The sequence below is a fragment of the Medicago truncatula genome, chromosome 7, assembly GCF_003473485.1.
Source record: "Medicago truncatula cultivar Jemalong A17 chromosome 7, MtrunA17r5.0-ANR, whole genome shotgun sequence".
Classification (NCBI taxonomy): Eukaryota; Viridiplantae; Streptophyta; class Magnoliopsida; order Fabales; family Fabaceae; genus Medicago; species Medicago truncatula.
The window spans coordinates 837,805-909,893 of record NC_053048.1 but is presented as its reverse complement, the minus strand read 5'-3'; the positions used below and the strand labels follow the sequence as shown (position 1 = coordinate 909,893).

General features: G+C 31.5%; 4 protein-coding genes across 6 annotated transcripts; 3 read left to right on the top strand and 1 right to left on the bottom strand.

The window, feature by feature from the left end:
- Positions 1 to 5,648: 5,648 nt before the first annotated feature.
- On the top strand, positions 5,649 to 8,360 carry LOC11422952 (protein FLOWERING LOCUS T). Its single transcript, XM_003621008.3, has 4 exons — positions 5,649 to 5,897; positions 6,341 to 6,402; positions 7,343 to 7,383; positions 7,537 to 8,360. Exons 1-4 carry the CDS (start codon positions 5,694 to 5,696, stop codon positions 7,764 to 7,766), a joined length of 537 nt encoding a protein of 178 aa, XP_003621056.2. The 5' UTR covers positions 5,649 to 5,693; the 3' UTR covers positions 7,767 to 8,360.
- Positions 8,361 to 25,585: 17,225 nt separating this feature from the next.
- Positions 25,586 to 30,074, bottom strand: LOC11411758 (peptidyl-prolyl cis-trans isomerase FKBP19, chloroplastic). 3 transcript variants are annotated; one of them, XM_003621003.4, is made up of 11 exons: positions 29,877 to 30,072; positions 29,757 to 29,790; positions 29,461 to 29,598; positions 28,155 to 28,240; positions 28,023 to 28,073; positions 27,647 to 27,727; positions 27,508 to 27,552; positions 26,821 to 26,876; positions 26,292 to 26,367; positions 26,067 to 26,211; positions 25,586 to 25,944 (listed from the first exon to the last, which is right to left on the bottom strand). In XM_003621003.4, the coding sequence occupies exons 1-10, from the start codon at positions 29,934 to 29,936 to the stop codon at positions 26,116 to 26,118; spliced, it is 723 nt and encodes a 240-aa protein (XP_003621051.1). In that variant the 5' UTR covers positions 29,937 to 30,072; the 3' UTR covers positions 25,586 to 25,944; positions 26,067 to 26,115. The 3 variants fall into 3 exon arrangements, 1 of the variants encoding a protein (XP_003621051.1); XR_003006672.2 differs by lacking the exons at positions 25,586 to 25,944; positions 26,067 to 26,211 and having other exon boundaries at positions 26,292 to 26,375; positions 26,702 to 26,876; positions 29,877 to 30,074; XR_003006673.2 differs by lacking the exons at positions 25,586 to 25,944; positions 26,067 to 26,211 and having other exon boundaries at positions 26,702 to 26,876; positions 29,877 to 30,074.
- A 6,596-nt stretch (positions 30,075 to 36,670) lies between these two features.
- Positions 36,671 to 41,749, top strand: LOC11406940 (transaldolase). The gene is made up of 7 exons (XM_003621002.4): positions 36,671 to 36,976; positions 38,316 to 38,487; positions 38,735 to 38,784; positions 39,331 to 39,631; positions 40,092 to 40,280; positions 40,383 to 40,565; positions 41,096 to 41,749. The coding sequence occupies exons 1-7, from the start codon at positions 36,786 to 36,788 to the stop codon at positions 41,339 to 41,341; spliced, it is 1,332 nt and encodes a 443-aa protein (XP_003621050.1). The 5' UTR covers positions 36,671 to 36,785; the 3' UTR covers positions 41,342 to 41,749.
- A 5,295-nt stretch (positions 41,750 to 47,044) lies between these two features.
- LOC11406939 (protein NRT1/ PTR FAMILY 6.1) lies at positions 47,045 to 51,385 on the top strand. The gene is made up of 5 exons (XM_003621000.4): positions 47,045 to 47,415; positions 47,753 to 47,970; positions 49,000 to 49,162; positions 49,473 to 49,890; positions 50,329 to 51,385. Exons 1-5 carry the CDS (start codon positions 47,193 to 47,195, stop codon positions 51,221 to 51,223), a joined length of 1,917 nt encoding a protein of 638 aa, XP_003621048.1. The 5' UTR covers positions 47,045 to 47,192; the 3' UTR covers positions 51,224 to 51,385.
- The last annotated feature ends 20,704 nt before the right edge of the window (positions 51,386 to 72,089 follow it).

The window sequence follows — 72,089 nt, the reverse complement described above, 5'->3', positions numbered from 1 at the left end:
TTAGTTTGTGAAGGAGTTGTCAATTAGATGAATCAATAATCTCAAGACACCTCTTTTATCTTTTCTTTTACTATTTGCTTTTAATTAAAAACCAAAACTTTTCTACCTTATAAACCTTCAGTCTAATCATTATCTAAAGTTAATTGAATTCATAACTCCCTGTCGGAACGATACTCTATTTTTACTACTTCGGTAAGATCGTGCACTTGCGGTTTTATCCCATCAGACCCTGCCAGGAAATATCATCTTTTAAATATATTGAGCTTAATCTATATGTTTCAACGTTGGACAAATTGCTTTGTACTGTTTCAAAAAATTTGCTCAACATATTTCAAGACAATATATCTACACTTTTAGATTTGAAGAAAAATTTCTCACCCAATATATTTACCCTATTTGATTTGAGGAAAATTTCTTGCCCAATATATTTACATTTTTAGATTTGAAGAAAAATTTCTCGCCCAATATATTTAACACATTTAGATTTGAAGAAAAATTTCTCGCCCGATATATTTTGAGAAAATATATTACATTATTTGATTTGAGGAAAATTTCTTGCCCAATATATTTTGAGAAAATATATTTACACTTTTAGATTTAAAGAAAAATTTTTTGCCCAGTATATTTTGAGAAAATATATTTACACTATTTGATTTTAAGAAAATTTCTTGCCCAATATATTTTAAGAAAATATATTTACACTTTTTTAGTTGAAGAAGAATTTTCATCTAATAAAAATTGTATAGACATAGAGTTGTTTGACTGAATTTTCCAGTGGTATTTGTTGTGCTATTTATGTTCGATGTAACCTGGATATTGATGACGTAGGAGGACCCGACCAACCGAGGAGCTCAATTCATCACCATCATAGTCTTCCATATGAACAAGCAGAGATGAATACATTATGGTTTCTCTTGATGCCAACAACAACATGAGCGTAAAATAAGATAACTAGCGAGTTAGTTTCAAGTTAATAAGAGAAAGAGAATGAGCGTAAAATAAGAGTATGAAGTGAGCGAGGTAGTTCAAATAGTGAGGTAGAAAACTCTATTATACGAGAAGAAGTAGGATGAAATAGAAGACTACTCGATTCCAAGTTAATAGAAGAAACAAAGATGAGTAGAAGCACAAGATAATTAAGTAAAAAGGTTATTTCAAATCTAGTAGGAGAATGAAAAAGAATGGGTGAAGAGTAGAAAATGTCAGCAAGTTAAAGAAGACAAAGAGTACATAGTTCATATTAAATATGATTGCTTACGTTTTAAGACTCATTTATTTAACTAATTACTTCGAAGTTCGGAAGTAATGTTATATTTCAAATAAATCAAGTTTGGGATGCAAATAAGCCCGCCAAGGGCGAGATTAAACAAAGAAGAGAAACCATCAAACAACACGCCATAATTTAAATGTTGAAAAAAGAATGCATATGGAAGGAATAGTCCCTTCTTTAAAGAGCATAAAGGTGAAACGCGGAATTATACTAAGCTTTCTTGAACTTTGAAATTTGTTTTGCAGGGGTTTTAACGAGGCACCTTGCCTTCTGAAAAGTGATGTTGTTTTCTCTACTTGATCCCATCCAAAATGAGGAAACGACAAATGCCAAAAATACTTGTTGAACGTCGCCGTTCCGTCAACCCTGAAAGAGACATTACGTAAACCTTGAAAGGGGGCTCTGAACGTCGACATTACGTCAACCCTAAAAGGGGGCTCTGAACCTCGTCATTCTGTTAACCCTGAAAAAGGGCTTTGAACGTTGCCATTTCGTCAACCTTGAAAGAGTTCTCTGAACGTCGCCTTACGTCAACCCCACGAGGCTCTAAAAGTGGGGTCAACCCTCTGAGGCTCTGAACATGTTGTCAACCCTAAAGAGGCTTTGGACAAATCTTAACATCAACCCCACGAGGCTCTGAACGTGGCGTCAACCCTTTGATTCTATAAATGCATTGTCAATCCTAAAGAGGCTATGAACAAATCTTAACGTCAACCCCACGAGGCTTTGAACATGGCATCAACCCTATGAGGCTTTGAACGCGTTGTCAACCCTAAAGAGGCTCTAACCATATATTAACGTCAACCATATGAGGCTTTGAACTCGTTGTCAACCCTAAGGAGATCTAAACAAATACTAATGTCAAGCCTATAAGTCTCTGAACATACACATACGCCACAAAGGGTTCTTTCGCAAAAAACCTTTATTCAGAAGTCGTCGAGGAAAAAGTTAACCATTAAATAAGGCTCTAACATCATCGACAATAAGCCACGGACATCAAATGCTTTCAAAAGAAGGCACACAAGGCCAAAGAATTGGAAATACCTCAGGCTCCATTAGCAAAATCAAATCACCTAGAAGCACTAAAACGCCTAAATTACAAACTGAAGGACGAAACAAACACGTATTCTTAAAAAGCAGAAACAATATCACTTGCCATCCTAAATGATTTTAAAAAGAGTCCAACTTGCCCTAAGGATCCATAAACAAGCCCGCCGAAATACATGCAAGAAGAAACATCGCTCTATTTCTATGAAAAAGCCTTCGAAGAATTCCCCTACCAAAGCACAATAAATGACAACCTCAAAAAGCTTATTCACCATCTCGCCAACCTGAACAAACCTGGCAAGACTATAAATCTCAGTGAAAAAGGCGATTTCGGGAAAGAAGGATTCTGTTAAAAACAAAAAAAGACAAAGTCAAAGTAAATTAAAGCTACGAGTAAACTTGCTAAGACGCTATGCATAACTGCCCAATAAAATTACAGGGAATCAACAAGGTGCTACAACATCGTGCAAAATGTGCAAAGCTGACCAATAGATGTGTAAAATGAAGACGTCGCCCATACTCCAATATCCAAACAAAAGTCATAATTAATCACTTTGCCTTGTTCCAAGACTCGTGCTTGGGGGGTTGTGGACTATCGACTTCATAATTAATCACTTCGCTTTGTTCCAAGACTCGTGCTTCGGGGACTGTGGACTATCGACTTCATAATTAATCACTTCGCCTTGTCCCAAGACTCGTGCTTGGGGAGTTGTGTACCGTCAATACCTTCCTAAAGACCTAGGAGTCCTCAGAAAGGGTCTTAGGGCCCTTCTAGAGGTATTAGTGTCCTCCTAAAGGGCGCTAAGGCCTATGGCGCGCCCCTCCGAGGGAGCCGCCTCCACCATCTTCCAGAAGCCTATAGAGCTCGACATAAATACTTAAATGCCCTCATTGCTTGGGGCTTAAGTCACAAGAAATTAATCCCATAGAGAGCTATAAATACCACCCTTGAGAGCCTTCTAAAGGCATGACCAATACAATATGAAACCCTAATATCGATTATTGTTCTTTTGCAAGTATAATATGATACCCGTACCTGTCCTGTACCCTCGTGGGTACCCGCGGGTACTGAGGTATCCATGGGTATTTATGGGTACCCATGAATTTTTGAATTTATTTATTTTTTTGTACAAATAATAACTTTTTTTAATTACCATAAAACTTCAAATTTTAAACATCCATACATAATCAATTCAAAATTTCATAAATCATATATAATCCATAGAAAATTCATGATTCTTACATAATCCATATGATATGTTTTATGATGTGAATGAAGTAGAAACAGTGAACTTAATAAGATGAATTAAAAAAAAAATTAATAATGAGGAATCTTAGGTGGCCGGTAAAATTTCCTTCAATAAGGTAACAACTTTAAGTAATTAGATAAGATATATAAGAATATTTTAGTCATTTACTTAATTTATTATCGGGTATGGGTATCCGTGAGTATGAGTACAATCAAATCCGTGTCTATATCTATATAATAATGGATAATCAAATATCCGTTTATTACACCCATGGATACCCGTCTAAATATCCGCCCCGTGTCCGTGATGGATATTACCCACATGTACCCGTGGACATGGGTATTTTTGGCACCCCTAAGTAAAGTATTAAAAAAAATTATTTCATCCAAAAATCAATCCAGATTCTCTTGAACGATTCATCCTTTAATAGAATTTCTAAACCTCTTAAACTCAATTATTTGATTAACCAAGTTTTAAATTAATAAACAAAGAGATATAGGGAGGTATCTTAAAAAAAAAACACAGACATAGGGAGGAATTAGCAAAATTGACTCCTTCCATATGCAAGCGCGTGTATTATATGTGTTTATGTCTTTTTCTATCACATGTTAGAGTTCATTCTCTTTCATGTCTTTCTCTTCCTTTTCCATCTATACCTCTTTTACACCTCTCAAATAATTCTAAAATGAAGTATAAGAATTGAGACAATCATTATCTCCTACCCTATCGAATTCTATGGTTGAAAGACCAAATCAAAAACTAAATTTGTAGATAGCCAAGTGTAAAAAGTGAGTGGTGAGGGAATCCAAGTGCTCACTTTATTCCAAGTGCTCCCTATATTTATATTCCATATATGCTGACCATGCATTAATTTTCTTTTCTGGTTGTAGAGCCTACGAACGAGTAATAGATTTAGAAAGTATCTATTTTGTGGCTAAGGATCAAACATCAATCTAAACTTGTTAGTGCTCCTATCCATTTGACATACAAAAGTAAAGACAACTACGTACTTGATGAGTCTAGTAGTGACGTTAACATATAACCGTTTTGACAATTTTCATGCAAATGCATTTTACAAATTAAATGTATGTCGTGACAATCATATTTTTCTAAAGTGTAAAACTTAATAGTTATACAAACATAACTACAACGCTAAACATTGTTTTGAAATTTATACATCCTACTTTTTTCAGAATAAAATTGACATTAATGATAATTTTACAACCATCCTCAAAAAGATTTAAGATTTTAACTCGATGCCTAAATGTGACGATTAACACTTTTACTATAAAACTAACATCTTAAATGTTTAATAAACATAATATATCAAGATAGAAGCAAAAAATATTTTTATGAATTTATCGATGTAGCTCATGTGGTTGAGTTGTGACATCAAATTAATGTGTTTTAAAAAAAATATTTACAATTAGTAATTTTGGCTAATGTTTATTCAAATTTTTTTTTTTTTTTTGGCTAATGTTATATTATAACGGCACTCCTTTTAACAATATATTATATTATATTTAACAATATTTCAGGCTTATTAAACAATAAGGCACTTTTTATATATAATTTGTTTTATGTTTATGATCAAGCAATCAAAATATGTAAATTGGTCATTTGTAACTATGAAATCATATGGCGAACATTTAAATTCTATTTTTTTTTAAGAAATTTAATTCAGTTTTTAAAAGCTTATGATATGCTCATTTGTGGTGTTGTTATATAATTCAAAAAATCTTTAAAATTAATTATTTTTCTAGAAAAGATACTTTAGTTCACACAACCCACTTTATTCCACTATTTTTTTTATTACAGAAAACAGTCCTTTTTCTTTATTTATTTTTGTTTATATATTTTCTCTCAAATATGACAATAACTTTAAGAAAATACTTCTAAAAACAACTTTAAGAAAATAATTAAATGGAACAAGATGGAAAGAAATAAAGGATAGAATCTATTGATGACAAGTGATCCCCTCATGAAAGGCAAGTCCAAAGCATATATAAAAGCATGGTCATGTAGTAGAGCCAATGAGCAAGTTATCAGAGCATACATTTCTTTTTTGGGTCTAGAAAACATACATTATTATATTAGCAACAAAAAGAAAAAATACATTATTAATTATGCGTATTAAATCAATGAACCCTCTTGTGGTTTGTGGTGTAATTGGAGATGTTTTGGATCCCTTTACAAATTCAGTGTCTTTGAGGGTCGTTTATGAAAATAACAAAGAAGTCAGCAACAGTGGCGAGCTGAAACCCTCCCAAATAGTCAATCCACCAAGAGTTCAAGTTGGTGGAAATGACCTCAGGACTCTATACACTCTGGTTGGTTTACGTATTTTTTAATTAAGTAAATATATCGATCGCAGTTACATTCTTCAATTTTTTTTTTCCTTCAAACCAACAAAAAGATTACCATATATAAATTAGGGCACAAAGCGTGCTCAAACCCATATACATAGAGTTGCATATAGAAGTATATATATACAAGAATATAAATGGCCCTCCAAAGATAGAAGAAAGTCACCTTAAGAGATATTAATTCATAAAATAAACATCTAAGATGGTGTTTACAACTGCGAAAGCACTGTATTACCATCAGCTGCACCATTGAAAAATGTTTTCTGGTAGTGCCTTTCCCATGCATCCCTTGTGAGGCAAAAATTTAAACCTAATTGAATTTCACATCTAGCAAACAATTGTAATTTTGTTTCCTGAAATTTCAATAACTATAAACATCAAGATTATCATTATGTGGCATTTTTCAGGTGATGGTGGACCCTGATGGACCAAGCCCTAGTAACCCTAATATGAGGGAATACCTGCATTGGTAAGTGGGAAGTTAACCATATGGACTTGATTAATAATCTACATGTATATGTTTAATTTTATATTCAAATTTATCACACAATCATATTAGGTCATGGTTATTATTTTGTTCTTTTTTTTTTTTTTTTTTGTTACATCATGATATTGTTTTGTTCGAAGAAAAGAACTAATTACGGTGTTTATGAAATTTTATTCATACTGATGCAATAACTTCTGTTGTATATTTTAGGATCACGATTATTTATTAAAATTGATAAAGCACTTATTTGTTTATTTATTTAAGTATTTATGTATACTTTATTTTTAAAATTTGTTTTTCAGATAAGTCATAATCTGATTTCTTAATTTACCAAGAAAAGCTTATATAATAAGATCACTTAAACAATTTATAGACTGTCATATGCTATTTCCAAGCTTCTCAAAATAAACAAATATTTCACAAGCTCTTAAAAAATTCAGACAAATACCTTTTTTTTTTTTTTAAGTAAGACAAATACATACGTATGTGTGTGCGCGCGCGAGTGTATATATATATATATATATATATATATATATATTAAATTGGATATAACAACCACCAAAAAAAAATGGATATAACATATTCAACTTATGCTCTTGTCAAAAAATATTCAACTTATGCTGTCGTGAAAAAGAAAACTTGAGCGGGCCCACAGTATTGTTAATTTTGTGTCAACTGGAGTCGCTATCAAAGAAAGCAACAAACCTTGCAATCATACTTCTAACATATACACTTTATTCGCATTGTGTCTTTATTTATTTTGGTATGTCATAGTGTATATGTGTGTGTGAAAAAAATGCAGCTATATATTAAATCGTGTGTGCGTGTCTATATATATATATATATATATATATATATAATTTGTGTGAACTAAATTGTATATAACCCTTTTGTTTTCTTCATTTTTTGAATCCTTAATTAGGATGGTAACCAATATTCCAGCGACTACAGGGACAACTTTCGGTATGTGCACAATTTTCTTAGACTTTTAATTTTAGTGTAAATCAATTATCTTTTGTGCAATTGCAAGCAAAATCTTTCTCAATAATTTCAAATTGTAATTTATTATTATTACATATGTTTGTATAAATATATGTTATTTTTTATTAATTGTAGGACAAGAGATAGTGAGCTATGAAAATCCAAGACCAACATCAGGGATTCATCGTGTGATATTTGTGTTGTTTAGGCAACCTTGTAGGCACACAGTATTAGCTCCTGGATGGAGACAAAATTTCATTACAAGAGATTTTGCTGAATTTTACAATCTTGGATTACCTGTTGCTGCTCTCTATTTCAATTGTCAACGAGAAAATGGTTCTGGTGGAAGGAGGTTGATCATCTAATAATAATAATAATAATAATAATATCGTACACTATAAATAAGAAATGATCGTGGAGTTTAGTTCTGAGAATTCGTCGATTGCTTTGGATGAATTGAAAAGTTAAGGCACAACACTCCTATCGTGAGGCAAACTATTGCGCAAATGTTCTAGCCGGCCAACAAGTGGTACAATATGGGCTCTCAATTGATGATTTGTTAGTCGGTGTCTAACTCAAATTAGACACTTGTTGCAAGCTCATTTATTAGGCTATCTTTTTTAATAAATAAGAAGGTCGAAGACAAAAAAAAACTACAACAAAATCAAACAGGAGATAGAAACACTTCTTCATGCGTGTATAAGAAGATACTTGAGAAGTGCATGTACTCATGCCCGACCTTGGGAGTGTAAAGTGCTCAACTAAACCGGACCTCCAAAAGTTATAGGTCTCAAAATAAAAATTTAGTCTGATACTCACCCTTACTTAAATAAAAATAAATATTTGTTACTTCTTTTTCTTTCTTCAGTACATGTTTGACTTTAGTTATCATTTCTGGAAATAAATCTGATGCTATCAAATCACCCCTAATTTGTATAATTACTTTATCAGTCAATTTGAAAAGCTATTTTATTGAAAGAATCACAACAATCATTTTTTTTTTGTGCATAAACCATTCGTTTTCCCTTTCCAACAACGGAGGAGTCACAAATTCAAACGACGCCGTTAGGTAAATTTCACATCTCTTTCACTTAATTTTTTTTATTTCGTTTCATGTTTAGAAGTTCTTCTGATTTTGATTTTTTAATGAAGCTTAACTACATAAAAAAAAAATTACATTTTTATTTTATTGGCGGCCTATTTTAAAAAGAGAGTCGAACCTCCTGTTTCATAGGAACAACCCTACATATACTAATCTTTGGGATAAGTAAAAAAACATTATATATATATATATATAATACTGATGAAATGGAAATATTTCAAGATTTTCATCAAAATCCATTAAGCATTGTAGCCATTGAAAATATTTTCGATGGGATACATTTTTATATCAGAAATAAATCAAGAAAAACCTTTTTTTTTCAAAATTCGGCAAAAATTTCACCAATATCCAAAATGAAACCACTACAAGAAAATTGCTATTTAGCTTCAGAAATTTTAGCATCAAATCATTTCTTATGCTACTAGTGTCTATTAGCATCCACAAAATCTTATTTGGCGTCCACTGAATCTAACACAACCAAAAAAATTCAATTCATTTTTTGATCCAATTTAGCTTCAGCAGAGTAGACTCTATTGTTGACGCTAATATTTGTTAGTTTAATTTATATAATTAGCGTCTAGGTATTCTAATGCTAAATATGTTTCACTTTTTGTTTTTTCAATAGCGTCTACTATTTTTGAAGCTAAATTTTTTATCCATGTTTCCTAATTATTTTTATGTTTTTTTCACAATATCTAATGCAAAACTTCATTGTTTTTTTTTCTTCGAAAAAAACCTTCATTATTTTATCTCTCCTGTAATAGAACTAGAGACCCGCTTTACTCCCTCACGGAACTCTAGCAGTTGCTAGCCTGTGACCCTCCTATTCAGCCACCGCTATAGTGCCATGATATTTATATCCTTAATTAATTTTATTATTCTTAAAAACAAATGATATTCATTCATTTAAATTGATAGAGTACATCGATACAATGCAAATTCGCTAAAAACAAAAAGGATGAATATGCGAACAAGCTCACAATATCCATGTTAATAGTATAAAACGACAAAGTACAAAAGCCTACACATATGACTATTTTTCATTCTCCGAAATACTCATGTCTCTGGATCTTCAATGTTGACGACGCCAAAGTCATTGATTGGATCTGCACTAGATTGAAGCTGATCTGACAATCTGAACCGAACAAATACCTGAACGAAACAAGAAAGACAAACAATATCGCACAAAGACGACAGACAAAACAACGTCGCACTAAGACGACGAAATCACGAAAGAAAAAACTAAATAGAAGCGAAAATCACTTATATCAATAAAGGGAAAGATAATTGATTTTGTGCTAACTTTTGTTTGATTTCTAACTGATTTTGTGCTTATATATCATTTTTTTTTCCTTTGTGCTATTTATAAACTGGTGTGGGTCATAATTGCTAAACCGGTTTGTGTAATATTTATGAGTTTTATCCACTGATAAGAGCGGATGTGTTATGGTTATCCTTTTCAGTGATTATGAGTTCAAGCTTCTTCTAATTGAAGATTATGGTGTTGGCAAATCATGCCTTCTTTTAAGATTTTATGTAAGCTTTTGACAACCTTTTCTGCTAATTATTTTTTTTAATACTCTTGGGTTTCCTACATTACGTTGTGATTAACATACATTGGTTTGTTTTCAGTTATTGCTAGTAGTTTGCTGCAACAAAATAGGAAAATTATAGCTATTATAGCTATTTTTTATTTATTAGGGAACATTCTGCAACATGAATGAATTTGTATGGAATATGAACTTTGCTTTTTTCATCAATTACTTCGTTGGAAAGTGCACATTATGTGACCAAATGGTATATCTTTTATCCGTGCTTTTAATTTGAAAGAAATCGTAGATAGTGTTTGGTTCATATTTTATTTTTTATTATCCTTGCTTCATAACTTCCCAATTAAATCTAACAAACAACTATCATTTTGATTCCAATACTTAAAAAAGAGTATATAACTTTCGGGGCAAAGTTCCTTTCTTAACTTTGTAACATTGCTTTAATATTTACTAAATATATGTTTGTTCTAAGTTAACCTTCAAAGCTATTTTAGAGATATGGAGTTTGTAGTCATACACTCTTGTGTATGGCTTTTAATACAATAATACTTACATAAAGTGGAGTGAAGCATGTTGTGTTTGTTTTCTTCTTGTTGATAGGAACCATCTTGTCTAAGATTAAGAAAAGAAATAATTCTATATTAAATTGAGTAAATGATACACTTCACGTTGTTATGAGAACCTTAACTCCATTATCCAAATTTAAATTACTCGCTCAATGACTCTTTCCCTCCCTCTATTTCTATTTATAGACAGTCAACCAATTACAATTAAGTAACTCTTGCTAAAAGGCATACTAACATAAGAGAGTTTATGTGTTCTTCTCTAACTTGCTTTCAAATTTTGACATTTTTTTATGCTTGTTCTTTTGTCTGTTTACGACAAAGTTCCAGAAGAGCATGTGGTGTCCAAAAGCTCTGGCCTTCTTTTCAAGAAGAGATTATTTTCCCACATCAGTATGTATTTAATTTAAGAGTTATTGAAGTAATAAAATATATTTACATAGTTATATTGATATGCGTTGCTATACTTGTATAAATTTGGATAACCATGTTGATGTATAGAACATTCTTGTTGATATGGGAACATACTTTCCAGTTAGAAACTTTTTGTTAGCATGAATTTGACCTCTTGTGTTAATTTATTAATTTGATATTAAAATTTGACTCCATGGTTATATTTTGGTTACTAAGTATGTTTGTATAGAATTAAAGCAAAAGAAAAGTTTGATTATGCGTATATTTTGTGAGAAGAACAAATTTGGTTTTTTTAAAAAATAAAAAAAATATTTTAAGTTGGTTATAGTCATGACCGATTTCAAAAGTAATAATTTGCGTTGGTAAACTCTTCGGCGTCTACTAACCTGACGCTAATTCTAACCGAATTTAGAATTTTAGATAGGCTAAAGTGCTCTTTTCCACTCTAACTTGTAATTTTGGCCCCCTAAAATTTAGCCCCTTTGCATCTTTGATCATTTTGGTCAATTTTGACCGGTCAATGTCTACGTGGTCAGTCACGTATGTAATTATTTAAGTAAAAAAAATCATATACTCATTTTTTAAATTAAATAAATGAAAAATTAAATAAAAAAATCAAGAAAAAATAATCGTGTAATTAAAAAATAAAAATAAAACAAAAAGGAAAAGGAAAGAGGCACGTGAGTCTCCTCCTCTCCACCTATCTTTTTCAGATCCACCATCTCTTTTTCATTTTCCACATTTCTTTCCTTCTTGCAAATTCAACCGTCAAGCACACCACCACTCATTTATTTCCGCTCATTTCCTCTTCTCTCGAATCTCTCCTCTCTTGTTACTCTCTCTTCTTTCTTTTCCTCCATGTTATTTCTTTCGGCCATCCTTTCTGGGCAACCACTGCGGTGTTTCTGACCATTTGAAACAATATAAAAGCATATCATTTGAAAGCTTCATGCTTGGATGTTTACATTTTGCATCCATTTCCTGTTGTAAGACATTTTCAAAAACACCTTGTGAGTGCACATTTTGAGTGTCAAATCAAATCCAAAGCAAATGAACTTAGCTACAAACCGTTCCTTTTTTCCTCAAGCATTAAATCCATCAACCACCAAATCAGGTAATGCTCCAAAATAAAAAATTAGTACTAAAATGAGAAGAAAAAGACTAAAGAGTTAGTCATTCGCCGTAAATCTCACAATTTCATCCTTTCAGGAAAGTTTAGATGAGAATATGGAGACAATGATTTGTTCATATGTAAAGACAAGGATAGCGTACATGCCATCTAAGTCCGGCTACAATAAAGCTCATACAATGTCTACAACCGCCTACAATCACAAAGTCACAGTTGAAATCTATATAGAAATAAAAAGTCACAGTCAAAATCATAAAACTTAGTTGTTGTTAAGATTTTTCATTTAAAGTCAAGAACCTCATTTTCTTAGTTTGTTTTGAAGAAGAAGAAGCAACTATGTTTTAGATGTAGATTATACAATGTTTTGATTATGGAAGATGGGCATAAATGGTGGCAAGAGAAATAATATAAAGCCTGTGATAGTAAGCCCCCATTTTCTATTTTATTAATTACTCAATTATTTTTTTCCTGATTTTTTAATTTAATTTTTCATTTATTTAATTTAAAAAATAATTATATGGTTTTTTTTAATTAAATAATTACACACGTAACGTGCCACGTAGATATTGATCGGTCAAAATTGGGCAAAAGGATCAAAGATGCAAATGGGTTAATTCTAAGGGAGCCAAAATTATAATTTTTGTACTTAGGATGTCAAAATTGCAAGTTTTTGAAAATTACAGGTGGAAAATTGCACTTTAGCCCTTTAAAATATGATCTTAGCATCTACTTTTTCCAGATGAAAAATTTTGCGTCAACAAATTTTTCACGCTAAGTAGCGTCTACATTTAGATGCACTTTAAAGTTATTTAGCTTCAGTTTTAGCGTCAATAGAAAGCTAGGGTTTAGCTTTGAGGCTTTTACTGTCATCACTTTTTTGAATGCTATTCTGATGCAGAAAGTTGTTAGCGTCCATTTTTAGCCTTTTAGCATCCTATTTTCTAGTAACTCTAAAACCCATTTTTCTTGTAGTTAACCCACCCGTAATTCTTCATGTTGGATCAAAATAAATCTCACTATCCACGTCAGCATAGCTCAATTGGTAAAGACAATGTATAATATATGCAAGATCTGATATTCGAATCCTAGACACCACAAAAAAAAAATCTCACTCGGTGTAAAATGGAAAATCACACACTAAACCTTGGTTATTCACTTCACATGTTTATATACACAAGTGATCACACATAACATACATACAATGGGAAATAACTGCAATAATTACCATATAACTGAAAACACATAATTTCAACCACCTAACACTTAGTTACTTCCACAACAGGCAAGTTAACTAATTGACTAAATTTGAATTGCCCTCAACACTTCAAGAATCAATCCATAAAACTAACGAGAACATATATACGACCCAATCCATAAAAAAAAAAAAAAAAAAAAAAAAAAAAAAAAAAAAGAAGCAAATTAGAATATATGCACGCCAATAGAGACATAGGATTAGATACTTGATAGGTATATTCACCAAAAAACATACACTTGATGTGTCCAATGATTTGTTTTTCTTTTTGGTAACAAATGTTTTTTTTATTTTTATGGTTCACAAATGCTTTGTTTGTATACCCTCTATATTTGAGAATTATTGTGCATGCCAATCTTCCTCTTCTATTATATTTTTGGTAATCATGTTTGATGCGTGTCAAACACTATATGTGGATACTTTTTCTAACTGGAACTTGAACATTTTCTATTCTGTTGCATTATTAAAAAAAATATTTAATTGTAACTACTTCTAAAAACGATATATCTAATTTTTTGATAATGTAAACAAATTTACACAAACATTTTATCTTTGTCTTAGACCTAAATACCGCTTTTTAAAATGAAGTACAAAAATTTACTTTAAAAAAAATAGAGGACCTAAAGTGCATTAAGCCTTTATTTTACAAATACAATTAATTTGTATACATTATTAAAAGTATAAAAACGTATCCTCGTGAGCTTAGCTGAGTTGGTTGGGACAATGCATAATATATGCAAGATCTGATATTTTTCAGGGAACATCCAATCATATTTAATTAGAATGTCGCTTTCTTACATTACATTAATTTGTAAAATATCTTCTCAAATATTTTATGCCGTAAAATTTGGTGGATTTTAGGGTGAGGGTCCAATTAAGTCCCTCACCGGTGGACCACGAAAAAAATACAAGTAGATAAAATAGATGGATCAGGTTTATTTAAATTAAAAATGAAAACATATACAACTACTTACATTTAATCTTATCCTCATCCTATGTTACACCCTTACTATTTGTGGTTACACCCCAAATTGACATAAACACCCTTAATTCCTTTTTAAATTTTCAACTATTATCCTTTTTCTTCCTCTCCTATTTGTCCATTTTCCTTCGTCTTCTTCTCCCCTTCATTCTTCTCTTCCTTTCTCCCTCTTCCTCTCACTTTCAAACTGAAACCATTTTCTTTACCTATTTATTTGCCTTATATTCCTATTTTAATTTCATTTAGGTTAGTCCAATTCACCATTTGTTGCAATTAATCAGTAATGTTAATCCAATTCAAAATTTGATGAGTTAAATTAATTCCATAATATGAACAAATCAAGTGTGTAATGGCCCCTGATCTTTATCTTGCTATTACGTGAATTCAAATGCAATTCAAGTGCATATCCCTTATTTGCAACAAAGATCACGTATATGATTTTTTTTTAGAGAAGATCACGAATATGATTAAATAAATAGATTCATTTACGTGTGGGCGTTAAACATTCTGCATATACATTGTTTCCATTATGAGCAAGGGTAATTTTGTTTTCTTCACATTCTGCAGATAATTTCATGGTGTAAATACATAGGGTGTAATCATTAAAGGATAGGATTGAATGTGAGTAGTTGTATATGTTTCCATTTTTAATTCGAATAAATCTGAACCATGTATTTAATCTAACGGTGTTTTTTTCATGATCCACCGGTGAGGGACTTAATTGGACCCTCACCCTAGAATCCACCGTAAAATTTGATTTATATATATATATGTTGGACTTTTTTTTTAATATATATGCTGGATTTTTTTAAAGCAACAACATATTAAATTTTGTATTCCTAGAAAATACAACTTTTTTTGAAGGACTCAAAAAAACATTAAATTTCGTAAAAAGAAGGTTTATATTAAACTCTTTTTCCTAATATGATTGTTTATTTGAAATAAGAGGGAAAAGCCTGCACTTTTTTTATCATCCAAAAGAAAAAGCGCATGCACTTTATACTTTTTTTGGTTCAGAAAAAAAAAAAAAATCAACACTCATGGTGAATATTGCTCCAAAGAGTATAACTCAATCTGTTTATGAGATCTAAAACTCTTCTGGGAAGCTACACTAGGATATTCCTATGATATCTATATCTTCATATATACACCTCCACATATTAAGTATCTTTACCAAGACCACAAATTTGAGGATGAAACACTATATTCTCATTCCTCATGTGATCGATATCCATTAACTCATTAGACAAGACATAACTCCAATAGCCTTGATACCCCGAATTATACATATCGGATACCGATATTTATCGGAGACTCACATATACATAATTAGATAACACTAGACAAGACTTACTTTGAGTTATTTTATTTATTTTTTTGGTACAAAACTTAAAATATATTATAGTTTAAATGATGTTTTGAGTAGATCTAATTTATTTTAGTTTTTGAGTAGATTTACATGTGATAATTTATTTTTAGAGTAGATGTCAGTTGATTAATTTAATTAAAATGTTTGCATGATGTTTATGTGGTGACGATCTTACTTATCACTTTATTACTTAAAAATAATTTGATGTTGTTGTCAAATTTAGTCATCAGTAAGCTTCATCGGTTAGGCCTCTAATGTCTTTCATTGAATGGATAGTCAATTTTTTAATAGGAACCAAATGAAAACAAGAAATAACTAAAGAGAGAAAAATATAGCCGAGTTATTGGAGTGTTTATACTACATAATTGTAACTCTTTTTCTTTTCTTCTCTTGATTCTATTAATCATCTTCGTCATCATTTACTTAATACTAACAAACTTGTTGTATCTACTTATACTAATAATTATTTCCCGCTGAAAGTAGTTTTTGTTGAAAGTAGTTTTGGTTGCTATATGTATAATTCCTAAGTATGAGTTTTATGACTCAAAAGAAAAGGGCATGCACTTTTATGACTCAAAAGAGAAAACGCCTGCACTTTATATACTTTATATTATTCTACGTACCATAAATTAATGCTCACGGCGAATATATTTACTCTAAAGAATATAACTCAATATGTATATGAAATCTAAAACTCTTCTCGGAGCCACACTAGGATATTCCTGTGATATCGATATACCTCCACAAATGAAGCATCTTTGCAAAGACCACATAATTTTGAGGATGAAATACTATATTCCAATCCTTCATCGTAATCAATTTCCATTAACTCATTGGCGATATATATATAGCTAGAGAGTATCAAAGATCTACCAATATTAACAAAGCAAAATAAAATTTGCCCTCCCACCTTTTTTCTTTATGTACTCCTATAGCAATTAAGCATTTGATTTTTTATTTTATTTTAATTTTATGGTATCTTTTCCAACCACAATCATCAACCATTCACAAAACAAAATTAAATTCGTCCCCACATTGTTTTTCCCTTTATGTACTCCTATTGTAATTAAGCATTTGATTTTTTTTTTCATTCACAATTTCTTTTGCAAGTACAATAAGATAACTGTATTTATTACTTCGAATAAATTGTTTAATAGTCTGTTTGGAAGTTTGGATGGGATGACTTTGGAGGAAGAGGTTGAGAAAAATCTTACATCGTTTTTATGGTGTTTTTTTTAGAGAAAAATTAATGTTTATAATTAACATATTTTAAATTTTAAGAGTATTATAAAAATATAATTTGGATTCAAAAAATTAATCAAAAATTTTCAAAACCCTTCAAACTCCTCCTCCAATACAATTTTTGAGCTCCTTCATTATAGGAGGATTTTGTATTATGAAGAAAAATAAATCCTCCAAAGGCCTCCTCTCTCAAACCCCTCTATTTGTTCCGCTCGTTCCTTCCTTTTTGAAAATTCTCCTCCCCTACCCTTCAAACTCCCAAACAAACGCTAAGAGTGTGTTTGGATGGGATAATTGAAATTTTTTTCAAGATATTAGAATTACGGGCAATTCAAATTATTCAATTAAATTACTTTAATTTCTAAATATTTTTGTTTGGATAAAGTAATAAAATAAATCATTATTATCAGTTTTGGGATATTTTAATAAATTCTAATTTGTTTGGGCCAAATTGGAAAATAGAAAAATAGAAGCCAATTTACAAATTTCGATAATTTTGTGGGCCAATTTCTAGTTTTAAAAAAAAGGGCCAACTTATGATTTTTTTGAAAATTTCAGGGGTCAATTTGAAAAACATGGGGACCTTATTGAAAAATTTGGAAAAATTATGAGAAGAAAAAATTTGAAATTTGTAGCTCAGTTCTTTAAATTAATTACACAATACACTATAAAACATGCGCAACTACCCAGATAACGCAACAAAAAAAAAAAAAAAAAAAAACCTTCAAGACACAGTTTTGACTCATCTCCAAAGACACCACCACAAGCAGCATAATGTTCACCATTTATTACAGCTCAGTAAGTTTTGACTCATGTGTGGGTAGACCGACTCTATATGTTTATCTCACCCTAAATGTGTCTAGTTTGTGTAATTATTTGTTGAGTCTCAAACTATCTCTATGAGAAAACTACAGTGTCATATGCAGCCATATAGACCACATATAAATTTAATATAGGGTTAGTTGTTTAAAGTTATTTTATAATATACGCGAAATCTGAAAAATGCTTTGTAAAACAAAAACACACATATTTAAATTTACACTATAATTTGATATTCTTTTAATTTTTTGGCATCATAAGAAGTGTAAAAGTAAGGGCAAAGCATTGGCAAAACATATGACCAGGTGCATTGGAATTTTGTGAAGTTTATGATAAGGGGAATGGGACTCCAAGATAATAGGGTTAGTTGGATTGGTCTTAGTATGGAAAGTGTGCATTACCATATGCAAATAAATGGTGAAGGAATTAGTTTGCAAAAACCGGGTATGTTTTTCTTTCATAAGTGCGGAGGGATTGTCACTTTTACAAAGGAGATAGAAAGCTGGTTGTGTAGACATCTTTCTAGAGAGGTATTAATGTTGTTCAATCAATATCTAGAGTTCTTCCTTGTTACCGGGAGTGGTTATGGTGCATAAGGAAATCCTTATGCACTGTGCATAAATCCCAACATAATTGCTTCCTACACCCCCAAAGCGAGCCAAAACCATTTATGTTCAAAATAAAAGAAATCTGATGGTTGTGACGTGTTTATGCACGGTGCATAAGGAAATGGCTTATGCACCATAACTTTTGCCCTTGTTACCATCCACATTAGGGGAAGAAATTCAACAAATGTTAAACTCCTTTTGGTGGGGGTCGAATAGGAGAACTAGGAGAGGTATTATCTTGTTGAAATGGAACAAGTTAATTTTGAGAAAGGAGTATAGAGGAATGAGGTTTCATCATCTCTATGGTAGTTAACAACCGACCATGATACTATTGTTGCTTAAATCTTCAAAGCTTGATACTTTCCAAGGAGGGATTTTTTGGAGGCCTAACTAGGTCATAGTCCATTTTCAGCGGTGCACATATATAGCCAAAACCTGTGCAGCGACAGAGAGCAACAGGATGATCGAACGTAGTAAGCAGGAAAGGGAACGACAACAACATGGTGGGTTGTTTCGACACTAGGGAACTCAAATGAAACGTTGATGATGTGATTATTTTTACATATTAGAACAGATTCAGCGTCGACATGTGTGTTAGAGACGACAAGGGCAATTTTATACGTACGCAAACTATTTGGATTTTTAGCCAACCAAGTCCTCAAGAGGCGGAAGCATGGGTTTTGAAACAAGCTTTAGGGTACATTTTATCATGAGACAACCAACAATGTTGCTAACTTACTAGCTCGAGGGACATTGTCATATGCTAGTTGCTAAGTGTTTGATTATATTTTGTCATGTATTTTGACCACTTTGATAAATGAAATGAGTTATTTTTGTGCTGTAAAAAAAGTCTATTTTAATTTCATTAGCAAGTTTGTTTTAGGAGCATGTTGAGACAATTATTAAACACGATGAATATTATTTTTCGTTAATCATCGGGTTCTCAGGGGAAGGGGTACATGATAAACTAGAGCTTGGTCTACATACAAGTAAAATATGAACAAAAATGATTTATCCAAAATGGAACTGAGATTCTCTAGAACAATCCGTTCTTTGGAGGAAGAAAAAAATTTGAAAATAAGGAAGAAACTATATTCACATTTGCAATTTTACCATGCCTGTATTTTATCGGACGATGCCTTGCACTTACAAAGTGGATGTCCAACAAAATGAAAGTTACATTTTTGTATTAATGAAAAATATATAATTCAAACAAGGGATTATACTTTGTAGCTTTTAATCAATCATTTACACTTAATATTTATTTATCCTCGTAATCATAGATTAGTTGGTAAGAACGTTACAATATACAATATGTATGTGTCGAGATTTAAAATTCAGATTTTCCATTTATTCACCTTAAGCAGGTTAATTTATAGTCATTAGACTACTTGAAGAAAAAAAAAACTTAATATTTATTTGAAAGGGTGCCATAATTTTTTCCATTTTTAAAAATAAAGGAAAATTTCATCTTCTAATATTGAATTTAGATACAATTAATGTTAGCACCGAAGTCTCTTTTCATATACTTCCTCCATGTCATATCAGGTATTTCATTTGAGTTTTACGTGAAAATGATTAGTAGTGTTAATTTTAATGATAAAATGTGTTACATTTACTAAAACACACTTATTAATCATAGTTCATGGAGTAGTTAGATAATTGAAATATAATAAATAAGGATATGTTTGTAGAAAAGAAAAATAAATATTTTATTGATATTGTAAGAGGGAAAAGTAAATAGAAAAAAATCTTAATGGAATAGACACACAATTTCACCGCTAATAGTTAATATAATCGAATGTAATGAAAATTTTATTTGTAGACAAAACCATCTAAGTAAGAGATCTTTTAAAGCTTGTCCAAAGATACTGGATTTGAATCAGTACAAGTGCTTAAAATTGGTATTGGAGAATATGTTAAATCGTGCCATGAACGATTTCGTGCTTGTGCAGCTTGGGAAGTCTCATAAAATTTCATGGCATGAGTGCATGAAATCGTGGCGAGCGATGCTATATAGTGGGAAAGAAATTATAGCGAAAATGTCCCAAAACAAAACTGACCAATAATTTGTTGTTTGGTGGAATACAAGGAGCTGTTAGCGGAGAAAAAGGAAATCAAGAAATAATCCTCCAATCAAAACTAGTCAACCATTTCTTGAAGCATTCGCTTGATATTCTGTTGGGAGAAAAAGCATTTCCCAATCGTGGCACGATTATTATTGGATAATGGTCAGTTTGTATTGTGTACGAACTTGCTAATCGTGGCACGATGGAAGGGAATCCTGACACAATTTTCTCGGATCATGTGCACTATACAAGACTTCATTTTTCTTTTTTTTTTATAAGCTTGAAGAAAGTGAAACTTGGGAAATAAAATGAAAAAATTTTAGAGTTGAGTGTCTTTGGTGAGAGTTTTTCTTGAGTCGTAAGCACTTTGAGTAGTGAGATCTCATTAGAGGAAGGATCAAAAAGTTTCATTTAGTGTTACCTCTTAGGAGGATGCATTGTGAGTATGACTTGAAAAATGGGTAGAAATTAGTGTTTTTTCTTTGTGAGCTTTTGAGCTCATTTATTGTAACCTATTTGTGTCATTCCTTACATAGTGGATCGGAGAGCTAGTCTCACCCTTAAGTATGTCATTCTAGACCGAACTCAGTAAATAATATCGATATATTGTTTAATTATTTTCTTTCTTATCTTTGTTGCTTTGAATATGTTTCTAGTGTTGCTTCAGCCTTCAAGGTCTATTTGTTGTTGTTGCTGCTTGAGACTACTTTGCAAAAACAATCAACAACCAATATAAAGAATTCTAAAGACACACATCAAGTACTACTTTACCAACTCTTAAATTGAGTAATTAATACATTTGAAATAAAACAGACATAAATATAAGTAGCCTTGGCCTGAGATCCATTGGCTAAGGTAAAAACAGTGGCAGCCTTGTCATTCATACCAGAATTTATAAGCTCAGTCATTATCATAATAGGGATTTGATTATCAAGGTGAACATCACTATGAGGATGCTTCATAACAATATCACGATACGCACTAACTGCTTCATCCATTCTACCATCAGCACAAAGAGCAGTTGCTAGTTTTGCAAAACAATCTTTATCTGGCTTAAAACCTTCATAAAGCATGGCATTGAACAAATGGAAGGCATCATCTACCTTGTTGAAATCTAGAAATGCCTTCAATAAAACAGCATGTGTGACCGGGACAACACTAGAAGAACAATACGTTTGAATCATGTTAAAGAAAAAGCTGATACACTTGTGGCATGACATCATCATTCAATTTACAAATGGATTCCAAAACCTTGTTAAAAGTTATGTTACCAGGGTAATAAGCTTGGCTCCTTCAACATGAGTCTGAGGTATTCTGAAAGAGTGGGAATGTCCATTGTGCGGCAAAGGTGAAAAAGTGCAACGTTGAGAGTTGAACAATTACGGGAATTCAGCATTTTTGAGAAAACACTTAAAGCAGCAAGGTATTGATCAGTTCTAAACAAAGGAATAGCTTGCTTGCAATAGATGAGATTATTGGGAAGGAAAAGCTGCTTTAGGGTTTCTGGCGGCTGACAAAGAAACAAAGGGCAAAAGGTATAAAGTCTCCTAATTATCGAAAAAAAATATGTAATGAAAATTTTAACATAAATTCTCAAATACCTTTATCAATATTTATTTATCCATTAATTGATCTATACAAGTGAACAAAGAGAGTGATGCAATTTCCTTAAAAAAAAAGTGATACAGCGATAAAATGTTGATAGAATAAAACGAAGGTGATGCCAATATGTGTCATTAGGGTTTTCCATAAATAATTAGTATTTGTTGGGGAAAAAAATGATTAATATCAACAATTTGAGAAATAAATTGACACAATTTCAAATTTATAACATATGTCCTTATGACACATGTTAAATTTCTCTATAAACTAATACTCCTCGCAATAATTAAGTGACACAACAAATAGAATATCTGACAACCATGGTTTTAAATTCGGTCGTGGATGCGGTTGTGGCCGTTGCGATTGTAGTGAATGTGGTTGTTGCAACACGCATTGTGTTTGTTGGGGCATGAATTTTTTTTAATTTTTCACAAATTATATAAAGTTGTGTACAACCATGCTAATACACTATTTAAATAGACATAACTCCAAAGAAAAAAAATTATCTTTTAATTAGACACACCATTATGTCAACTCTTTGGAGCTAATTTGAAGCTATTTAGTTAAGGATTGAGACATCTTCACCCAGCGACGAAGCTCACAAAAAATTTATGCAGGGGCCAACTATAAAGAAGATTTTTTTTTTTTAAACAAACATATTAAATTTAAGGATAAAATATATTTTTAGTCCTATAAATTATAATTTAGGGTTAAAAAAATTATTCAATTTTTGTCTTTGTTTTTTAAGTTTTTTAAAAAAAAAAAAAGTTTTTTTAGTCTTGAATTTAATCTCTAACAAAAAATTAAGGACTAAAATTAACAAATCTTAGGAACATAAAAATCGCTACTCCCTCCGTCTCACAATAATTGTCTCTTTACCATCTTTTCTTTTTCTCAAAATAATTGTCACTTTAGAATACCAATGCAGCATTTATTATTTTTTTCCATTATTATACCCTTATTTATTGAATTTCATCCAACTTAACTACTCCGCTAACTACAATTAATAAGGATGTTTTAGTAAATGATACTAGTTTTACCATCAAAATCAACACAATTAATCATTTCCTTAATAATTGTGCATAAACCTTAAATGACTATTATTTAGAGACAATGGAGTATTTAGAAACCTTGGCAAAATACATTTCAAGAACCGAATTTCATCAATAATTGTTTGTTTAATAATAGATTAATAATGTCTTTTCAAATGTAAATAAATAGATTATTTGCAAGAAACTCATTGTACATTTAATTTGTCTATGACTATTGTCTTGATCATTTTTATTATTGAAAAAGGTTTCTTTATCGTTGTTATTGAGACGGGAAGTATCAAACCAAACAAACAAAGCTATAAAGTGTGTTGTGCTGGTGGGCTGAGAGTGTGTGGGCCTACATTTGTATTACTTTATTTGTTAAATAAATCAAATATTGTTATTATTTATTATTTATCTCTTTTGGGTGTTAATCTTTCGGTTCCTATATGACATTATCAAATAATTTGAAGTTCGACCGAAAGTAGAAAAAATTATTTCACTTAAAATTAAATTTGGGGTAGCTAAATATATATTATTAAGGGTAGATAAATATAAAAATATACCTACTTGCTCAGAAAAATATTTTTTTTTGGGGTAGCAAGAGCTACCCCTCCCTTGTACTACCATCCGCCCCTGTCTTCACCACATTCTTATTAAGAATGGATTCTTATTAAGAATGGAGCTAATCATAGGTGACCTCTTGTAAAAATGCATGAGCAATTGTCTTATCTCTCTTTAGCACTTCTTCTAGTGGATGCTGTAAGAGTGTCATTTATTAAGACGTAGTTACTTTTTCTTTCTTTTCTTTTTTTTCTCTCATTTAATCAAAAAAAAAAAAAACACTCACAAGGAAAAATAATTAACAAAGAAAATGATTATATGATGTGATTAAATTACTTATTTTTATTTTTTTTTCAATTTATTATTGTATCCAAATAAATTTTATTTGGGGTTGTATCCAAGTAAGAATTGTTCTTATTTCATTTGTGTTGTTATTTGAGCACGTCTTGTGGTAAAAAAAAATTATTAATATGTCTTTGACAGTTTTTCATATATTACCCCTTGATGAATTGCATGTAATTTACCCCTATCAAAGAAAAATCTCATTTTTTTTTCTTCTTTATTTTTTTAAATTAGTTATCATTTTCATCTCAAAAATCTTAAATTTATTTATCTCCTTCATTCAACATGTGATCTTCATCTCCTTCATTCTATAATTGAATCCTACTTATTATTAATGTAAATTATCCCAAATTCATCAAATGATAAAGTAGGTCTCGCTTTCTTTGGCTTTTCCAAATAACAAATTAGCCATGGTACTTATCTCATTAGTATACTACCAACCTGTTTTCTTCTTTATAAATCCCGTTATGAAATCTTTTACAATAGTTTCCCACACATTCAAAATTTTAAAGTGTTCGGTCGTCTTTGTTTTGCCACTAGTTTTACATCAAATAGAAAGAAATTTGACACTAGATTTAGAAAATGCATTCATCTAAGTTTTATGGCTTCCACCTCTTTTTGAACCAACTCTCATGTATTGTGATAACAAGAGCGCAATTCAAATTGCCCACAACACAGTCTTTCATAAACGCACGAAACACATTGCGATCGATTGTCACTTCACTCATCATCGTATTCAGGATGGTACAATTACTCTGCCGTTCGTCTTCTCCTCCTTGCCTTCCATTAAACGTTTTCCATTCTTGATTGACAAACTCTCAATACTTTTTGTTAATCCATAATAAGCTTGAGGGAGGATGTTATATTATTATACACGGGTTGTTTGCTCTTTTATAGTAGTATCTAGTATTTACACTCTATTTTTAACCCTTGCTCACTATGTTTTACTCGTTTGATTGAAATCCAAAGCTAAATGATGTTATCTTCTCCTTTGTTCCTCTTCCTCCTCTCTATTTCTCTATGTTCACCATTGTTAGCAGATTGGAATGACATGGTTGTGGATGCAGATAAGAAAAAGTGATTGTGGGATGAATATTCTCTTTGATAAGACTTACCTTACTTTTTATATATGAAATATCTAAATCAGTTTTTAATAGGAAACCCGTTCGTAATGTAATTCAGCTTTGCGTCTGACCATTACATTAGTTTTAACTTGAACCAATCCATTTGTAATAGGATGTTCACTCAGTTTCACTCAATCCTGGCCAGTGTATGTTCAATTCTCATACTAAGATGACAATTCTGGCTTTCGAAATCATTGAAATAGACAGAGGAAAATAATCTAAGGTTGAATAAAAGTTGTGATGATAAAGCTCGTATTGAAATACAGATGTTATAAGCCACGGAAGCTGTTATGTTGCAGTGGTGTGTGATCCTTTTCTACATCATGTTACTAATTGATTGTATGATGTTTCTTCCCATGTACACATAGTGAATTAAAGTTTCCAATAGTCGATGGATTTTTCCTCAAATGTCACACAAAATGTTACAGTTACCAGATAAACGAACAATGAAAAGCTGGAATATTACATCAAAATTGTCGCATAGGCAGGCATCAAATGTCGATGCCAACAAAGTGATCAAAAGAAATGACAAAAAAAAAACTTGCTTCCTCATCTGTATGTAGTTATTGAATATAATCAGAATGTGTTAAAAATCAGAGTCAACTACAGCTCTAGCAGCTTATACAGTATTATACTTCATATCTTTAAAACTGTTCAACAAACTACAGTATTATACTTCATGATTTTTCATCACCTATGGAGAACATAGCCAGAAAATACTTGCAAGGTATGAAGGATCAATCAACGATATTGGCACTGACAGAATTAATTGTAGACTTATCTGGCAATACAAAAGTTTTTTTCCATCAGTTCACTGGTTGTCTTGCTCTGACATGGATTCAGTTTTAGATTGAACAACATATGCTAATGAAAATACTGACGAGCGATGAAATAGAAACTAACCTGAATGTTTTGGTGGTGATATTTCAGGATCAATGAAGAATTTGACAAATCAATTTGGAACAATCTTCATTAGCTCAATATCAAACAAGAGAGTCTTGTCTATCAACCCTTGGTTCCTTAGCACAAAATCCAAGGCTCGTTGGCCCTGTAAAACATATTCGCATTACATCTCTCAGAAATGATTCACAAAGTTGATGAACACTAGTGACAGGACTCAACTCTTACCGAGAATGTTGTAGGTCTTGGGCCACCTTTATTATAATCACTCTCAGGATATCCAAGTTCTGGGGGTACAATTATCCTGCATCACTGATAAATATAGTGAAATTTGCATTTCTCTCCTCATCAATCTCTTTAAATACATGAACCCAAACATACAATTGCCTTACTTTTCAACCATATTAAATTTTTCAAGGATTAAAAGATTCAAACAAAAGATCCATATAGCCAACTTCACCTAGCGGAAAAAGGGTTTCGTAGTTATTGTTGTTATATACTGTATTTTGAACCAAATATTCCCAGTTATTGACAATTTTAATTTTGGAAATTCAGGATGTTGAGAAGAATCTCCAAATCGAGGGCTAGAATTCATAGACGTGGCAGTTTAATAAAATAAGCTCAGGACGTTATGTTACCCAAATCCAAAGTTTGAATTGATAGAAGCTGTAATTCAGTAAATGGCATGAAAGGACTTGGACGTAACACAGCTCAGGCATACAATATGTCAAATACTTCAGAAATAAAGATGCAGCACCTTCGAATGCCCCCGAGAGACATGCCTGCAACAGCCTCTTCAAAAGCTGGTATTACCTGAACATTCAAAGCACATGGAAGATCACTTTTCAGAGTAAGTGATGCAGACTCCAGAAAATAAGGGCATAATTTGAGTGCTTAATATGTTGGCAACACCCAACAAGTTTAGTGAACTAATATTTTGATGAATTCAGTTGAAACAAATATCATAAAAACATGTTGTATCAAACCCACGATAACACCTTGTGGCAAGGGTAAAGTTGATGTGTGAACTGTGAGCAGAGTTTAGTCCTAATCCCAAAGGGCGTTCAGACTCTTCACAGCCTCACTCAAAAAAGCCATGTTATATCACTTATAATTTCGTTATAGAACAGGAGCCAACCAATATTAACGAAGGATGTCGACCAACAGTAGCACATGCTTAATAGTATATATAAAACTGAACCACAAAGGGTTTTCCCTCTAGATAAAATAAATTAACAAGAAAATTTGAATCCTAGTATAACCAAGTAGGACTTATCCTTATTCAACCCTACTGCATTCAACATTACTTGGTCTATATAGAATAGAAGCAACAACATAACTTGTAAGCATTGTTTATGTAATAGTACCGACATCAACACCTATAGAAAAGATCCTATTGAAATTGAAGGAACTATATTAATCATTACATGACGAGGTCTCTCACCTCGTGCGATCCTACTTTGAATTTGAAAAAGTCCTTGTCATCACCCTGCATATTTGAAAAACAACAAAATAAGGTTTGTAATAATCAACCACTTCGACAATGTCTAGATAGAATATAGATGATGCAAAACATTCAATACCTCAAAGGAACCGCCTTTTGTTTTATTCCGGGCTTCAAATATGCGACCATAATAACCTATGGTGTAGCCATCCCAATCTACCTGAATGGAACTTGAAGCTCTTAAGTTACTTCAATTATCTAATGTGAAGAGAAAACTAAATGTTCAGAAAGGATTCCCTAGGAGTAAAGTTGTCAAATCTATCCCATCAAAACTCATTTCAAAGAACCTAGAATGTCTGCTATGTAGATTCTAGAGCACAAAAGAAAAATTTAGGCATAACTTTCAATTTGATTTAGAATCAGTATATCAAAATATATAGATTATTATAATCAAAAGATCAGACTTCTGACCAATTGACTATAAAATCAATAGCAAAAATAATTCAGTGTCTCACCACTACTGTCTCTCCTTTCTTTGGTTTTGGGCCATTTCCGGGTCGCAAGTCCTGCAATTTATTAATACTACTAGTTAAAAACAAAGCTTTCTTAACGCTAAAGCATTTACATTTTACAACGTGCTGCATCACCTTATACTGGAGTCCAGATTCGGTTTCTACGTAGTCTGGGTACTTCATTTTTGATTTGCCATAATCCTTCCCTCTAAGCGCAGGCACTGTATGTAAGTGCACAAATTATGCATTATATTGAAATCTTTGTAGGTTACTTTTTCTTATTTTACTACGTGGCTCAATAACATTATGTTTATCAGTTTATGATAAAACAAATACACAAATGAACCTACTTTTCACCATCAGTAACGACGCAACTGCATTACTTGCTCACAACATGCATAACATCACCATTCTCCTCCTTTCCGTTTCAGACACACAAACAAGGTTCGACAAACCGACCATGACCTTCTTCGGAACTTCTTAATATACTCGTTCTAATTTAAATAGGGGAAGAAAAAGCTATTATTAATTGAAATTGGTCATTTTATACCTTCCTTTGGGTCATTTGAACTATGTCCCATGAGGTTACAAACTCAAACTCTTGCTACTTAGCCGATACCTCATAGACATACGTTACACCTCTGTTCCAAATTTTCGGTTGTTGATGTTTTAGAAATACAAGATATAATTGACCATTACTGTCCAGCTTCACTCTTAGAGATAAGTAAGATGTTTTATTCTTCCTAAATTGTTTAGTATATTGGAATATTTATACTGTTTGCATTGACAAATTAGAATTTGTAAAACAGTAAAACGACAAATAATATAATGAAGGGTATACAATACAACAATATCATGGTTCTGTTTGGATAAACAACTTAATTAAGTGTTTATAGCATAAACATTTATCATATAAGCGCTTGTGTATACACTATTTCTATAACAAAATATGAAATAAAGTCAAACTGGTATCATTAAGCTATAAGTTTTTTAAGGAAACCCAAGAGAGTTTATAGAAATAAGCTAAAAAACAGCTTATAGATATGTCATAAGCTATTTCCATAAGCTCTACCAAACCATTGCAAAGTTCTTATGCCAATACATAAGCTCAAATAAGTAAATCCAAACAAGCTCCTCTTTGATTTGGCTTATTTGAGCTTATCTACTTGCATAAGCACCTCTAAGACTGATTGAAAGAACTTATGAAAACAGTTTATGACATATCAATAAGCTGTTTTTAGCTAATTTTCATATGCTCCCCAAGATAGTTTATCAAAACAGCTTATAGCTTATACAAAAAAACAATATAACTTCATTTTATTTTTCATAGAAATAACATATACATAAGTTAAGTTGATTTTATACAAGTCTAATTTCTACAAATTCAGCAAAAGTAACACAAAAAATTTAAAAGCTTGAGTTTATTTATAGAGAAAATTACTGTCAGCAAATTCAGATGCAAGACCAATTCCGCCTTTGCAAAAAGTTCCAGCAATGACAGCAATGGAAGACAGAACCATCTTTCTCCGTTCAAACGACGTTGGAAAACAACAATTACCACTCTTACTGTTGCTTTTACCTGAAGAAACGGTTACAAATTAAAAACGTAAATAAATGAAAAAACAAAAGTTAAATATGCTATTAACTATGCTGGTGCGAGTTTATTCGCATTTCCAGTAACATCATGTTTGTGTTGTTTTCAATGTATTCTATCAATTTGAATAAATGAACACTCACCGGAGAAAGAAGAATCGGAGAGATTATGAGGATCCTGAAAGAAATGATAATAGTTAAGTTAAGTTAAGTTAAGTTAAGTTTGGAAATGAATGAAAGAGGAAAGAGAAGTAGCGTGCGTACCAGAGATTGAGATTTTGGGAGAGAAAGAGAAGCAAAAGAAAAGGACAAAAGAGAAGCCATAACTGTAACTGCTGTACTTGTGTGTGTTGTGTGGAATGGAAGTTGCTAGATTTTGAAGGTAGATAACACTTCAACAATTAGAACACACGTCTTTGGTTGTGCTCTTCTTGTCTTGGGCATACTCAAAAGTAAAAGTAAGTGTGGTCTCAACTCACTTCAATAAATTTAGGCTTAAATGTTTTTTTTCCCTTAACTATTTAATTGATATTATTTTGGTCTCTTAACTAAAAATAAATTGTTTGAGAATTTTAAGTTTTTTTTAGTCTCGTTTTGGTCTCTTCTGTTAGGTTTTCGTTAAGGTTTTAAAAAAAAATTAACTCCTGGACACATATCACCTTGTTATTGGCTCTGAGTTTTTTTTAACAAAAAAAAAAAAATTTAAATTATTTTTTTAAAAAATATATTTTAAAAGAAAAAATCTCAAAACCAATGACAAAGTGACACGTGTCCCAGAGATAACATGTGTCACCTTGTCATTGGTTCTGGGTATTTTTTTTTAAAAATAAAATATATATATTAAAAAAAAATTGTATAAAAAAATATATATTCTTCTTCACTAAACGTTTTTTATTAAACCTAACAGCCAATGATGTGACACGTGTCCACACTTAACGTTTTTTATTAAATCTAACAGAAGGTACCAAAACGAGATTAAAAAAATACTTAAAGTACTCAAACAATCTCTTTTTTAATTAAAGCGATATCAATTAAATACTTAAGAGATGAAAAGAGCATTTAAACCATAAATTTAAGTATTATTCTTATTCACTAAACTTTAGGATAGAATGCATTTTTAATTCAAGTTTTAAATTTTGCCCATTTTTTTTGTCAAAATTTTGTTTTTTTTTTTTTTTTTACGATTTTAATTTCCTTATTTTAAAATTTTGGTTTCCTTACTTTATTAAATTTTGCAAAAGTTAGATCCTTTTGATTTTGACAAGTCAACGCCAATGTGAATATTAGTTTGTTTGTTGTTTTAAAGTTTGATTCCTACTACAACGAAACCATTTATGGTCTCTTCCTCCTAATTGTATCTCAATCTCTTGCTGAAATCGTCAGTGTTTCTAGCTAAGACTTTGTCATCATCAACATAGAACACGATCGCTGTAACGCCCTAGTTATTTATTTAATTAATTTTATACTATGTGGAGCATATATATATATTATTATATATGATGTTGGTGTTTTATGTGGAGTATATGCATGTATTTATATATATGTGATTTTTGGGTGATTTATATGGTGTATCATTTTATTATATGGTTTATTTAATAATAATTAGAATAAGTATGAAATATTAGTTATTTTGGAGTTAGGGGAGTTATTTAATATTTATTAAAATTAATGGGGAGTTAATGGAAATATTAGGGAGTTAAGTTAGAGGGAAGTTGGGAAATAGATGTCAGAAGCAGTTTACGTGAAACCAAGCCAAGGGAGAGAAAACCAAGAACAAGAGAGGAGAACCAAGAGTTGATCATTGCTGTGCATTTCTTCTTCAATTTCTAAGGTAAGGGTGAGGTTTACTTCAATAGTATAGATTTTAAAGTCTGATTTGAGTTTAACAGGTTTTTGGAGTGAAATTGAGGAATTGGGTTTTAATTGAATTTATGGTTTTTGGAGTAGATATTGCTGTTCTGAAGTTAGAATTTGGTTTTGGTTGCATAGAAACATTCATTTCTCATCTGTAAACTGATTTGGGGAGTGATTGGAAGGAAAATGGGATTTTTGGGAAAAACCAGTTTTTTGCCCGTACAGAAGTTCATCGCTCGCCTCGCGAGTAGCTGTGCTCGCCATGGCGAGTGAGCAACTTCATCGCTCGCCTCGCGAGCAGTCCAACTCGCCATGGCGAGTAAGCCCAGATAAAAGTTGATTTTTGAAAAGTTGTTATAAGATGTTTTGGGAATGGTTTAAGGTACCTAGATGATAATAAAGATGAATGGTGGAAGTTTTAGGTTAAAAAGATGAATAGGGAGCTTAGAATTGGAGTTTGAGTGAGAAAATAGCATTTTTTCCCGAGAGCACCTAATTTTCACTCGCCTCGAGTTCGCCTTGAACTCGCCATGGCGAGCTAGTGTTCTTGTGAACTCGCCATGGCGAGTAGATGTGCTCGCGAGGCGAGCTACTCAGTTCCTGAATGTTGAATTTCGTGCTTGAATGGTAGTACCTTAATGTTGTTGTGTTGAGCATAGTTTCATGTAATTATGCATTATTGTGGTTGTTTTGATTGCTGGATTGATGATTGCTGATGATGAATGAAATGTATGCAAAGTATCGAATCATACATGTTGTTAAAGTTGAGTCACATGGAGTTGCATTGCATGGTCAGTTGTATGTAGATATACACAAGTAGGTCCATTGCATATGCATAAAACAGCGGTGAGGGCTTCGGTCCTGGAGTACTAGTTGCTCAACAGCGGTGAGGGCTTCGGTCTTGATGAATGCTTTAACCATTCAAAAGCGGTGAGGGCCTCGGTCCTGATTGGTACCACATGCATTATTGCATTTCATTTAAGAAGTCTAAGATGGTGTCTTAGCAGTGGTCATGTCATTTGCATGAGTCTTAGTGGTTATTCAGTTGTTATCTGATAAAATGGTTCTGGTGTTGAATATGTGATATATATATATATATTATACTCATTGTGATTATGGTGTGTTGTTGATGTTGTTGTTGCTTGTGGCTTATACCTATATATGTCTACAAGATAATGTGTTGTTGCTTAGGGTGTTAGATTCAATTGATGATTTTTAATATCTATATTTATTGTTGTGAATCTCACCCCTTCTGCTTGAAAACGTTGCCCTTCCTATGGGTAACTTGCAGGTGATCCTGAGTAGTTGGTGGTGGCTCAAAGTCGTGTCTAGGGCTCTGATACGTGGGATGGGATTTATCTTTATTGTTATTGTTGCTTTTCCTTTCCATGTATCAAATTTTGGAACTTGTGGTGTGGAGCCTTTTATTGTCTTTTGAACAATGTTGATGAATTATGCTAAGGCCTTTAATGCCGTAGGATGTTGTTGGATTGAAAACTATTCCGCTGCTATGTTTTCATATTTTATCAAGTGGATTGATTAAATAGTTCTATTTTCTATTTAAGAATTTTGAATTTGCAATGTAGCATGCCCGTTTGGTGAAATACTCTGATGTTTATATGCTATTTAATTGCTTTTGGGTAACGGGGTGTTACAATCGCGACAAAATCTCCAAAGCCCTCCCTTGCCTCAACGCATTCCTCGCCTCAGAGATTTAAGGTCGTGTGGGTATCACATGTGTATTGTGCTTCTGATGTGGGAAGAAGTTGGTAGATGGTTGATGATTGTCCATCAACACTAATTTTTAGCTATGTTTATGTCGTTTTTATGGCATTTAGAGAGACAACTGCTTGTAAATCATGGTGAAATCAGACCAAAATAAGAACAAGAGTTCAAACAGAAGAAACTGAGAAAAAGATGAAAATTTCCTAAGAGTGAAGCATCGTGCCATGTCAAAGGTACTTCGTGGCACAATATTTGAACGTGGGACAAAGGATTCAGCACTGGAAATTTCGTGGCAAGAAGCAATATGCAACGTGCTACGATGCTAGGTTTTGTCTGCTGTCACGTAGGATTAATGAAGCCATCGTGCCACGATTGGATCGTAACTTGGCACGATGGTGAGCTTTTTGAACCCTAAAATTCTTTCTATATAAAGCCAGCTGCGGCCAAGGATTAGGGTACCGATTTTGATTGCGATTTTGAGCATAGAAGACACCAGGAGACCGAAGAACTAGCCCTGAATCTCATACCAACTCATAGTTGGTCCGGATTTATGTATGTTCACTCTTGTTTATGCTTATAATTGTTAGTTATGAGTAGCTAAATTCTTAGTCTGATTGAGCCATGATGAACCTATTGTAATATATGAATCAGTAGTTGATACTCTCTTTATTATTAATGTTATTCTGTCTTTATTCAGAATTACTTGTGTTCATTGTTTTTTATATGACTGCTTTGTATGACTTTTAACCCTAGCTTCTTGCAATTACATGAATTGATATTAGGAATTGAATGACTATTAACCCTAGCTTTTAATCCTGAAATAGTAATCCTGTTTGATTCAACATAGATACCTAGAGATAGGAAATTGAGGATTATGATACATGAATTAACGTTCTTTTATCGCTTCCGCGGTTATTCAATCGGTTTAAGAGATTAAAAGGTTATAACTTAGGAAAGGGTTTTGAGTCAGGAGATTGATCAAAACTACTTAGTTAATTTGTCGTAAAGATTGAATAGTAATTAGGAATAAATAGAGGTAAACTACTTATATAAAGCAATAGCGGATTCATTAGCTTAATCATTCATCTCCAATCATCTTTCGAACAAACTTATACTTACTTTTGTTACAATCAAATCTATTGCCTAAGACAACCAAAATAACTTTTACATATTCTAAACTAATAACGTATTTGCTATAATTGGAATTAATACAATTTTTGTGGAACGATATTTATTATTACTTCGATAGTTATTGATATACTTGCCAATTTTCTATCAATGTTAATGAGAAGTACTAAAGTGAATGAGATAATCAATAAACGATAGTTATGCTCGCATCGACAAGTATTCTAAGCTTTATCAAATTTTAATATGCATAAGTATACATTAAAAATTTAAGACACACAAACAAACACACATATTTTTATCTATATGTGTGTATAGATGTAACCTATATAGATATAACCTTAACATTAATATATTTATATTTTAATTGATTCATCGTATGTGGTTCACACTTTTCATCATAAAATATATTCAATGGAAATAAATGTTTTTGATATGATAGGATAGGACTATAGTTTAGGTTTCAATTTGCTATTGGATATAAAAACGAGTGTTAATGGAGAAAAATGGAACGAAAGCTTTTGAGTTAAATATATGATGCTCATATTTTTGGATGAAGAATTCCGGATTTCCTAAGTTTGTGAATTTCTTAAGTTTATACATATTCTACAAAGATAAATATTTGGGAAAGGTAAACTAAAGCTACTCCATTGATCCAAAAATCTCTATCCTAATTAATTTTTTTAGAAAGACGAAATGATAAAATCAATAGAAATTAACCCATAAATAAAAGAGTCAGGATTCGAACCCCAATTACGACATCCAATCTAACAATACGTTTTTGGTAATTGAGTTAGAGTTTATGAACACTATCTCACCGATTAAGATGCTATTTTTTTTCCTTTCTTTACTGGGTTTGAATTTTGATCTTTGAACTATTTTAACTCCTTTAAACTTTAGTCTGAACCAATTGAATTATTCAATCCTAAAAAAACAGGCTTTAGCTAGATGAGAGGTGATAAGTATAACAATCATAATTGTCTTGGCGAAGTTGTATCATTATATTAATAGATAGATAGAAGATAGATAATTAGAATTATACTTTCTATAGTGAAAATAATTTGCTAAACGGCTTTTTTTTTTTTTTAAGAGAATTTTCTAAACGGCTTTTTTTTTTTTTAAGAGAATTTGCTAAACGGCTTATCTAGTACATTATTAATTATGAATATATTCGTGAAAATGATTTTTCATGTTAAACTACACATAAAAAAGATTTTGCACCTATGGTTTTGGTTTTATTCTTCGAATCTCACACTTTATTTATTGTATTTTTACTTATTTTGAATTCACATGGTACTCCATAGTTGGATGAGACTGAAGTGAATGTATACACCAAAATAAATTTAACATGTCTAAATTCCCTCGAGCTAATGAATTTTAAACTAAAAGATATTCGACACTTTTGTTTAAACATTTTCTTTACTATGTTATCGGTATTAGTATGAAGTTTTCACCACCGTTTATTTATGACTAATCTCTATTGAAAAATTTAAAAGGTATACAAAATGATTTTTACCATCTCAATCATGTTTCTTACATATGCAAAAATCGGATCGAGGCTAAATGTGTTTTTTGTTTAGGAATGGTAAACAAACATTTTTTTTTACAAAATTATTCTATAATGAATATAACATAGCTGACAGCGACAATGCAATATATAAAGGTTGAAGTTTGAACTCTAATTCTCCATTTATTCATCTTAAAGATTAAATTTCTAACAACTAAACTATGTTATAAAAAAAATATTTCTACAAATTAATCTTATCCAACTTTTTTCTTTCTTGATGAAATTCAAAATTAGTTTTATTCCTGCATAATAAAAAAAGAATACAATAGAAATTAGGTACATTCAATTTTTTTAAGAAGTATATTAAAATTCCAAATCAATAATCACCAAAAATAAGAATTGATTTTCCAAAAAAGAATTTAGTCAAATCTTGATGAAAACCGAATCACAATAGCGTAAGCACCTAGGTGGCGAAAGATGGCCACCAAACCAAGAAACAACTACCAAATTGCCCATATTACCCCTTCACCACACCTTGTTCCATTCACCTGTCCCTGGCTTTTCAGTCAACCCAAAAGGTGCACTACACCAACTTTCTCCACCAACTCTCTCATCCTAGTATTTTTTTATTTATATGATATTTTTTCTGACGGTTAAAATTAATCTCTCGAGTCAGATATAATCGAAGATAAAATTAACTTTTTTAATAAATTTTACCATATTTTAGTTGACGGAGATAATGTATACATACATGCACGAATAAAGTTCAAACCTCGAACACTTTATTTATTTAATGCATATAATTATTTTACACATTCTTTTGAATATTACGACATCAAATAGATAGATTATACTACTTAAATTCATTAATTAAATCAACTATACTACTAGTAATTTATTTATATATAAGCAGCATTGAACCAGCGTGAACGAGATAGTTGTAACAATTTTCATTTTCAACAATGGCTTCTTCACTTTCAGTTTCTAAGATCACAACACCAAACACAAACAGCGCTTCTTTACCAGAATCTCTTCGATCCAGATCCATCAAAACATGCTTCTTACCTTTCAACAATACAAATCATTTCAAAACTAATCTCTCTGCTTCTTCTTTAACAACAACTCGTGAAAACCGTTTTGTAACTTCTTTGAGGTGAGTTTTCTTTTATTTTTCTCAGATCATGATTCATGTTTATTTTTGCATGCGGTGTTTTCATTTTTTTTTTGTTGTTTTATTTATTCGTTGTTGAAGTTGAAAAAACTGCGATCGTGATTGAAAGTCGTTATTATCGATGTGTTTTGTTGTTGTAAGGATGTGTTTGGTTGTTTTTTATTTGTATACACTGACGGTGTAAATTATTTTTACACATGCAATGATTGTATAAAATAACTGTAGTGTGACATATTATACTAATTAAACTCTTGTCCAATTAAATAATGTCATAAATATTTGTGGAGATATAACAACAACTAACATGTAAAAGTGGCACTGATGTGATATGATTGAATGCATGTGTAAAAAAATTACACAGTCAGTGCATATAAATTAATCTTTAAATAATGGTAGCATACATGATAATTTTAATTTGAGATTAATTTCTATGTCCTGACTGGTGTAATTTTTTTTTTAAACGTGCATCCAATCAAATGATGTCAAATAGATATCTGTAGAGATATCTAAGAGTGGCAAAAAGTATTCTATCGGTGTAAACAAATTATATTATCGGTGTAAACAAATTAAATTTTTTAATTTTCAGGAAAGAGTGAAAATGAAATATGTTTTATTTTTAATTTATTAAGATTTTTGGTGTAATTAAAAGTAATTCTCATTTCAATTTTTTGGTGTAGTTAAAAGTAATCTCATTTCAAATATTGATTTGCATGAAGTTTGTTTTTTTCATTGGTTCTGTTTGGATAAACAACTTAATTTTTGTAGCTTACGGCATAAGCAGTTATAAGCACTTATGAATAAGCTATTATCTATTATTACACATGATAAAATAAAGTCAAATTGCTAAGGAATAAGCTGTTTTCATAAGCTAAGTTGGCCAACTTATAAAAACAAGCTCAAAAGAACTTATGAACATGTCATAACTCATTAGTTGTTTTCAGAAGTTTTCCCAAACAGTCTCATAAGTTAAGTCCTTATGTCAGTAAATAAGCCAATCCAAACAGACCCTTTGACTTTAATGTTAAGCTTGTCAAAATAATACTACTTTGCAATGGTGGGGCAGCATTTGCCTTATAGTTTGTTTGTATTAGCACGGAGTTTCCATATACTTAATGTATGTTTGAATTGGTGGTGAGTTATGCAAAATCACGGTGGCAACGTAATTTTGTGAAACTTCAAAGTGTTGCTATTGTCAAAATCATGGTTGCTCACCATGATTCTGCCAACCTCAAGTTTATAATGAATATGAGTCCTTAGTTTTATTTCCTAATCAACATTTATATTGAGGCAAACATTTGACTGCTGGTTGGTGTCCTTGCAGGATTAGATGCTCCCAAACAGATGGAAATGGAGTTCCTGCAAAGAGGACGGTACTTCATGATCTTTACGAGAAACAAGGACAGAGTCCATGGTATGATAATCTCTGCCGACCCGTTACAGATCTGATTCCTCTTATTGAAAGTGGTGTTCGAGGCGTCACCAGCAATCCAGCGGTAATAATATTATGTTATTTAATTAGAATTTTCTTTCCACTTAGTGGTAAAAGACTTGTATGATCGTGCTTGTACCGTTCGACTTGTGTGAAGATAGTTTTCTATCCTAGGAATAATGTTTCAAAAATCAATACTGGACTACTTAGAACATGTCACAAACACTTTTAAGAGTTGTAACTTATTGCTTTCTTTATAATAGTATCAGATGTCACTGCTCTAATATACCGTCTATACCACATGATTGCAGATCTTTCAGAAAGCTATTTCATCTTCAAGTGCTTACAATGATCAATTCAGGTACTATCAATCATTTACTAATACCAAAAGTTTTTCTTTCAAATTTGAACAACAATGTAATTAGAAGTAGAGTAAACCGTGGAGGCATAGACACGTCTCATTCTTGTCTCGTCTGTCTATAATCTGCATAATTGTTGTATTACTCTTAGTTTTGTTTTTTCCTTCACAAAGTATATTTAGTTTAGCTTGGTAAACTACACAAAGGTCAATGTTGTCAATCCCGGATCACAGAGAATTGCAATTAGTTCAAATAACTATGCTACAGACCTACATCTACAATTTGACAACAATGTGTACTAAATTGTGTATCGCGGAATAATAGCTGTTTCTCCAAACTCTCTATGATATGGCGCGATAGAGATGCTATTGGAAAACATTGACAAAAGTGATGCTCCTCGATTTCTATTTTTATTTATAGGAGGGGAAGGTCTTCACTTCCTTAAGTATACTGTTGCGTGTTCTTGTGTGCTGATATTATTATATTCCCGTGAGTTTAATGTTCTATTTTTAATTCGCGGTGTGGTCTAAAATTACATGATCATGCAGGGAACTTGTGCAAGCAGGGAAAGACATTGACAGTGCATACTGGGAACTTGTAGTGAAGGACATTCAAGATGCTTGCAAACTATTTGAATCAATATATGATCAAACTGATGGAGGTGATGGCTATGTTTCTGTTGAAGTATCTCCTAGGCTTGCTGAGGATACTGAAGGAACCATAGAAGCTGCAAAATGGCTTCATAAAGTGGTTTCTCGCCCCAATGTGTATATTAAGATTCCAGCTACCGCTGCATGTGTCCCTTCAATTAAGGAAGTTATTGCCAATGGAATAAGTGTGAATGTGACTGTAAGTTTGCGATACTTTCTTTCATGTAGTCTGAAAATTAATTGAGTATCATATTATGTTATGTTAACATGCTATAAGTTGGGATGTTAGCTACTTGATAAGTAATCCTTGACATAATTAACATAATAATGGGTAGTAGCAAGGTTATGCGGGTTAGAAGTGAGGGATTTGAAGCACGGACATAGACATGCACACCCGACACATCACTGATATTGACATGTTGACACCGGTAATAATTTAGAAAAGTGATTGAATGTAACCTCATGTGTTGGTGTCATGTCGATTCTACACACCGACACATGTCATTCACCAAATACATCTTCATTTAGAAGTATTGATGCTTCTAGTTCTAGTTCTAAATTAAGAAGTTAATTGTCTCTTAACATTTTTTATGAGTGTAATCTGACTTGATCGCTTTTACCATGTTGCCGGAGTCTAAATATACGTTTGTGGTATACAGCTGATATTCTCCCTTGAAAGATATGAAGCTGTAATTGATGCTTACTTGGACGGTCTGGAGGCATCTGGGTTAAATGACCTCTCTAGAGTCACAAGTGTTGCCTCGTTCTTTGTCAGTCGAGTGGACACTCTCATTGATAAGATGCTTGAGAAAATTGGCACCCCAGAAGCCCTTGATCTACGCGGCAAGGTAACCGCTTACTCTTTTCTTTATTGCCAATTTTCACGTTTGGATTTGATATAACATCTCCAGATATCAAATATGTTCTTGTCATGACATTGAATTTTATAGGCAGCAGTAGCCCAAGCAGCCCTGGCTTACCAGCTTTACCAAAGGAAATTTTCTGGCCCAAGGTGGGAAGCTCTAGTTAAAAAAGGGGCCAAGAAGCAAAGGCTCCTGTGGGCTTCGACCAGTGTTAAGAATCCTGCCTATCCTGACACCTTATATGTTGCTCCTCTTATTGGACCCGACACCGTAAGCCATCACATTTTTTCAATAATCCATTTGCTTATAGTTATTATGGAGTTAATCTGAACCAAGTAGTATTTTCTTCAGTTTTAACTGTTCTATAGATTTATGAACTATTTGAGGATTTTCAATAAGGCCTTTGAACTAAAAGAATTTGTAATTGAGTCCCTGAATTTGTCAAAAATGTTCATTTAGATCCCTGAACTTGATTTTTTTAATCAAGTCTCTTAAGTTTTTAAATAGTTTTTAATTAGTCCCTAAATTTTTAAATAATTTGTATATGGGTCCTTAAAGTCAGGGACTTGATGACAATTTTTTCAAAATTTACGGATCCGATTAAAAAATTTGATTCAAGAGCCTAATTACAAATTACTAACAAGTTCAGGGATTTAATAACAAAATTTTAGTTGAAGTACCTTCAGATTAATTAAACATTTTCTTTAATTAACATCTCGTTAGGCTTGATTATGTTAACAAAATGGAAATAATTGTTTCCTAATCCCTGAACTAACATTACCTTCTCATTTACTTCCCAGGTATCTACCATGCCAGACCAAGCCCTTCAAGCATTTATCGATCACGGTGCTGTAGCCAGGACAATAGACTCAAATGCATCTGAAGCTGAAGGAATATACAATGCTATCCAAAAGTTGGGTATTGATTGGAGCTATGTTGGTTCACAGCTTGAATTGGAAGGAGTTGATTCATTCAAAAAAGCCTTTGACAGCCTCCTGGATTCACTGCAGGAGAAGGCAAAATCTCTGAAGTTGGTCAGTAAGTGAGGTGTGAACTTTATGGTTAACTATTGCTATGTAATGTATGATGCCGCTTACAGGTTAATAAAAGACAGTGGCTAAGAGGTTGTGATGTGTGCTGCTGTAATGTGCTTCATAGAATGATAAATCATCTGTGATAGTGATACATTGTTAGTTGGAAATTCTTGGCTTCTAGTTTAAGTTTTTTTTTTGTTTCTTTCCATGTAATATGTATGCTGTTTTTTAGGGAAACAAATTCCCTGCAATAATTGCTTCGTGCAATTTTAGATCTCGACTGTCTGATCTAAATCAATGGCAGAGGTTGTTTAAACTAATTTTGTTTTTGTGTAATCATAGTAGTTCGATGTCAAGTTAACGTGTAAGAGCATCTCTTACTGCATGGAAGCCAAATCTGATGTCATTTTATGTTTAAAATCTTATGTTTTAGTTTTAATATTACGGTTGATTACATATTTTCTGAAATCGATATACTAACACAATACAAACATTGTTTAATAAAAGTGTGGTGTGTTCAGTACTTACATGGGATTTGGATGAACAGGACTAACGGAAATAACAAAAAGGGCACAAGTTCATCTAATTAGGGATAGAACAGTAAGCTATCAACTGTGGTAATTACTTGGTACCTTTTTTTCGTTTATCCAGAAACCATGTTTATTGGTGCTTCCCACGTGTTGCTTGATGAGTTTGTTTCCCCTGGTTGTTGGTTTTGCGAGAAAGGAACGGAGCAACTTTATACGTTTGAATGACAAGAAAACTCTTGATTTGTTGTGAAGTACACATTCGGACAGTACAAAAACTGTGTTTTGCTATAATAATATGTGGGAGAAGTTCTTCCCTTGTTTTGAACTTAACTCAGGAGAGCACTTCTGTAATTTGAACGTTTTCTTTGTCTCAGAAAAATGAGGCACTTACATAGCAGGAGAGGAGTGAGATGGGTATAAGAAAAAAAGAGATAGAAAATAAAAATGTGATGAAAAAAAAGTAAAAATATGAGATAAAAATGATTGGAGAAGAGTTTGTCGATTATATAAGGAGAATTCTTTGCTATTCATTCGTCTTGAATGAAATTGATAATTCAAATTTTGATTGAAGTGAGAGCTAATATTGGTAACTGTAGTTTCTTCCAAGAATCAATTGTAGAAAAAATATCGTTATTCTTGTGGAAGATTATAATTTGATCTTATCATTCTTTTAAGAATGTGGCTGTCATTTTGCATCCCACCACCACCACCTTCTTACTTATAATTTTTTTAACGTTTTCTTCACTTTTTTTTTTTGTCCTCTTTTCCAAAAAATTACGGTCAACTCAAAGATCATTTTATTGTGAATCCTTTTGGATAGTCAAATATCAGACATCAACATTGCACCCAATTCCCTTAAAAGTTGGTTTGTTTCAGCCATTGAACATTAAATTAGGAAAGTGAGTTTACAAAATTGATGGTGCAAGTTGTAAAACTTTCATATATAGATTTGTAGGAATCAATTCACTTCACTCACTTTTTTCGATGAATTTTTTTCCATGACAAAGAGCGGAAAAATCTTACATTCTTTGAAAAGTTACTTCATATCATCCCCTTTTATATGTTAGTAAAGAAAAACAATCCCTCACCTCCCTCTCATGTTAAATAGCGCCTATAACAGCGCTATAGCCTATTGCATAGTTGAATTTAAACAAATTGCTATCACACTAGAAGCAGAGTTAAGCTTATCAAAATCTGTGTTTTATTCTGATATTGCAGCAAAACAGAAAAGTCGCAGCCTGTTTAGAATCGGTTGCTAGTTTGCGAACCAAGGCGCCGATAGTCTAGTTACATTCCCATCATAAACTTCCTTGTGAGGTCCGCCGCATCCAAAGAAAAAAGCAAGCGGATGGTCTATATCATGCTTGTATTTGTAAATGTGATGACTACTGTTGCCTGTTGGTTTTCTTTTGATCTCATTGATGACCCTGCCTGCCTGGTAGTGCACACGGTGTATTATTATGAACTGTGTTTTGTGTACATTGCTTTGAGGCATTATTATGAACTGCATTTTGTTTTGTTTTTGGTTGTGATTCCTGCAAGTCTTTGTAAGGAAGGTGATAAAAGTGCATTCATTGAGTGCATAATACCAGAAAGGAACATTGATGAAAGTCTAAAATGAAAATAACACAAATTTGCTCTTCTCGTATTGTTTGCTTGATGCTTCTTTTCAAAACACTCAGGAATTAATCCGACTTAGTACAATATAATTAGAGTGATAATAATAAAAATAAAAGTAAGATTAATATTGGATTGTGAATAGAGAACTCAAACATAATAAAAAAAAACACATGGTGAATCGGAAAAATAAAATAAGAATCTAGTAGCTTACAAGTCCAGCATAGAATAGTTTTACCAGATTTTGAGTATTTATATATTTATGTGGGATGTATAACTTACAATAAGTTACAAATAAATAATGTTTCACATTATTGTCATGAACTAGGTTGGATTAAAAAAATGTGATTTAACCTAGTAATTGAGTATACTGTGGAAGATTATTTCTTTCTAACATTTTTTTTTTTTACTTTTTATTCTTTCTAACATTTTTTTTTTTTTTGCAAAATACTTATTTTAGTTTAAGTTTGACAAAAATATCGTGTTAGTCTTCGAGTTTTAAAATTTTCAAATAAATCCTTAATACCCTTACCTCTTTTAGTGCTTTAAGTTTGATAAAAATATCGGGTTAATTCTTTAAGTTTTTAAACTTTTAAATAAATCCTTATTACCATTCACAAGTTTCCATGAATGACGATTTTGAAAGTACACTAATTAATTATTATGCGATTCAAAAAATTAATTACACCTTATTAAATTTGTGTGAAATAAATTCATTTTACCTATAATCAAAATATGAGAGTTTCAGTTTTGGGTTTGTTTATTAATTTGGGGTTGTTCTTTGATTTGGGTGTCACTCTTGAAGATTGACTATAGACCGTTGGCTAGAAATGACTATGAATGTTTACTGTTTTGATGCATAATGAGTTGTAGGTGCATGATTCTGTTTTTGTTTTGGTCAGATCATTTGTCTTTTTTTAATATTTGGATTCAGTGTTTCTAATCATTGACGTACCTTTTTTTTTTTGTAATTTGATTACGCGCCCGTACACGAGTTCGCTGAATTGTGAACTGATACTTAGATTTTAAAATCGGATTATGATTTGCGGTGGTGTCTGAAACCTCTAGGATTGTTTGTATTACCGGTGTTTTTTTTTTTTTTTTTTTTTTTTTTCTCTACTGGATAAGGATTATGCCCCCAGTCCCCACCACCAAACCACATTCTCTTGTACTAATTATTTTAATTTACTTAGGATGTAGCAAATCAGATTTTTTTTTTAACTTATCAAATTATTTTTTCGAAAACATACTGTAATATAGAAAGTACTTTAATTTTAACTATTTCATGCATAATTTCTTTTGATAAACAAACTAGCTTATCATTTTATATGTATATAATATTTATCTCACTTATGCACTTAGAATTTGCCATCAAATTAAATAAAATAAGATTTTAAGAGGTGGTTTTTTTGTCTATTCTACTCTATCCATTTCAATTCAATAAATTGGAGTCTTTGCTTGCTCATAGGTCACGTTCTTATAGGAGGGACATGTCTTCACTTCCATATATAATAAGAATACTGTTGTGTCTGCTTCTGTGCTATGTTAAATCAATAAACAATTAATAAAGTTTATGAATGATATTTTTCTGGGAGTTGGGTGGGTGTTGTTATTATTTATCAGTGTTAATTTTCTGTTGTTTGAATTGATTGATACTAACAATGTTCTGATTTTATGTATGGGGGTGTAGTATTATGCATGGGTCCTCTTGATTGAATGGTTTGTGAAATACACTGTATTTGTATAGTGGTACAACCATGGTGGGGCAATAATATATAAATATATCAATTTTTCGTTTCAACCCCTCTAAAAATGTTCTTCAAGTTTTAATCCTTCAAAAAAATTTCATCTTCATTTTAGGTTCATTCTTTAAAGTAAACTAATTTTTTCTACTTATCGTTAGTGGTTTTGGAAAACTTGGGCTCGATACTGCGCACGTGGGAGCTTTCAAGAGCTCTGGAGTGGAGTAGGGATGGGATCCCTAATGAAGATTGGAAGCAGTAGCTCCTTGGGAATCAATTTCCCAGAGGAAACCCTCTTCTCTCTGCATCGGTGACTTCAAGTAACGAGGAGGGCCAAAACTGGAAGGTGTTGTCGCGACGTAACTACTGACGTCGCGTACCTTCCGCTGAATTAGGAGTGGTGACCTATTTTCAGCATGCCATACGATCGACGCTGGCTCCCTACCTTGGTGGGATATTGTTTGGGAAAGTGGTCCAGAAATCCTTTTCCCATACCTTATCCTGAGGGTGGTGAGGGCACTTGTTAGCAAGACCCTATAAATAAAAGTTTTGATATTTTTTGTTTATTCAAGTATACTAATTTAGGGTTAAATATATTTTTTCTCCCTATAAATATACCAACTTTTCGTTTTAATCCTCTAAAATTTTATTATAGAAATTCATATTTAATTCATGTTTTGTTAAAAAAGATTAATTTTTCTTGAAAGATATTGTCATAATATTCTACCCAACAAAACTTTGTAGAAACTAAAAACATATTTTACATAATATTCATATTGTCATATTTGTAAAAACTAAAAACATATTTAAATCATAAATGAATTATTGCATATTTTCAAGAAAAATGTAACATGAGAGGGAGTAATTGAGAAGAGAAGTATCAAATAGAATATCCATCCATATTTTCATGCTGAACCAACCAAGAACGAGTTGGGTTGGGAGTAAGATATCTAATAAATGACATTTAAGCAGTACCAATGAATGATAGCAATGGTTTCAGCCTCCACAGCAGGTGCCTATAAATGCATTGTCATAAATCACTTCCACTTATGTGTATATTGTTTACTATGTACGTACCATTTATTGAATGTGACCAGTTTCCTTAGATCTTCACGTGTTAGTTGAACCTCCCTTTATCATGGCCCCTTTCTTAATTATTCACCATTCAACCTTCTTCTTTCTATTCACACACATACACCAAAGAGTCATTTACCAATATAGTCTCATCTTATTTGAAAATTTGAACTAAGTAATTTATTTATTTATAAATACATACAATCGTCTACCTACCGAACTAAGGACAAAACCGTGACCACTTTGAGGTCGACCTAAAACTTTGAAACTCTCGACAATGTTGAGAAAATGTTTGATGCTCCTTAGTCCGACTCCTCAATAGTGTTAAAAATTTGTTTGGTCAGTAGCAACTCCGCACTGCGACATGATTAATATTGAATTGAAAGATGTGCGATACACATGATCTTGAAATTATCTTAAAATTTGAGTTGCCTAATTCAACTTTAAAAAACCAACATATAAGGTAAAAAATATCTCGATTATAAATTCATTTTCGTACTCTATCTCATCAGATCCAAGAATCTTAACAGCTTCCAATTATTTGTCACACTCACAATTTTTTCCACTTAAGAGGTTTGTAGGGTCCTATTGAGTAGAGTCATAGTAGTCACAATCAATTTATGTATCAAGCTAGGTGTGTAAACATCAACTTTTACACTCAATCATAAATCAATACAGTCAATATTTAAAAGTGAAAACAATAAAGTCATGAAACTCTTTAAAATGATCATAAATTAAATGTGTATGGTTGGTTATATAGTCCTAGCTACATCCACTCTTACACACAAATAACACTCTCATTAGATGCATGAGTAGGTGAGCAAATGAAGTAATGAACCCTTCTATGTAAAAGTGAGTTTTTTGTGCTATCTAGCACTCTTGTGTGTTAGAGCTAGTAAAATGGATACTTGTGAGATCAAGTCACCAGAAGCACCTCAACAAGGGACACCATGCACTTCAATGAGCAGAAAGAAACTTGGTATTTTCTTCATTGAGTCTGAGGATAGAAGGATGGCTTTAGGGCGAGGTTATACAAGAGGTTCTACACCTGTTAATATTCATGGAAAATCCATTGAGGATCTTTCAAAAACTGGTGGTTGGATTGCTGCTTTCTTTATATTTGGTATGTATATTCTTCACATGGTTATCCGTATCTTACAATATATTTGAGTCATATCTCGATTTGATACTAAATTGAACTCGATCGCGTTGAACACCAGACACACCTTCGATCCGAATATTATGCATCATTTTATATCATGACATTAGTATATGTCATGTTTTTGAGGTAAAAGATAGGATAAGATCTGAATTCTTGGTTAATATGATTCTTGTGACAAATGAGAATGCATTAAAATATATTAGGCCATGTTTGTTTGTTTGCCGAGATTGGTTATTAACTTCAAAAATTTAAAGATAATGTATGATTTTTTTTGTTGCTTCTATGGTGGTTACTGCAGGAAATGAAATGGCAGAAAGAATGGCTTATTTTGGACTTTCTGTTAACATGGTAGCCTTTATGTTTTATGTGATGCATAGACCTTTTGCAAGTTCATCCAATGCAGTCAATAATTTCTTAGGAATATCACAAGCTTCTTCTGTTCTTGGTGGATTTCTAGCTGATGCATACCTTGGACGTTACTGGACAATAGCTATATTCACTACAATTTATCTCGCGGTACGGTTCATTCCCTTTCGATTTGAGTTGTGAGATCAAGATTGAATGTCTAAAGTTTCGACTTAAGAGTTAATAAATAGATTGGTTTAAAATTGTAAGTACCTGTCAAAGTAACCCCTCGTTTTTGTGAATTAGCAAATACATCCACAAAATTGTAGAATATCATTCAAAGTGGTTGATATGTTGACTTCTACAGTTAGACTTAGAAGTTATAATGTGAAATGTTAACTAGACATGTTACATCAGATGTTGATCCGACATCAATGCCTATGAAATTTAGTTCATCTTATAGACAAATTTATTAGTAATTGCAATTATGCGTGGACTAATTAGTCAATGAGTGGCCTAAATTTCAAAGGAAAATTAGTTTAGGGTGTGTTGGCATTGATGTGAGATCTACGTGGTTGAAGAGGGGCCGAATATTCAGTTAAAATGGCACATCATAGTCTTATAGGTAGAAGTTAATACAAATATTTATGTTAGTTTTGTTAGTAATTCAAGTTTAGATTAGTGATAATCATGTTTAAATGGTTAATCACATATTCAGTTAGTTTGTTATGAAATTTGTTACAATTTTGTTAGAGGTTAGCAAATAAGATCTAGAGTTTGTTACATTGCTTGTGCTTCGAGCAACTTAGCTAGACATTGTATATAAGCTACCTCCTTTGTATACTTTCATAAGATCAATAATACAACTATATTCTTCAATCTCATAATCTTTCTCTTCTCTCATTCTCTCTATAATTCATAAATCTACAAACCCTAGAAACAAAAAAATTGCTTCTGGTTTCATTGCTTGTTGAACAAGCTTTAGTGCTGCGCTATCACTTTACAATTTCAAAGATGTATTTGCGAATTCGAAAAAATTAGAGACTATTTTGATCACTACTTACAGTTCCGACAACCAATTTGCCTATTCACTCAAAGTCGAAACAAAGACTGTCTAATCTTGATCTGATAATCCAGATTGTCGAGAACGTGTAATATCATAATAACTTTGTTACTTTCATTCCAAACTTTTATGAACAGGGCTTAACTGGAATAACAATATGTGCAACAATGAGCATTTTTGTGCCAAACCAAGAAAACTGTGACCAATTATCACTTCTATTAGGAAACTGCGAGCCTGCAAAACCATGGCAAATGACATACCTATACACAGTTCTATACATAACAGCATTTGGAGCTGCAGGTATTGTTAGATATAGCTGGTGATTTGAGTTTCTTATTGATTTGAGTTTCATATAATATCTGTAGCACCAACATTTCTTACCCATGTCGGTGTCCGACATTGACATGATGCTGACACATGTGATAACACGTCAATTAATTTATTTTCTCAAGTTATTAATGGTGTAAACGTGTCACCGTTAGTGTTGCGTTTGGTGTCCGTGTCAATTCTTCCTAGTTTGTACGCAACTTTTTCAATCTATGAATTCCAAAGTAAATCTTTCTGATCAATTTATATACTCTTTGTTGGATTCTACCATATTTCTCAACAGGTATAAGGCCATGTGTATCTTCTTTCGGAGCAGACCAATTCGACGAAAGAAGCAAAAACTACAAATCACATCTTGACAGATTTTTCAACTTATTCTATCTTTCTGTGACAATTGGTGCAATTATAGCATTCACAGCAGTGGTCTATGTTCAAATGAAATTGGGTTGGGGTTCTGCTTTTGGTTCATTGGCAATAGCAATGGGAGTATCTAACATGCTTTTCTTTATTGGTACACCTTTGTATAGACATAGGTTGCCAGGTGGAAGTCCTCTTACACGAGTCGCTCAAGTATTGGTTGCCGCATATCGAAAGAGAAAAGAATCATTTGGTAATAGTGAGGTTGTAGGGTTGTATGAGGTTCCCGGTAGAAGATCTGCTATAAAGGGTAGTCAGAAAATCGCTCACACTGATGATTTCAGGTTTGAGTCCTTTTCCTTGCTCATTACTCAGCTTCAAAAGTTTTGATGCTTTCTATTTATTGAAAATATTTTGTTAGAATATGAAAATTTACATCACATAATGTTTAGTATGACTCGTATAGTCGTATTTGCATGATAGCTATCAAAAACTAATATAGACACAAACACAGGACGCACCACTGACAAAGTGTATAAATAAATTTAACACATGTGCCAATGTCTTGTCCGTGTCCGAAAGCGAAACATTTCAGAAACCAGAAACGCCTTTAATTTGAACTATCGACGCTGCATATGCTAATTCTAAGCTAGATACAACTTACAAATACATGATTTTCTCAGCCACTCAAATTTATTTACACAATTCAATATTCTATTATACCAATTTAAGATCTTATTCTTTCTCTTATTTTTTTCATCTATTGATTCTATATATATTAGGTTTCTTGACAAAGCAGCTCTACAATTGAAACAAGATGGCCCTAATCCAAGTCAATGGAACCTTTGTACAGTAACACAAGTAGAAGAAGTGAAGATCCTTATAAAACTAATTCCAATTCCAGCTTGCACAATCATGCTCAATGTAATCTTAACAGAATTTCTAACTCTCTCAGTCCAACAAGCATATACCTTAAACACTCACTTAGGTAAATTAAAACTTCCAGTAACATGCATGCCGGTTTTTCCAGGTCTAAGTGTATTCCTCATATTAGCTCTCTATTACCAAACTTTTGTACCACTTTTCAAACGCATCACTGGTCATCCACACGGTGCATCACAGCTACAAAGAATTGGAATTGGTTTAGGAGTTTCGATTTTATCGGTTGCTTGGGCAGCAATCTTCGAAAAGTATAGAAGAAACTATGCAATAAAAAATGAATTTGAAGCTAGTTTCTTAACACCAATGCCAAACTTAAGTGCTTATTGGTTATTGATTCAATATTGCTTAATTGGTGTAGCTGAAGTTTTTTGCATTGTTGGTTTGTTGGAATTTTTGTATGAAGAAGCACCTGATGCTATGAAAAGTATTGGTTCTGCTTATGCTGCTTTAGCTGGTGGATTAGGTTGTTTTTTTGCAACATTTATAAATAGTGTTGTTAAATCTGCCACTGGAAATTCAGATAAAAGACAAGAATCTTGGTTATCTCAAAACATCAACACTGGAAAGTTTGATTACTTTTATTGGGTTCTTACAGCTTTGAGCTTAGTCAATTTCTGCATCTTCTTATACTCAGCACATAGATACAAATACAGGACACAACATGTTTATGAGATGGAGAGTATTAAACATGATAATGTGGAAAGCAATGGGAACTCTACAACAGTGGTTAATTAGCTAGATTAAATATATGGAATTATACATCTAAGCATATGTCTGTATTAGTCCTCTAAAGTAAGGGGTCTATTTAAAGGATGAAATGTGCAATTGTAATTGTTGATTGACATGTTAATGATTAAGATTTTAATGATCTCATAGTTTATGTTGGACTTTAATGAATTTTATCCTTCAAAAATCAATTTTTATCAATGGTTATTAATTTTTATTTTAAAGTGTATTTGAAGGGAATAAATCTGTATACATGTATGGCAATGAAATGAACTTATAACTAAAGTTGTGTTCTTTTTTAACAATGCAAAACTAACTTATCCTTAAGAATCAAAATCACAGTACAAATAATGATATGATTACAAACTTGAAAGGTATAAATGAACGTAGCACTTGTAATTAAAGTGTGAACAACTGCAAAGACTTTCTTTTTAGTGAATTATATCAGAGAGTTGGAATAAAAAGATCCTTTGATTCTTGAATTGCAACCACTATAAAATCAAATCTTGATGATAGTGTTCTCATCATTTTCTCAACAATTTGTTGATCAGTCATTGCTTCTCCACAAGCCTTCATCTGATTCACAATATTGATGAGTTTGGAGATATATTCAGCAATATTTTGCTCTTCCTCCATCTGCATCAATTCAAACTTCCTTCTCAAAGACTGAAGCTTAATCAACTTCACCTTATCATCGCCTTCATGATTATTAGAGCAAAACATTGAAGAAATAAAGTTGGAGGCACATGATAAGGATAACATGGAAGTTACTCGTTACGCAAGTTAGGTTTTGTCATTGTAATTTCACTTTCATTTACTTTACATTTGCATTTCATGTAGTTGGTTAGAAGTAGATTGTGATGAGGTGTCACTCTAAGCTTCTATATAAGCTACTCCTGTAACCGTTTTCTGTTATCAATTCAATACACTCTGTTCTTCATTCTCTTCTTTTCAAGCTTCATCCATGGCATTTTCATGGCGCTTTTGTTCTTAGAATGATACTTAGAAATAATATCCCAAACTTCCTTTGAACTAGTGGATTTTGAGATTCTTTCAAAATTTCCTTCATCCAGACTGTTGAATCAGGAATAAAGCCTTGCAATCTTTCTTCTTCAGATCTTTGTGCACATTCCTTTGAATTTCAGTTGCATTCGCAGCTACTATGCTTGTTTCACAAGCTAGGGTTTTCTAAGGTTTTGTTTTATTGGATTTGAGAGAATGAGAAGAATAGAGTTTATGAAATTGTGAATTCATTGATTGGTGAATCACACAAAAAGTTTATATACATTTCGTCCAATCATACACAACCTCTATAATATCATGCCTAAAAGACTTCACAGAAGTTTCAACATGAATTTGCACTGTTTTGTAGGATAACAACAAGTGCGATAAAAAAATTAGTTGTTAGAGCATTTTGTAGGATAACATGAATTTATTGAATGATTCATTGAGTGTAAGACGCTAAACGCAGATAAAGTTTGAAAAGTCGACAGCAACTCAAGTGCTCATGCAGCAACTCAAGTGCTCATATTGGTAGACCCAATTAAGCTTTTTGATCTTTACTGTGACACTTTTAAATAAGGTTTGAGAGGTGTGTTTTTGTGCAATACGGTAAGGTGGTTAGTTTGAAATATACATAAACATGTCTAAATCTTGAAATCAATTTTGAATGAAAAATAAAATGACTGAGTCAAATAGTGCATGTTTAAATCCCCATATTTTGTACAAAGGAACTAGCTAGCTTGATGGATATGTTCACGTGTGTAATGTAATGCATTGGTTGATATGTATACAAAATAGGGGGAAATTGCAAAAGCAAAATTGGTTTTTGAGGACATTACTGAAAAAGATACTGGCTTGTGGAATGCTTTGATAAACGGTTATTGAGTCAATGGATGCGCCAAAAGGAAGCATTTGAGGTAGTTGTGGTCACGTTAAGTGAAGGATTTGAACAAAACTAGACCATCGACCCGTGCTAACGTACGGGTCATATCGAAGGTAATATTTGACGGTAATAGGTAACCAAATAGTTTAGATGAATGTCATATAATATTTCATAATATTAAGAAGCATAGACGTTGGTACTGTACCATAACATAATATTCCCATGACATCGTCCTTGGTACTGTAACGTAACATAATAGGTTAAGTATAGCGAGACGGGTTAACATCTATAACTAAGAGATTAGGTTAAGTATAGTGAGACGGGTTAACAGTTATTCCTTTAAAAAAAAATAGCATATAATTAGGAACATAATTTTGTTTTACTTTAGATAAACATTAAATGGAAAAGTGTGGAGGGAAAAGTTAGGTTAATATAGCGAGATGGATTAATATTTATAAGTAAGAGATTAGGTTAAGTATAGCGAGACAGATTAACGGTTATTCTTTAAAAAAAGCATATAATTAGAAACATAATTTTATTTTACTTTAGATAAACATTAAATGCAAAAGTATGGATGGAAAAATTAGGTTAAAATTAGGTTAATTATAGCGAGACGAGTTAACATTTATAAGTAAGAGACATTAAATGCAAAAGTGTGGAGGAAAAAATTAGGTTAAGTATAGCGAGAGAGATTAACATTTATAAGTAAGAGATGAGGTAACTATGGGTAATGTGTTATCTGCTTGCAACCATTGTTGTTTGGTAGAGGAAGGGTGAAGATGCTTTAAAGCAATGTAGAGATTGGGAATTGTACCTCAGATTAAGCATTATGGAGAGACAATGCATAGAAATTGTAAAATAAGTGGGATCATGTAACGAATGGAACAAAAAATGGGCAGTAAAAGGTTACTAGTCATGATAACATAGAATATATATATATATATATATATATATATATAAAAGTTATTCTATGAATTTAATTTTTTTTTTTTTTTTTTTTTTTTATAAATGTGATAGGGAAGGAGCATGACATAACGACACATGTTAAAGTTTCCAAAAATAACAAATATTTATTATGAAAAATTAAGGAGGGTGTATTGAATTAGGATTTTAAAGGAGAATTTTTGTTTAAAAAAGTCTTGAGGATTTTAAAAGACTTTGCAATATTTTGATGACTTTGATGATTTTAAAAAACTATTAAGAATTTCAATAGATTTAATTCATAATATTTAAAGGTTTTGAAATGATTTTATAGATTTCAAGAGATTTGAACAGATTTTATGAATTTTAAGAAATAATTGAAAAAAATATCATAACACACTCTCTTACACAAAATCTCAATAAAGACTCTTTTATGAGAGAGAGGGAGAGAGAGAGAGAGGGAGAGAGAGAGATATATATTATAACACACTCTCTTACACAAAATCTCAATAAAGACTCTTTTATGAGAGAGAGAGAGAGAGAGAGAGAGAGAGAGAGAGTTTTCATGAAAGACTTTTTCATGCTAAAATTTCACTAGAAAATCCCACAAAATCTGATTTATTAAACAATCCTTTGAAATTTGAATGATTTTGAATACTACTAGATTTTTTTTTAAGTGATAAAGAGTTTTGATTGAATATCACAAGACTTTTTTTAAATGACAAAGAATTTTGATTGAATAACACAAGACTTTTTTTAAATTGAAAAGAGTCTTGATTGAATACCGCAAGACTTTTTCATGATAAAAAAGTCATTTAAAATCCATTAGAATCATGATCCAATACACACCCCGTAAGTTCCACGTTTTCAGAAATGCATCATGTGAAGAGAAGAGCAGTTAAAGAAATGTTTTTCCAAAATAAAAATATAACTTTTTTAATTTAAATTTACATTTTTGTCAATAAATTTATGTGCATTTCATAATGCATATTTTCATTTAAAAATTTATATTACTTAAAATATACAAAATAGTTTTAAATAAAAACTATTAGTTAGCATGACCTACTTATGCACAGCGTAAATGCTCTATGCAACGAATTTTTTCAGAAGTTGAAATTGGCCTTCTTGAGCAAATTCTTCATTGTATATCATATAACAAAAAAAATAATATTTTCGTTCTATTTCATTAACTCATTCTATTTCATTCTTCCGATGACCGTTACGACATCGACGTTTTTTGTTCGGGTGAGGGTCACAGTTCTGGGCGTGGTCGCGGTTCACTTTCTAACATCGGTTATCAAATTGTTGTTGTACGAGGTTGGGGAACTCCTGTAGTTACGATTCCGTTCAAGAAGATCGTCATATTTCAAAGTTAACCGGTGGTAGTAGTTACGATTCAGTTCAAGAAGTTGCTACGGGTGGTGCTAGCGCTGCAATCGGCGACGACGACGTTCTTGGTTCGGGTGAGGCTCACGGTTCACTTTCTAACATCAGTTATCAAGTTGCAGTTGAACGAGGTCGGGGAACTCCTGGTAGTTAAGATTCTGTTCAAGAAGATCTTCGTATTTCAAAGTTAACCGGCGGTAGTGGTTACACGATTCAGTTCAAATAATCATACATTTTTTTTGGTAAAAAAATATATATTCATATTTTATTTTTTTAAAATATAACATTTTGTTTTTTTAATGTCATTTCTTCTTGATCAAAAATATGTAATCATATTTTATTTAAAAATATTTCAAAAAAAAAAATTTCAAAAAATTTAAACACAATTTTTTTTTATGATTTGAAATATCCTTATATAAAAGCATATAATACTTATTAGAAAACAAGTATATTTTGTTTTCCTTAAGACAATTTTAGGTATCATATTTTTAAGAATTTTTTTGAAGACCGAATCATCTGGTTCAATATAATTTAATGCGGATATAATTTTTTATACAAACTGAGTTATATGTTTGAGTCATTTGAATTAATCCGGTTTAATCATGCTATTCGACCATTGATTCAGTGGTTCGACTAATGAACTAGTGATCTAGTAACCGCACCGGATCGATGACCGGTCTTATTTTTTAAACTATGAATGAGAGTGCATATGTGATAAAAAAAAATAAAAAAAAAAGATTGGAGTGATGAGAGTGCATAGATGATAAAACAGAGAAATGGAGAGACGGCAGCCACAATTTCCTTTGTGTATAAATGTATTCAATGTTGATTGTTTGTATTCTAAGACAATGGATAGTATGAATAAGGTATATTAAAAATTATAAATAAATTCATCTAAAACTTGTAGATAATTGACTAACATTATTTTTTAAGTAATTTTATAATTAAAGACGGAGGGGTATTTGGTTTATTTATACACACATTTTTAGAAATGTGATAACCATGTAATTGGTTTGGTTCATTATATACATATGGATTTTGTTGGTTGATTAAAAAAAAAAAATCATACAGATTTTGCATTTGAGTTGGTTGAATCTTACATTAAAAAATAATAAATGCATCTAAAACTTGTAGATAATTGACAAACACTATTTTGTAGGTGAGGCCTACGTTACCCTCTCTTGTTTAGAGGGTAATTTACCCTCTCATGATATCAACCAATCAAAATATAATATACATAGATAACATTAAATGTCAAATAAATGAGTAGATTTTTTTCTAAAAATAAAAGAGTTAATCTTAATTTTTTTTTTTTTGAAGGAGAGTTAATCTTAATCATAAGGTAACTTTTAATACTTTTAATTTTTATTTAATTTTTTTTTTGAAACAACAGATGATTTTTTTTTTATATTAAGGTGTTCAATCTTAATTAATTTACACTACAAGACTTATAATAAATAAAATTTTACATCAAATTTCTTTCATCTCGATGTCCTTAAATTCATCATTTACATTCATAAAATTTCTTCCATTCCAAAACCCCGAACGTGAGAACAAAAACATCTCCTTCTTTCAAATTTCTTCTTCTTTATTCTTCCATATTGATCAATTTTTGTTTCTTTTTCATTCTTCTTCCCATTTTGATTGTTCAATTTTGTCGTTCCAAATTGCCGCAATTTCCAATTATCATGAGAATTATCGTTGTTTCTAGAACCGCGTCAGGTATCGTGACTTATTTTTTTTATTTAAGCAGCCAACCTAATAAAATCTGTTAACACGCATAGACCTGTCTCACTATCAGCAAAAGCCTTTAAGTCCAAATAAAAGAACAAAAGCCTCATCACATAACCATTTCAACAGCAACCAAAAAAATGCTAGCAAACTCCCACAACATCACAGCGGCAACACCTGCTAGCAGTCCTCAAAGTACAACGGATGATTTACTCAATTGTTATAATTAACTACCTCACAACCAAGAAAAATCAAATCAAAAAGAAAAATCAAATCATCATACCTAACGTTGTACTGGAAATAACAGCAATTCTCACGATATTTGAAATCATGACGATTCTCACGAAAATTGAAAAATGCGGCAGTTGGGAACGACAAAATTGAACAATCAAAATGGGAGGAATAAATTTTATGAATATAACTGATAAATTTAAGGACATTCAGATGAAAGAAATTTGATGTGAAATTTTAATTGTTCTAAGCGAGTCATGTAGTGTAAATTAATTAAGATTGAACACCTAGATATAATTAAAACAATATTACATTATGGGTCCTTTATCTTATTTATTTGTAACACTTTAATCCTTTGTCTTTATTTTTTTCCCGTTTAGGTCCTTTATCTCTCTTAAAAGCACATATACATCTTTTTCGCATTTTTTTTATTAAAAAATACATTTTATTTTTAAAAATATATTTTTATTAAAACTGACAAAAAATTCAAAAATATGATGAAGATGTTCATCATCTTCTTCCTTTGAATCTTCATCATCTTCTTTAAATAAATAAAAATTATACTAAAATATATCTTCAAATATCGTGAATTAATGTTATATTCACCTCAAATCTTATTTTAAACACAAAAATCAAAACCTTAATTTCACAAATGTTGCAAGGCGGATGGTGGAGGCTTAGTCACTGGCAGAAGGGTTAGGCTTTATGAAAGTTAAGATTGTTCTGGAAACAACAAAATTGATGTGCAAAGCTGCTATCAATTTTGAGGTTAATTTTATGTCGGACTTGAATATTGAGTTAGAAAATAATAATAATAATAATAATATACAGCGTGACAATTTATATAACTAATTTTTTTTTGTGATGAAACTAAATCTCTTTCTCTATAGGGGTTTGATTTTTGTGTTTAAAATAAGATTTGAGGTGAATATAACATTAATTCATGATATTTGGAGATATATTTATGTAGAAATTTTTTTGATAAGATGATGAAGATTCAAAGGAAGAAGATGAAGATGATGAACATCTTCATCATATTTCTGGATTTGTTTCATTATTAATAAAAAGATATTTTAAAAAATAAAATTATGTATTTTTTTAATAAAAAAAATGAGAAAAAGGATGTATATGTGCTTTTATAAGAGATAAAAGACCTAAGCGAAAAAAAATAAAGATAAAGGACCCAAGTGTAACAAATAAATAAGATAAAAGATCTCTAATGCAATCATGTCTATAATTAAATAAAAATTAAAAGTATTAAAAGTTACCTTATGATTATAATTGATTCTTTTTTTAGAAAAAAAAAATTGAATCATTTATGACATTTAATGTTGTCAATGTATATTACGTTTTTATTGGTTGATATCATGAGAGGGTAAAATACCCTCTAAATAAGAGAGGGTAATCTAGAAAAAACCTATTTTGTAAGTAATTTTATAATTAAGGACGGAAGTGATACACAATCTAGTTTGGTTTATTTATACACATGTTTTTAGAAATGTGATAGTCATGTAATTGGTTTGGTTCATTATATACACGGATTTTGTTGGTTGATTCTAAAAAAAGTCACACCGATTTTGTATTTGAGTTCGTTGGATCTTACATTTAAGTGTGGGATGTTCACTTCCTCACTGCTTCAAAGTAGAGCTGTCAAATGGGCTGGCCTGGCCCAATCTATCTTGACCCGGTGGGCCAACACATATAAATGGGCTGAAAAGGGTCGGCCCACTTTATTCATGGGATGTCAAAATTGAGCTCAGCCCAATTACAATGTTTTTAAGTAACCGCACTATTGTGCAGAATAATTTGAATAAAATGTCATTGTCCCACATTATGCTATTTAGTACCAAGTGTTGTCAAATAGCGGGCATTATAGCCCTTTTGTGTAGCAGAATTTGAACAAAACACTATATTTTGTGATCAAACATTGCTATACCTGTCACAAGCCTAATGGATCATATTTACTACATTTTGCATTTGAATGGATACGGACATAGTTTTGAGGGTTTGAACCTTAAACCTTCTGGTTAGAATTTCTTTAGTATCTAACCAACAGACCTACCTGCTTGGTACCTAATAGAATCTATAACAAATATATTTTTTTTTTATATCTAATCTTGGTTCTAGTTTCTGTGTATTTCTTAATGAACCAAGACATGAACCAAAATGCTACATGACATGATTTATCACTTCTGTGATTCTCTAATACTGAATAATTATTCATGTTTGCTTTATGCTAAATGAACTTGGCTTCTCAAGGTATTGAATCTAATGTGAATTCAGTTGATGAGATTTCCATAGTACCTAAAACAAAGGAAACCATACTAAACAGCATCAGTGAGGTTCATTATGTTGATGTCGGTTTGAACTCAATTGGTGCATACTTAGCAAACCGTGATGTATTTGAGAGAATCTCGAAAAGGCTCATACATGGAGCGCGTCAACTTCATTTTGTTCTTCATGGAACGCCGAGACATTGGACTGACGAGCAGCGAGATTGGATACGGAAAGAAAAGGATAAAATGTTGCTACTGCTTGAATTGGAAGCCGGCAAGACCAAGGGGAAGTAAAGGAGGAACGGTTTGAGTAACGGAGGAACATGCATTTTTCATCATCGTACAATCCAATTGCTTCTTTTCGGTTTTATAAATGTTGTGTTAGAAGGACAATTGAATATTTGTGGCAATTTGACAATCATTGAGCTTAACATCTCCTCTACATAGTCCAACCACGTTTACTTTTACAGTGTTTAAATTAATAATCGACATGTTTTCTACCGTTAGAAGTTATAACTTGACAAGTTGACTGTATATGTTACATTGTATGTCGATGCCACGTCAATGTTACCTCACTAAAGACAAATTTGTCACATTTATAATAGTGTCGTTGAAATTCAGATAAAAGACAAGAATCTTGGTTGATGTAGGCAAATTGGCTACATGTATCGAAGATGAAGTGGCACACAAGAAAGACTCAATGTGAATAGTGTAGATTTGCCATCCGGTGTCGGATTGACTCAAATTATATACCTTTTTGGAAAGTCCTAGAGCTCACGAACAAAACTCATTGCTTCGCCATGATGTTTGATGTGCAAGTGAATTTAGTCATTCGAAGTCATCTGAAGCGCTAAAGTTCTCGATAATGGGCTTATTAAATCCTTATTTCCGTTCCGCGTCATTGGTTGTCTCAAAACATCAACATTACTGGAAAGTTTGATTACTTTTATTGGCTTCTTAAAGCTTTAAGCTTAGTCAATTTCTGCATCTTCTTATATTCAACACATAGATACAAATACATGACACAACATGTTTATGAGATGGAGAGTATTAAACATGATAATGTGGAGACCAATGGGAACTCTACAACAGTGGTTAATATATAGCTAGATTAAATATATAAAATTATACATCTAAGCATATGTATGTCTTAGTCCTCTAAAGTAAGGGTCTATTTAAAGGATGAAATTTGCAATTGTAATTGTTGATTGACAAGTTAATGATTAACATTTTTATGATCTCATAGTTTATGTTGGAGTTTAATGAATTTTATTTTTCAAATATCAATTTTGATCAATGGTTATTAATTTTTATTTTAAAGTGTACTTTTCAACTTGAAGGGAATAAATCTGTATACATGTGTATGGCAATGTCATGGATTTAAAACTTCAATCGTTATCTTTTTTAATTTAACAATGTAAAACTAACTTATTAGAGGTTCATGATTTTCAATAGGGTCCGACACACTACCGCTACGATTTTGTTTGAAAATATGACATTCTATAACTTGGATCTATTTTATGATATAATGAAAAAACAACTTTTAATTCCAATATTTGAAAGAGAACGGCATAAATGAATAATAACTTTTTTTGTTCGTTCTTTGAAAAACCATGTTATATAAAATTAAAAATATTTAATAGATTTTCTAATACCAACTATATATATATATATATATATATATATATATATATATATATATATATATATATATATATATATATATAGGTTTGTTAATTTACTCCCATCTAAAACATGAACATTTATATTAAAAAAAAAATGAACATATAAGTTAGCAAGTCTACTCTCTTTTTATTTTTTTTTGTTTTTTTGTTTGTTTGTAGATAATAGTCTTTTTGGTAGAGCAAATCTTTTCTTTTAACAACTACTTAAATATGGAGGTGTTATTTTTTTTTTTGAAGGAAAATATGGAGGTGTTATTGTAATTGACATATCTCACAATTAATGTTTTCTTATTCTCATTTTGGTTTTGTTTGTCATAAGAAGATAAATATTAAGGAAATGTTTTCTTATTCTCGTTTTGGTTTTATTTGTCATAAGAAGACAAATATTAAGGAAAAACATGCAATGCTTTGCTTTGTAACATTCTTGTGCCCTCACCTATAAAATTTCCTCACGTATACACATTATATCAATATTGTTTACACAAATTGTTTTCCTGGCACAGTCTCCAAACCGGTATCGTAAGTATAACGTATGCAATGAAATGTATTGTGGGTGCAGAGACTTACATAATATAGATATTCAACAGTTCTTTCCGGATTATTATATGCAGCACTAAGAGCTCGGATCACAATATCCCGAACCAACTTCCTCCCTATGTCTATCTGCTGAATAGTTGGTTCTAAAGTACTTCCAGCAATGAGATTAGATTCAGCTTTGCCATATGTTCCAAGCACTACAATGCAATAAACAACATATGAAATTCCATTGAGTTTACAAAACGGTAATATGTACCATTGCAGCAACAAATAGAGTTGTAGTTTATATGTTTTTCGGCTAAAAATAATAGATGCCTAAGAATAATTGTACTTGCAAAAATACAATAATGTAATTAGGGTTTGTATTGTGTTGGTAATGCCTTGAGAAGACTCTCAAGGGTTGTATTTATAGCCCTCCATAGGCTTGATTTGTGGTTATTTAGGCAACAAGTAACAAGGGTATTTAGGTATTTAGAGCGCATTCTAGAGGCGGCGCCCTGGGGATGACGCGCCTTGGGCCTTATGGCCTTTTTGGAGGGCGCTGAGAGCTCTGAGAGGGTCTAAAAGTCCATTTGAAAGTCTTTTAAGTCCTTAGAATATATTGACAGTCCAATAATGAACTTATTATCTAACAGTCGAAGTAGGAGGCTAAGGAGTTGATGAGGGGGGAGACAAATGGGCTACCTACATATATAAATAGCAAGCCAAATATTTTCATTAAATACATATAATCATACATAAACATATATAATCATATTTTATTTTACAAAATATAATCATATTTTGTTTTTTTATTGTCATTTCTTCTTGATCAAAAACATATAATCATATTTTATTTAAAAATATTTTAAAAAAAATATTTTATTTAAAAAGAATTTAAACACAAATTTTTTATGATTTAAAATATCCTTATATAAAATCATATAATACTTACTTAAAAACAAGTATATAATGCAAAATATGTTTATAATATTTTTATTTTTTTTTTCTTTATGTTTTCCTTAAGATAATTATAGGTATCAAATTTTTAAGAACTTTTGTAAGACCGTCTTCCGGTTCAATATAATTTAATACCAATATAATTTTGTATACATACCGAGTTAGATGTCCGGGTCAATCCGGTATAGTCATGCGATTCAATCTTGATCCATTGGTTTGACCAATGAACTAGTGACCCAATAACCATACCCGATCGATAATCGGTCCAATTTTTTTTAAGGATATCAGTCCGATTTTTAAAAATATAGATGAGAGTGCGTAGGTGATAAAAAATAAAGTTTGCAGTGATGAGAGTGCATAGGTGATAAAAAAAAATAAAGTTTACGATGAGAGTGCATAGGTGATAAAACATAGAAACAAAGAGATGGTAGCCACAATTTTTCTTAGGTTGAGAATAGAGACCCTAGAAGGGAAGATAAACTCATTGTTTTGCACTAAATTATCCTTTGTATATAAATGTATTCAAAGTTGATTGTTTGTATTCTAAGACGATGGATAGTATAAATAAGGGTATATTTAAAAAAATAAAAATAAATGCATCTAAAAATTTGTAGATAATTGATAAACATTTTTTTAAGTAATTTTATAATTAATAACTAGAAGGGAAGAGAAACTCGTTGTTTTGCACTAAATTAAATGAATTCGATGTTGATTGTTTGAATTCTAAGATAATCGATAATATGAATAAGGGTATTTAAAAAAAAAAAGATCATAAACACATCTAAAAATTTATGGATAAACACTTTTTTGTAAGTAATTTAATAATTAATGACAGAGGAAATACACAGTTTGGTTTGGTTTATTTATACACATGTTTTTTAGAAATGTGATAGTCATGTAATTAGTCTCGTTTATTATACACACGGATTTAGTTGGCCGATTCTAAAAAATAAAAATAAAAAACACACAGATTTTGCATTTGATTTGACTTTGTTGGATCTGACATTTAAGCATGGGCTAGTGGGGTTCACTTTCTCATTCTAATGACACTTTGCATTTTTTTTGTTTCTCCAAATCTTCAATATGAACAAAATAGTCATTCAAAGAAAAAAAATATGAACAAAATAGGAGCACAGATTTACCCCCTTTGATGCTAAAAATTTTCATTTTTGTTGTGAACATGGTATTTCACACGCAACTTTAGAAACTAGCTCTTTAATTTGTGTAGCACGTCATGAATGACAAAACTTTTTTTCATGACATTTAACACTTCTATCATGTTTAGAGTTAGATTTGAGCCCAAAACTTTGATTAAATTGATAACAATTTGCATCTATTAATTTATGGGATTTAACCAAAAAAAATATTACTTATTTTGAATTTCTAATAATGTGTTTTCAAAATAGCATGTAAGTTAAAATCACAGATTCTCTAAAAAAAAAAAAAAAAAAAATCCATATTTACTCTTTTTTTGTTTGATATATTGTACCTAAAGAGTGTATTATCTAATATATCTTTATTAATACAACTCATTTTTTTAAATATGAAAAATTCATATTAATGTGTATATAAAGAAAGAATATTGTTGTAGATTCTTGAAAATAAAATGATAAAAATACACATTCTTATACTTGTTAAACATTTATTAATTTTTATTCTTGAGTAAAAATTATTTTTGAGAATAGAAAAACTTTCATGAAAAAATAGAAACTATTTCTAAGAATATAAAAACTTTCCCAAAAAAAAAAAGGAGGGAAGAAAAAGTTTTGGCGAAGTTGTTGATAAATTCATGCGTAACTATTTTTTAAGTATGTATTCAATGCATTTTATTAGTTAAAATATGTCAAATAAATGACGGTACATCATCATAAGTGAGAGATCTAGCATTATGTGGGGCTATATGAGCTAACTCGTAAGTGATCCCATTAGCTTGTCTCCTATTAAACTCAACATGAGAGTTTTGAAATCTACTTTGGAATAATTGTCTACATTCAACTATAATACATCCAAATTCACTACTATCTCCTACACATCTTCTAAAAGCATCAACAACCTTCTTAGAGTCTAGAGCTAAATCTACATTATCAAATTGAAGGTGTGATGTCCACTTCAAAATCGTATGTAAACCAACTACTTCCCCTATGTTAACATCACAAAGAGGAGAGAACCAAGATTTTTTTGCAAGAACAAAGTCCCCTGCATCATCGTGGAAACACATCCCAATTCCCACCTTGTTCATAGCCGAAGAAAATGAGGCATCGATAAAGCACTTGTAACGGCTGAGTGTTGGATTTTTCCACTGATCTGTTTCCTAACTGCTTAGATCCGACTGGTTTCTGTTAACAAGCGCTCCGCGACCACCTGGAATAATTTGAGCTGATCTCCAATCTTCCAAGAAGGTGTGATGCTCGTTCAACCACCTGCATGTTTGTTTCATTCTTTTGCCACCAAAGTTTCAAGTTCCTTCTCTTCCATAAACTCCATAAAAATGTTGCAAAGAGTTCACTTTGGCTCGAGCCAAGCTGGTGCAGAAGGGTAAAGACCACCACATCTATATTATAATTTTCGCGAAGAATTATACTACCAATTTTGTCCCATAAATTCACATCACTCCAAACCAACACAACATTAGGACACTCGAGAAGAACATGAATGATTTCCTCATAATTACTTTCACACATTACACAATCTATTGGACAATGAACCTATCTACTAATTAGGTGTGCTCATGTTGGAAAACAATCTAAATTTTAAAAGTTTTATATTGGATAAGATATGGTCTGAAAATATATTTATAAGGAGTTATATATCTAACTATATGGGTTTCATTTGAAATTCAGATAAGAAGAGAATCATGGTTGTCTCAAAACATCAACACTAGAAAGTTTGATTACTTTTACTAGGTTCTTACAACTTTGAGGTTAGTCAACTTCTGTGTCGGTTCTTACAACTTTGAGCTTAGTCAACTTCTGTGTCTTTTTATATTCGGCACATAGATACAAATACAGGACACAACATGTTTATGAGATGGAGAATATTAAACTTGATAATTTGGCAAACAACGGGAGATCTACAACAGTTTCTAGTTATATGGGTTACTAATATAAGCAAAAATTTAATTTTTAGATACATTCAATTAATGATGTATGTGATCTTTATTCTATGTCATATACATCATTAATTGAATGTATCTAAAAAAATAAATTTTTACTTATATTAGTGCCGGAGGGTGTATCTAAGTATATGTATTAGTCCTCTAAAGTGAGGGGTATATTTAAAGGATGAAATGTGCAATTGTAATAGTTGATCGACAAGTTAATGATTAAGATTTCTATGATCTCATAGTTTATGTTGGAGTTTAATGAATTTTATCTTTCAAAAAACAATTTTTATCAATAGTTATTATTTCCTCCGTTTTAAAATGAGTGTCGCTTTAGCCAAAAAATTTGTTTCAAAATGAATGTCACTTTCAGTTTCCAATGCAATAATAATTTTTTCTTTTCAATTGTACCCTCCAATTAATACTCTGCTCACTACTTCCAAAGTATTACTTTTAAAACTAACCAATAGCTAATAAGGATAATTTGGTAAAATAATGATTTTCTTTCTTTTAATCATTGCATTTCTTAATATATGTGTAAAGAGCTAAAACGACACTCATTTTGAAACGGATGGAGTAATTTTTTTTTAAAGTGTACTTTTCACATTTGAAGGGAATAAATCTTTATACATGCATGTGTATGGCAATGACTCTGTTCTTTTTTAACAATGCAAAACTAACTCATCATTAATAACCAAAATCACAATACAAGATCTATAAAAACTAATAAAACAAATAACTTTATATCAAAGTGTGAAAAACTACAAAAGACTTTCTTTTTAGTAATTTATAACAAAGTTAGAATAAAAGATCTATAAAAACTAAAATAAAAGCCTCTTATTGAGTTTGAGTTTGAGTTTCTTTAATATTTTCATGTTATTTATAATTTACCTTAAATCTGTGACAAATGAAAGACGGAATTTCCAAATCCCGGTGATCATTGGGATCACCTAAGCCCCCTCCTGGCTGAGCAACTTTATTTTTGTCTGGTGAATGGGACATTTTTGTCTGCAAATTAATTCAACCACAAAGAACATATTAATACAACATTGAGTAAAACTTTCTACTTCTTGCTTCTAAGAAAGAAACGGTTCGCTTGTCACACAAGGCTTTCCTTCTATGCTATCTACTTTTTGCTTCATGTAACTTCTGTCTATCGTTTTGATCAAATAAGAAAACAAAGGGTGAGGATATATTCTTTTTATGGTTGAAAGGTTAAAAAAGAAAAAGACAAGGCACAACAGTCAAATGCATACATCAAACCGCCAAAAAAACCTAATAGGAGACAGACAAAAACAGCAAAAACAAATTAAAAGAGAATGATGAAATGGGCTCAAATTTCCAAGTGTAGCAACAATAGCAAGATAAACATAAACAACGTATGTTCAATATTGACACCCCAATGAAGAGCTTGCATTTTCATATAATAGGGAGAAAAAAAAAATAGAATTGTAACATCTAAATCAGAAGAGATTGGTCATGAATGAAGTGCAAATTAGTTATACTTAAAAGCACAACTCATTAGGGGTTGGCCCAATTGTGTTAGCATGGGACATTTGAGTGTTCTCTGGCTAAGGTCTTAAGTTCGATTTTTTTAGTGTCAATTTTGGTGTGCTAAGTTCATACAAAGCTATGTTTTGGCTTCCAAGGTTATTATCTTTATATATAATATAGATAATCAATAAGAAAATGATAGTTATTTTATATAGAGACAAACCAAAATACACCGAGTTGATAAATAATTTCGTAATATGTTTTGACAACAATTTTTAGATAAATCGATGTATGAATAATTTTCATTAATATTTAAAAATTTAAAAATTGTAATCAAAATTATGCAAATAAACATAATAAAATATACACCCGTTAACGCCGTTTAAAGAGCGGACAGAATATAAATGAAAATATCAGTTCATATTATCTACAAATACAAAATGGAGTTTACATGACTAGAGTTAGAAATAAAATAGGAAAACCACGACCACCACCACCACAAAAAGAAGCACCGCCAACTACTACTGTTTTTGAGACCACCATCACTGTCGCAACTGTCATCAGAAGTACTGAATGTAGTTTGAATGACTTGTGGAAAATCATTTTCCTCAATTTGAAGATTAATCGTTGAATTTGTATTTTGAATTTCTCTTGAGATAAAGGTTTCGAGGCTTTGTGAGTTTATCATATTGAATTTCTATTTTGAATTATTGTTTTGAAGTTTAGTGTAGATTTAATCATATATTTATCATGTGTTATAAAAGTAGCTTATTTATAAGTGTTTATATCATAAGTGCTTATTTATAAGCTTGTTTGTTGTTTGCTTTTTGTAATGATTGGAAAATTTTGCAGCAAAATGAATTCTTTTCGATGTGAAGATTTGTTGAGGTTTGTGTAACAGTTTTCATCCATATATACACAACCAACAACATGAAAATAATCAATGAACAACTCATTGAGGCGTTTCATCAAACATTTGGAGAGTAAAATATACATACTTAGTTTATTGTTTTATTTCAATTCTTAAAAACTCACATTGCACTTAAACTTAGTATGAACAATATTCACAGTCAAAACGTGCAAATATTTTGATCACAAACTACCAAAAAAATCAATAATTTCATCAACCTTAAACACTAACATATGACCATTTTTTTATTAAAAAAACTACCATATGAAACTAACAATGTGAATGCAAAGTTATCACGAACACTTAATTACTATATGTTCGATAAGTTGCTTGAGTTTTAAGAAAATAGACAGAGGTTGGTTTGTGGGAGTTTCGAGGGGGTTTGATTGGATTTTGGAACAAATTTGTGTTTAACATTCAATTCCTGCCTTCACGTTGAGAACAAACCTGTGAATGTGAAAATGTGAGATGTGGAAAACAAAAATCATAAGTATTAAAGCAAAATTGTCTGAAAAATACATAATTATTATTAATTTTTCAATGTTGATTTTTCTTATTTCAAGACAATTGATAGTATTAATAAAGATATATTAAAAAAAGATATTAAATGCATCTAAAAATTTATAAATAATCTTATATCTATTGGAAAACAATTTTTTTTAAGTAGTTTTTTAATTAAGGATAAAACACAATTTGGTTTGGTTTATTATACACACGGATTTTGTATTTGAGTTGATTGGTTCTGACATTTTAAGTGTGGGCTAGTGGGGTCCATCTCCTCATTATAATTCAAACGTCTCATAGCTTCAAAGTAACTTGGGTTTTTTTATTTTTTTTTGGCTTAAATGCTCTTTTGGTCCCTTAATTATTTAATTGGTATCGTTTTGGTCTCTTAACTAAAAAAAAGATTGTTTGAGGACTATAAGTTTTTTTTTAGTCTCGTATTGGTCCCTTCTGTTAGGTTTCAGTTAGTTTTAATAAAAAACGTTAAATGTGGACACGTGTCACCTTGTCATTGGCTCTGAGATTTTTTTTTTTATAAAAAAAATTTTAATTTTTTTTTAAATATATATATTTTATTTTTTGTAAAAAATTCCCAGAACCAATGACAAGGTGACACGTGTTAACTTTGGGACACGTGTCACTTTGTGATTGGCTTTGGGATTTTTTTTAAAAAAAATAATATATTTTAAAAAAATAATAATTTTTTTTAGTAAAAAATAAAAAAATAAAAAAAACTCAGAGCTAATGACAAGGTGACACGTGTCCAGGAGTTAACTTTTTTTTAAAACCCTAACGGAAACCTAACAGAAGGGACCAAAACGAGATTATAAAAAAACATTTAAAATCCTCAAACAATCTTTTTTTTAGTTAAGGGACGTAAGCGATACCAATTAAATAGTTAAGGGACCAAAAGAGCATTTAAGCCTTTTTTTTTTTTTTTTTTTTATGTTTTCGTTGTATGTGAGTTTTAGTTAGAAATGAAATGCGTATGAGTATTATTATGTCCGAATATTATTATGCTTAGGTAAAAAAGAAGGAAATAAGTGTGATGAACTTTTGCTGTTAAATTGAGAGTGAAAAGAGTATGATTAATATTTTTATTTGGTAATTAAAAAAGAGTTAAATAAGTTTTTGATCTCTATTAAACTCAACATGAGAGTTTTAAAATCTATTTTGAAACAACTATCTACATGCAAGTATAATACATCCAAATTCACAACTATCTTCTACACATGTTCTAAAAGCATCCACAACCTTCTTAGAGTCTAGAGCAAAATCTACATTATCAAATTGAAGGTATGATGTCCATTCCAAAGTCGTATGAAAAGAAACTCCTTCCCCTATGTCAACATCACAAAGAGGAGAGAACCAATATGTTTTTGCAAGACCAAAGTCCTCTGCATCATCGCAGATGCACATCCCAATTCTCACCTTGTCATAGCTGAAGAAAATGAGGATCACTATTGCACTTGTAACGTCTGAGTGTTGGCTTTTTCCACGGAACTATTTCCTAACTATTTTGATCCAATTGGTTTCTGTTAACGGGTGCTCCACGACTGCCTCAGATAATTTGACCCGGTATCTAATCCTCGAGAAGGTGCATTGCTCGTTCAACCACCTGCATGTTTGTTTCGTTCTTTTGCTGCCAAGGTTTCAAGTTCCTTCTATAACACCCTGTTTTCCCAACTTAAAATTTTTACATATAAATCAGAGTATTTTCAACGTAAACGGAATGTCACACTACTTTTCATAAAATCATAAACTGAATAAATAACTATTTATCCTTCAAATTCAACAACATATCAATTATTACTTCGCAATGGAAATTATTTCAATATTTAAACATCTTTCAATAAATCTGGCACATGGCCTCAACATAATTATCTTTAAGGATTTAATCCAAACACCAACAGGTTCATAATGATACATAAGAAATGATGAATACAACGACACTATTTCCCATCCTGTTACCTATCAGAGCACCTAAGACACATGTGAGGAAAAGTCCACTCACGACAGCAACTAACAGCAACTATTATGGATCACCTGCAAGTTACTCATACGAAGGGCAACATTTTCAAGCAGAAGGGGCGAGATTCACAAACAATAATAATAGGTATATAAATCATCAACTGTATTTAACAACCTAATTAACAATGGATAATTCAACAGTCTTGTTTCATACTTCATCAACATTGACAACACACCTACAAACTCAACCAACAACAACGACAACAACTCAACCAACAACAACTCAACCAACAACAACGACAACAACTCAACCAACAACAACGACTATGCAACGACACAACGACAAATGTGACTATGCACATGCATGTGGTGCCATTTTCAACGTGTTGAATGACTAAGCATTCCAGGGCATAAGCCCCCAACAATTTGAATGATAAACATTCCAGTGCATGAGCCCTCAACAATTTGAATGATAAATGATGATGTTGCATCAACACTAGTTTTTAGTTATGTTTATGTCGTTTTTATGACATATAGAGAGACAACTGCTTGTAAATCATGGTTAAATTAGACCAAAACAGGAACAAGAGCTCAAAGAGAAGAAACTGAGAAAAAGATGAAAAAAATTCCTAAGAGTGAAGCATCGTGCCACGATGGAGCTTGTTCGTGGCACGATAGGTGAACGTGGGACAAGGTTTGAGCGCTGAAAATTTTGTGGCACGAAGCAATATGTAACGTGCCACGATGCTAGGTTTTGTCTGTTGCCACGTAGGATTAGTGGAGCAATCATGCCACGATTGGATCGTATCGTGGCACGATGATGAGCTTTTCTGGAACCCTAAATTCTTTCTATATAAAGCCAGTTGCGGCGAAGAATGGGATATCGATTGTGAAGTGCGATTTTGAGCATAGAAGACACCAGGAGACCGAAGAACAAGCCCTAAATCTCATACCAACTCATAGTTGGTCCGAATTTATGTATGTTCACTCTTATTTATGTTTATAATCGTAAAACCATGAGTAGCTAAACTCTTGGTATGATTGAGCCATGATGAACCTTTGTAATATATGATTTAGTAGTTGATACTCTCTTATTTAATAATATTATTCAGTCTTTATTCAGAATCACTTGTGTTTATTGCTTTCATATAATTGCTTGTATGACTATTAACCCTAGCTTCTTGAATTTATATGAATTGATATTAGGAATTGAATGACTACTAACCCTAGATTTTAATCCTGAATTAGTAATTCTGTTTGATTCAACATAGGAACCTAGAGATAGGAAATTGAGAATCATGACAT

Coding starts and splice junctions, on each gene's coding strand:
- LOC11406939 (XM_003621000.4), top strand. CDS start 47,193: ATGGATACTTGTGAGATCAAGTCACCAGAAGCACCTCAACAAGGGACA. Junction 47,416..47,752: donor TGCTGCTTTCTTTATATTTG/GTATGTATATTC, acceptor TGGTTACTGCAG/GAAATGAAATGGCAGAAAGA. Junction 49,891..50,328: donor GCTCACACTGATGATTTCAG/GTTTGAGTCCTT, acceptor TATATATATTAG/GTTTCTTGACAAAGCAGCTC.
- LOC11411758 (XM_003621003.4), bottom strand. CDS start 29,936: ATGGCTTCTCTTTTGTCCTTTTCTTTTGCTTCTCTTTCTCTCCCAAAA. Junction 28,241..29,460: donor TGCATCTGAATTTGCTGACA/GTAATTTTCTCT, acceptor ACTTACATACAG/TGCCTGCGCTTAGAGGGAAG. Junction 27,553..27,646: donor CAAAAGGCGGTTCCTTTGAG/GTATTGAATGTT, acceptor TCAAATATGCAG/GGTGATGACAAGGACTTTTT.
- LOC11422952 (XM_003621008.3), top strand. CDS start 5,694: ATGCGTATTAAATCAATGAACCCTCTTGTGGTTTGTGGTGTAATTGGA. Junction 6,403..7,342: donor ATGAGGGAATACCTGCATTG/GTAAGTGGGAAG, acceptor ATCCTTAATTAG/GATGGTAACCAATATTCCAG. Junction 7,384..7,536: donor GACTACAGGGACAACTTTCG/GTATGTGCACAA, acceptor TATTAATTGTAG/GACAAGAGATAGTGAGCTAT.
- LOC11406940 (XM_003621002.4), top strand. CDS start 36,786: ATGGCTTCTTCACTTTCAGTTTCTAAGATCACAACACCAAACACAAAC. Junction 38,785..39,330: donor GCTTACAATGATCAATTCAG/GTACTATCAATC, acceptor ATGATCATGCAG/GGAACTTGTGCAAGCAGGGA. Junction 40,566..41,095: donor CTCTTATTGGACCCGACACC/GTAAGCCATCAC, acceptor TTTACTTCCCAG/GTATCTACCATGCCAGACCA.